The 72,089-nt window shown below is 35.7% G+C and overlaps 4 protein-coding genes across 5 annotated transcripts; 2 read left to right on the top strand and 2 right to left on the bottom strand.

Moving 5' to 3' along the window:
* Positions 1 to 7,415: 7,415 nt before the first annotated feature.
* LOC142521155 (serine/threonine-protein phosphatase 7 long form homolog) lies at positions 7,416 to 9,440 on the bottom strand. The gene is made up of 4 exons (XM_075624379.1): positions 8,812 to 9,440; positions 8,623 to 8,735; positions 8,450 to 8,537; positions 7,416 to 8,349 (listed from the first exon to the last, which is right to left on the bottom strand). Exons 1-4 carry the CDS (start codon positions 9,412 to 9,414, stop codon positions 8,206 to 8,208), a joined length of 948 nt encoding a protein of 315 aa, XP_075480494.1. The 5' UTR covers positions 9,415 to 9,440; the 3' UTR covers positions 7,416 to 8,205.
* A 26,452-nt stretch (positions 9,441 to 35,892) lies between these two features.
* LOC142520621 (putative LRR receptor-like serine/threonine-protein kinase At1g14390) lies at positions 35,893 to 41,523 on the top strand. Its single transcript, XM_075623675.1, has 7 exons — positions 35,893 to 37,398; positions 39,709 to 39,839; positions 40,157 to 40,403; positions 40,493 to 40,677; positions 40,795 to 40,847; positions 40,950 to 41,058; positions 41,139 to 41,523. Exons 1-7 carry the CDS (start codon positions 36,156 to 36,158, stop codon positions 41,394 to 41,396), a joined length of 2,226 nt encoding a protein of 741 aa, XP_075479790.1. The 5' UTR covers positions 35,893 to 36,155; the 3' UTR covers positions 41,397 to 41,523.
* Positions 41,524 to 41,609: 86 nt separating this feature from the next.
* On the bottom strand, positions 41,610 to 44,294 carry LOC142520622 (SNF1-related protein kinase regulatory subunit gamma-1-like). The gene is made up of 6 exons (XM_075623676.1): positions 44,044 to 44,294; positions 43,487 to 43,663; positions 42,905 to 43,347; positions 42,326 to 42,592; positions 42,070 to 42,242; positions 41,610 to 41,985 (listed from the first exon to the last, which is right to left on the bottom strand). The coding sequence occupies exons 2-6, from the start codon at positions 43,653 to 43,655 to the stop codon at positions 41,703 to 41,705; spliced, it is 1,335 nt and encodes a 444-aa protein (XP_075479791.1). The 5' UTR covers positions 43,656 to 43,663; positions 44,044 to 44,294; the 3' UTR covers positions 41,610 to 41,702.
* Positions 44,295 to 50,017: 5,723 nt separating this feature from the next.
* Positions 50,018 to 51,756, top strand: LOC142520126 (transcription termination factor MTEF1, chloroplastic). 2 transcript variants are annotated; one of them, XM_075623110.1, is made up of 2 exons: positions 50,018 to 50,249; positions 50,750 to 51,756. In XM_075623110.1, the coding sequence occupies exon 2, from the start codon at positions 50,797 to 50,799 to the stop codon at positions 51,691 to 51,693; it is 897 nt and encodes a 298-aa protein (XP_075479225.1). In that variant the 5' UTR covers positions 50,018 to 50,249; positions 50,750 to 50,796; the 3' UTR covers positions 51,694 to 51,756. The 2 variants fall into 2 exon arrangements, with proteins under 2 accessions (XP_075479225.1, XP_075479224.1); XM_075623109.1 differs by having other exon boundaries at positions 50,020 to 50,249; positions 50,785 to 51,756.
* The last annotated feature ends 20,333 nt before the right edge of the window (positions 51,757 to 72,089 follow it).

Here is a 72,089-nt window from a genome sequence, read left to right as displayed (position 1 = left end):
ATTTCGGGAAAAAATTATAATTTTGGTCTTGTTTATTTGTATCTTTAAAATTTTGATAATTTACGTCCGGTAGGTTAGAGAATTCAATGGACTACAAGCACTTTTTTTATTAAAAAAAATCTTAAAAATTATTTGGTTTTATTACAAAAGTTGTTTTAAAAAACAATTCAAAAATATTTCTTATAAGCTAAAATTTATAACTTTTGAGCTTCTTTTCTTCTTCTATTTCTATTTTAAAATTATAAAATATTTTTCAACATTTATTCAAAATTCAAAACCGCTTCTTTTTTTTATAAAAACACTTTTGAAATATGGATTTATTTAAATGTTTTTTTTTTTTAATTTATAGCTTCTATATCCAAACTCGTTCGCATTTGTATCAAACTCCCAGAATTTTTATCTTATAGGCTCCTGCTTCTTCTTCTATTTAAAAATAAAAACAAAAGCACTTTTCAAAATTTATTCAAACGTCAAAATCGATTTTTACCTGATAAATACATTTCAAACAGCTAGACTTATTTAAGTATTTTTTAAGCTACAAATTTTTAAATAAAAACACTTTTAGTAACCATTGCGTACCATAATGTTAGAACATTTATGTTTTGGTGATTTTACAAGGCTGTTGATCTAATAAATAATTCTAGGCAAACTTAATTCAAAAAAGAAACTGATTATTCATTAGTATATGTTTCCTAAGTAAAACTGTAAATCAAAGTCCTACGGACTGCCTAAGCGAAACAATCCGTTCATTATTTGAAGGTCAATTAAAGTAGGCAAGCTGACACAAAAAGGTCGCTGACAGAAGCCCAATTGATCAAATGACAACTGAAAGAATGTTATACCTCAGTAGATAGTCTAAATAATGGACATTCTCTAAACATCTGCTGATCATTTCTGAAGAATAAAGCCTAGCTGATTATTGGATAAGATCTCGTATAACAGCATTTTCAGTCCATTGAATGTCAAGATCAATGTGCACTACCCGGAGGGTACTATTTGTCAGAAAGTACGATGAGGCATAACGACATCTCTTTGTAATGGATTTCCAGATTCAAAACGACGATCGTTGCAGCTGATGCCTATAAATAGATCAGTCAGGGCATCCTCAAGAACTCTCGATTACTCACTTCATTCTTTTTATCTACATGAGAAAAGTTCTTTAAAGTTAAAATCAATTTCAAGAGACAAAACTTATCATAGCAAACACATGCTAAATTATTCGTCATGATCATCGAGGGTCATTTTTTGCTAGAATTTCTTTGCAAAATCCTTGTAACTGAGGGTCAGAAGTTGTTGCTCATTTTTTTAAGTTTGTGATATACTAAGAGTTTTACTTAAGCAAGGTGGTAAGTCCTGCTGAAGTGAGAAATTTCAAAGTATTGTAATTTTCAAAATCTTTTAGTGAAATTATTCCGCAAGGAAGAAGAGATAACATATAAGTATTGAAGTCTTCGAACATCCAAAAACAAACTTGGGTTATTTACCTATCAGTTACTCTATCATAAATTTTGAAAGTAATTTTAATGGTCACAAGCAGATCCTGAGATTCGATAGACCCGTCCTACAAATATATATATATATATATATATATATATATATATATATTTGTATATTATTAAAAATTTATTTATATTTTTCGTTTATTGAATAATGTAACCTTAATCCTTAATTTTAGTTCATAATATTTTAAGATTGAAATAATGTATTTTATAATGATGTGTTTAAAATGAAAAAATAATTATAATTTTTATTTTGTCACGAGTTGAAGATAAATTAATTGATTTTAACTTGTGATCATATTTTAATGTTCCTAAATATTATTAATATAAATTTTGAAAGTAATTTTAATGATTTATTAATTTTTAAACATCTTTTATTGTATAATAACTAAAAATCAAAAATTATTTAATTTTATGCACATCTAACAGTCTAATCCGGATTGGGCCAACTGGGTTTCCGGTCCAAGAAGGGGCGGGATGGGTCCCTTGTTTGTCCAGCATGTCTCTTTGGCGTTGAGACAAAACTTAAAATGAAGGAAATATGGAAAAATAATTGATAAAGAACTAGTGATATTTTAGTTAGTTTAATAGTGTAGTATTAACGTAGGGTAAATTAAGGGAGATTAGGATTTGATATTTGGGTTGGATCACCTTTTATTTCTTATATAAAAGAAGGAAAAATGACATTTTTCGATTTTTATCTTTTTGCAATTTCAATTATTTATGGGTTTTTTTTAAAATAATTTAAATTTTAAATTTTATTTCAAAACTAATTTGAAAAAAAAAATTGTTGCACAACTAATGCAATCCGCGCTTGAGCGTCAGCGCTTACCAAGCGCGGACGTGTATTTTATAATTTTTTTTATATTTTTTCGATTTTTAATGTCCGTTCATTCAGTTCATTCAATCGATGCCTGATAACTTCACGTGAAAGGTGAGATTCTGAAAAATCACGTGAAGACCAATAATTAAAATAAGAATCGAAGCTATACAGTCTTCACATTTCTTCTCCTATATAATTGATGAAAAAATCGAGGAACGAGGTATCAACTTTCTTTTAAATTTTGCTCTCAATTTTCATTGACAAAATGTCTAACATCGACGTACTCTTATATTTTGGTGGTCATGTAATTAGGGATAATGGATCGATTGAATATAGCATTCCATTTGTTAGACCGATACGAGTATTACGATCTATTAATTTGATGGAGTTAGTTAAAGTTGTGCATAAAATGTTAGCAATCGATCCAGCGAATTTTTCTCTGAAGATGTCAACAAAGTATTCATTCATGGAGAGAGCATCTTGGCATGAAATTGAAGTCAATCTCGTTGATGACGATGCTTTACAGTTCATAATGCAATGTGACAACATGCATGTTTTGCATCTGTACGTGGAAGCAAATTCAATTGAGCATAATGTTGGATTTGATATTGATCCTGAATCTTACGTTCCACATGCATCCGATTTAGGTTTATATAACCAACCCGGTACGTCTACATATGGTGGTTTCCAGGAGCAAGAATCTTATGTTCCACAGGTTACTGAAGGACTCGGTAATATGAGTTTCGATGATGTAAGTGGGCCTTGGGATCAATATATTAATGTCTCGTCGGAACAAAATAATGCTCCATATTGGCCGAATCCAACATTAGATACGAGCCCTCGTTGTCCGGATCAGGCCAATAATGATGACATTTGGAGGACTGATTCCGAACCCGATATGTCATACAGCGAGTCTGAAGAAGAAGAAGTGAATGTTGATGATGAAGTGAATACTTTTACAAATCCTGATGAGGGGACATCATCTCGACAACCACCACGTGACACATTACAGAGGCAGACCGTACCATTTCTGTCAAACACTTCTGAGATGCCATCATTTTTCAATAAATATTTTGGTGAAGAGCCTCATGATTCTGTCGATGTTCCTTGTGGAGTGCAATCAAGCTATTACAATCCGGATAGAGGTGAATTATGCATCAATATGTTATTTAAAGATAAGAATGATCTTATTGCATCTATCAAGGATTATTCAGTAAGAGTTGTCAGGCGTGAGTACCGTGTCGTGGTTAGCGCACGCAGTTTGTGGAAGTTACGTTGTAAAAATAATTCTTCTACGGTCATTTGTCGATGGGGACATCGCGCTTCTTTGAAGGCCAAGACTGGTTATTGGAAAATAACAAAATATGGCGGGCCTCACACATGTATATCTACCTCTGTTGGTATAGACCACAAGAATCTGAACAGTGATATGGTGGCACATACGCTATTGGGAGTTGTTCGTTGTGATCCTTCGTACGAGATTAAGTATATCATCGAAAATGTCAAAGATAAATATGGATATCAAATCTCGTACACGAAGGCATGGCGAAGTTTGAAACGTGCTATTGAAATTGCTTATGGTACATGGGAGAGCTCCGTGCAATTACTTCCCAAATATATGTGCACTTTGTCAAAATATAATCCGGGAACAGTTGTGGAGTGGAAGCATCTGAGAGCCAACAATGAAATGAGTAAGACACTGAACTATGTTTTCTGGGCATTCAGGCCGTGTGTTGATGGGTTTCGGCATTGTCGGAAAATAATTAGTGTTGATGGTACACACTTGTATACCAAATACAAGCACAAAATGTTAATCGGTGTCACTCTGGATGCGAACAATCAGGTTCTACCGCTAGCATTCGCTATTGTGGATGAAGAAACGACAGATTCTTGGAAATAGTTCTTTGAGAACGTAGGAAGACATGTTGTTCGTAGTGAAAACGGCGTGTATCTTATTTCTGATAGACATAAGGGAATCGTGCGCGCAACTGCAGAGCTACCATATTTTCAACCTCCATATGGTGTGCATCGTTTTTGTTTGAGACACGTGTGTTCAAACTTTAACGCTAAATTCAAAGACGTCCATCTGAAAAATTTATGCTGGGCGGCAGGCACACAAAATCAAATTTGTAAGTTTGAATCAATAATGGAGGCAATCAAGCATAAAACATTTTGGCGCACCGATATTTGGCTAGAATTGAGAAAGAAAAATGGAGTTTGGCTCATGACGGTGGTTGGCGTCGTGGGGTGATGACAACCAATATGTCGGAGTGTTTAAATAGTGTGTTGAAGGGTGCTCGTAGACTTCCTATATCTGCCATAGTACACTTGACACTTATGAGGTGCGTACAATATTTTATTGAACGTGTGAGTAGAGGTTGTCGTATGGTTTATGAAAATCAGCTGTGGTCAGATTATGCATGTCGGATGTATGACAAGTGGGCGAGAAAATCTAGTGAACATCGTGTTGCCAAATATGATGTACGTGAGCAAACTGCTTCGGTTGCAACTGTAGGAAGACCAAGTCGTGGCAAACATATGCAGGTGGTCAAGTTATCAACGAGTGATTGTTCGTGTGGTAAATGGACGATTTTTGGCATACCATGTTCTCATGCTATTTGTACCGGAAAGTGGCACTCGTTGGATCCCACGACACTTGTGCAGCCATGGTATAATATATATGAGTACTTAGCGACTTACGAAGGCAGATTTCAACCTCTTGCGGATGAGCGCTACTGGGATCCTCCAACTTTCGAATTGCACCACAACCCTGTTAGACGTGAAAGAACAAGAGTTGGTAGAGATAGAACAACTCGAATGAGAAATGAGATGGACACAACTGTTTCTAGACAGAGACAACATTGATGTATTATTTTGTTAAATTGTAATAACAGTTGATCTGTTAAATGAGAAATTAATTCTTTACCTCGTGTTTACTTTGTTATTTTTATTTCATGTGCAAAATAAACAAAATGGTTTAAAATTTTTAAAAAAATTCTTTTAGTTTTTTTTAAAAATTTTGCTAGCGAAATGCTCCCGCTCGGGCGCGAGGGATGTTCAAGTTACCGCTCGGGCGCGAGGTGCTCGGGAAAATTTTCCAGCCTATCGCGCTCGAGCGGTAACAAGTTACCGCTCGAGCGCGAGGTGCTCTGGAAATTTTCCCGAGCACCTCGCGCCCGAGCGGTAACTTGTTACCGCTCGGGCGCGAGGGGTGCGCTGGAAAATTTCCAAGCGCACTCCTCGCACTCAGGCGGTAATGGGTGCGCTTGGAAATTTTCCAGCGTACCCCTCGCGCCCGAGCGGTAACTTGTTACCGCTCGGGCGCGAGGTGCTCGGGAAAATTTCCAGAGCACCTCGCGCTCTTGTTACTGCTCGAGCGCGAGGGGTGCGCAAACTTTTCAGCGCACCCCTCACGCTCGAGCGGTAACAAAGTACCGCTCGAGCGCGAGCTCCCCCTCTTTTTTTTCTTTCCCTCTCCCTTTCTCTTTCCTTTATATTTCCTCTTCTCCACCCATTTCCTTATCTCCTTATCTCAAATCCACCATTCTCCAAATCTCTCTCATTTATCTTTCCCCTTCCCCTTCTCCTTATCTCATTCTCAAAACAAATTCTCAAATTCTCATCTCATTCTCAAACCATGGCTCCCAAGAAGGTTAAAGGTAATCCCGGCTCTTCTTCTTCTTCGTTTGATAGAACTAGATTTGTTAGTGATGCGGCGTAGGCACGGTATGAACATGCCAAAATTAATAGAAACCCGATTACCGAGCGGGGATTTCGTAGACAAAGAGAAGATCGATACGTGGGGCCTCTTCTGAGGTTGGAGAGGCGCAGATGGGAAAAATTTGGAACTCAATCGAGAGCGGCGGTGGTATCGGTGCTGCGAGAGTTTTATCGAATGCGGGTGAGAGGACGGATGCCAAGGCCTTTGTTCGAGGTAAACTTGTCTCATTTGATTCGGGTATAATCAATGTTTTTTTAAAAACGCTCGAGGTCGATGATTCCGCCTTCCAGGCTTTGGTTGCTAACCCTGATTATACTGTGATAATCAACACCATGTTTCATCCAGGGGCGATATGGAAACCAGTAGGGGGGTCACCAAGTTGTTTTGATGAAAATATCTGACGGCCGATAATGCTCTTTGGTATTTGTTTTTGGCGAGGAGAATGATGCCGGTCTCACACAAAATTGAAGTACAAAAGGAGCGGGCCATGGTGCTATATGCTTTGTCTCAGGGTTACCCAATCAATGTGGGAAAACTTATCAATTCTCAAATTTTGATGAGCGTTCATAACAGACACATCGGGCTTTTCTTTCCCTGTATCATATCAGAGTTGTGTGTGATGGCAGGGGTTGTGTTCCGTGATGATGAAGAGTGGCTGCAACCAATGAAGCCCATTTGTGGACAGGACTTGCAGCGGAAATACGCTAAACGACAGTTAGACTTCAGGATGGATGAGGGAGAGACAGGTGGATCGAGTACCGCCGTCCCGCGTCGAACACAACCCCACAGACGGTCCCTAAACGACAAAGTAGATGAGATTCTTGCCTTCATGGCTCATCAGGAACAAGTTAACTTGAACCACAATGAACATCTTGCATATATCGAGTCCACGATGCAGACAACGATACATCCACCTCCTCCGTTCATTCCTCCGTTCAATTTTCAATATGACTATCAGCCGCAAGGGAATGCAACAGGAGTGCCACCACCAGATAATGATGAGGATGAGTAGTGATCAACGAATCATGATGCTAGCTGAATGAGGTATGTGATATCATGTTCTTCTTTGTTTATTACTATAGTTTTTGGTTCTTTAATTATAATTTACTTATCGCAGATGAGCATGATAAAAAGAAGAACAACAAATTTGAGGAGATGGACGTCAATTATGTTGTTTCATCTTAACTTTCGATTGTGTATTTTCTGCTGTTGAGATGCGTAAAATTTTTTAAAAAAAAATTGGAACGTTTATGTTTATATTTTTTATTTCATCTTTGTTTATTTGTGTTATTTTTCCTGCACTTTTATTCATCTTATCTTTCGTTTATTAACACTATACTGTAGAAATAATAAAATTTAGACGACGCAACAATGCAAACTGTACAACGATAGAAATTTTATAGTTACAATTAATTAGCAGAATCATCGTCATAATTAAAATGATACAAATGGCTTCCTGTTCCACAATCAGGTAGATTGCGTCTTCTCGTCCCTCTCGCCAATCCTACATTTTCAGCAATTTCCTCATTTGAGTAACCTGGATAAGTGATAGGGGAAATAACATTCCTCTGTGGTCGAGTGTCATGCACAATATGCTGAGGTCCAACGTTAAGCAAATTCGTGAAACTTTGTGTGTTCGACCAATAAGGAGTCTAAAAATTAGTTTGACCAAACGGACGAAAATCACCAAACTTTGGATCACTGAAAAAATCAGGTTGAGTATTAGAGGTTCCTGCAATATTCAATTCAGCTGACGTAATAATCGTAGAGTCTCCTGCAAACCCACTTGGTTGCCTAACCATGTCACTTCCCCATCCTAATGATGACTGATGCGAAAACGGAGAAGGCGTACTAAAATTTTGTTTAACATTCATTTCTCCAACAAAAGTATTGTACGGACGTAGTTGAAAACCAACGACATTAACTGCAGGTGATATGGTGCGCACAGTTATTTGATTGTACCATTGAAAGTAGTCTTCGTCAGTTTGCATCGATCGCCCGTGTCGCACCCCTTTACAAACATATCTGAGCCGATTATTCCACAACTCAATTGAATTTCTATGATACTCTCTCCAATCAGTGTTTCGATGTCCTATTCTCGTGATATTATGCATATCGTCATTGTCGACGGCAGACCCCGGAATTGATTGTCGTCTTCGAAATTATCGCATTACACGATTAGGACGATGCATCTCCACGATGTCAAAGCATATAAGGGGACAAACACATCGCCATATTTTGTTGTCGTATGAATCAATAATCGTCTTCACATCTATGTCATTTTTCTGGTATACGCTCCAATTAAACTGTAAAAAAAAAAGTAAATTAAAATTCAATATTCATTTAATAAATCAAAACAAAATAGTCTTCGTGTTATCAATAATACGTATTAACATTTTATAATACCTCATTATTATTCATACGATCTAGAGAATCCCTTATAATTCTTACAGAATGTGTTGGCGAATATGTGTAACTAAATCCATATTTCCACCTACAATTATAAAAAAAAATAAATTACATATTAACAAAATAGACAAGATATATATGATATTACCACCATAAATTTTAAACATTACCGTGCACCATATGGAGAAACTGGAATGAAAGCATCCGGATCAACGGGAGTTACAACTAATGTTAACCAATTTCGATCGGGGTTAACACATTTAATCCTGCTCCATGCCCATATCTACTTATAATAATAAAAAAAATTAACAAATTTAACCAAAATATTATGTTAAATATTCACATCACATTAATGATACCTGCAGGACATATAAAGGTCCAGCCATTGTAGTCTTCTCTATACGTGACGCGTTACACAACTCACGGTATAGAAATGCTAAAACTGCACTACCCCAACTATAAGACTTCACGTTATCAACATCCCGTAGCAGTTGCAAAAATATAAGTCTAGCTGACCCTCCTTGGTAGTTAGGGAACATTATTCTTCCAATAATCATTAATGCAACACAACGAGTAAATTTCACAACATCTACTTCTGAAGTTTCATCATTAACAAGGTTAGATATACAATGATCGTATAGTGCAGTCATAGACAGATGACCACCTTTCAAATATTTTGATGTTGGCAAAAATCCCAACATATCCAAACATATGTGTTGCCATTCCTCAACTTTATGTGATACATCTACTCCAGTTACTGCTTCACCATCAATTGTTAGACCCCAAATTATTGAAACATCTTGTATTGTCACTGTTGTTTCACCACATGTAAAATAAAACGTGTGTGTCTCGCGTCGCCAACGTTCAACAAGCGCAGTAATCAAATGATTATCAAGAACTTGAGAGCCACATTCTAAAACTCCATAAAAACCCATATGATTTAAATATGCGAGTACACACATGTGTAAATAATTATCAGTATACAACTTCCAAATCAAATTGTCTTACCTCTTCACTTTGACAATATTATCAACTGTTAACGAAGACACGCTTGATGACATATGTGTCGCTTGTAAATAGAGGACACTGGGATCTTCTGGATTTCGATTATCTGTCATTCTGAACTATGCTCTAGATCTTCTCAACTTCGTCAAAAAAATTTTCGGTGAGGAATTGAGAAACCGATGAATGCAAGAATGAAAGAGTAAAGATAAGAGGAGGAAAGAAGAGGAGGGGAGGAAGAAGAAGGAATCGGATAAGATAAGGATTGGACGAATGGAGTAGTGACGAGTGGCTGGTGGAGGACCGTCCGCGCCTGGTAAGCGCGGACGGTGCTCCACGTAGGAGCATCCGCGCTTGGTAAGCGCGGATTGCATTAGTTGTGCAACATTTTTTTTTTTCAAATAAGTTTTGAAATAAAATTTTAAATTTAAATTATTTTTTAAAAAAAAAACCATTATTTATATTTTCAAAATTGGTTTTTAGTCCTACTTATCTCATTTTTTGTGATTTTAATCGATTTTTTTTATCGAAAGTAATATTGATATAACACTGCCTTATGGATAATAAGGCATAGCACATAGGCAAAAACTCGTGTGAGACGGTTTCACGGGTCGTATTTTGTGAGACGGATCTCTTATTTGGGTCATCTATGAAAAAGTATTACTTTTTATTCTAATAGTATTATTTTTTATTGTGAATATTAGTAAGGTTGACCCGTCTCATAGATAAAAATTCGTGAGACCATCTCATAAGAGACCTACTCTAACACATATCATCTTATTTAAGTATTTTCTAAAGAAGAGGTTGAATTAATTGTAACGTCCGAAAAACCAACCTACGTAAACCACATGCATGCAAAATTATTTTAATTGCTTAATTGTTTTTTTAAATTGTTTTTAAATGGTTTCATTATATTTATTATATAATTAAATGTATGATTGCAAGATTAAATGATTAAGTGACATGTTTTCATGAAATTAAGGATTTTACCCGAATATTCGATAATAGGCAGGGGAAATGAGACCGGGGACGACCAAGACAAGAATATGTTTTTTTATTTAAATAATGGGAAGGCTTCCTAATATTATTAAAAATGATTTAATTTTCCTAAAAATGTTGGAGTTCAAATTATTTTACAAGTCAAGCTTGATTTTTCCCAAGAAGCCGGTTTTGGGAAAACAAAGAGTTTTAAAAGATAAATAATATTATATTATGGAAACTTATTTTATAAAATTTTAGTATTTTTTAATTAAGTGTTATTTGGCCCAATTTAATGATTTATGTAGGCCCAATTATCCTTAAGCTTGCAAGCCCAAAACCAAAGCCCACTAATATTTTAATTAAATTATAAATAAGTGTATTACGTCTTTGATCACCACAATTCCTTCACCATATCAGCCGTGAAACACATACACACACCTTCAATAATTTCTAATATTTGGAGGAAAAGAAAGGCTTGTGTTCTTCGTTGTCCGGTCATCGAACGTCGCACCCTCGCCGAAGATCGTATATTCGAGCGTTATAAACGCAAAGGCACGTTCCTAAACTCTTTTAAAACATCATACAAATCATAATATGTTTGATTTAATTGTTTATGCATAAAAAATATTGGGTTCAATTATTTTACGGTATGACACGAATTTTCAACGTTTTTACGATTTTATCGTTCTAAAAGAATCGTTATGAACCCAACGGATACGCTGTCAAAACATGATAAAATATGATTGATTATGAACAAAACATGACAATATTTAAAGGAAATAAGCTGAAACAGTCGAGAGAAAAGAAACGCAGGAACAGTGGGTTTTATTTTGGTTGCACAAGAGTCATGTGGCTCGTTTCTTTGCATGGGTCATGGGGCTCGACCAGATCTCAAGGAGGGCTCTTGCTAGACGTGGGTCAAGGTCATGAAGGGTCCTAGCCCCTTGCTCTCAGCTTTGGAGGAGTCCCGTGGAGCATGGACTCCTCACGCGAGCTGTGGGTTTGACAGCAGCCAAGGGGGCTCGCTGGTGGGGCTTGGGCGAGTTAGGTAGGTCCTGTAGGGTCTAAGGATGATGTAAAAGGGCTGGACCAGGGGCTGGAGCGGCTGGGCTGGCTGCTGGCACGAGAGAAGCGTGAGTGATCTCCAAAACGCGCGCGGCTGCTGTGCTTGGCTTGGTGGCTCGCTGAGCGGTGTCCAGGGCTTGGGCTGGTCTGGATAGGGTCTGGACGTGGTCAGGGATGGTTAGGGACAGGTTGTCTCGGTGGTGGCTCGGCTGGAAGTGTCCTAGGTTGGCTAGGAGTCTTAGTGAAGAGGAAGCTCACGTGCAGAAATCTGGAGCTAGGTGGCAGGGCTGGTGAGCGAGCTAGGGTCTAGTTCTTTGGGTTAGGGTTGGTCAGGAGGGTGCCTAGGTGGATTTGGCTAGGGTTTGGCTCGAGGTGGCTCGGGCGTGGCTCGAGTAAATTGGGAGATGACTCGGGTTGATCGGTTAAGTGTCATATTTCGAATTTAATAAGTAAAAATTGGAACCATGGCTCCACGGGTGTGGTTCAAGGCTCACAAGGGTAGAAGAAATAATAAAAATGTTATGTTTAAAATTTGGGGTCAAAATATTGAGTTTTGGATTTATCCGGGATTTTATCGCCGCGCAAAACGTTAATTAAAGAATTTATTGAAAAGCCATGTTTTAAGCTTTATAAAATTATGAAAAATTTTAAACTTAAATAATTATTTATAATAATCCCATGTCATTAAAACTGAGAAAAAGATCAATTCGAGAATTTTTACGTCCAGGGACAAAACGGTAATTTTACACTTAGGAAAATACGTAAACGCTTGGCAGCGTTCCGAAGGATCATAACGCTTGCTTATGATATTATATGATTTAAAATGATGATTTGATGATAATATGTATTTTTATTATTTATGGTAAAACTGTGCAATTTATAATGTTTAAAATGCTATTTTTGGAAAGCTGTCTTGTTTTATGATTTTTAAAAAGAAGGAAAATTATTTTGAGGGATGTGAATTGACTGTGACAAAAGATGTGACATATGATATATGATTTGTGGGGAATCCGTTTATGTGGGATGTCGTGAGGGAAAAAGGCCCTAGAGGGAACCCATTTACGGGAAAAGGACCCCGAGGGAACCCGTTTATGAGAAAAGTCCCAAGAGGGAACCTGTCTATAGGAAAAAGCCCCCGAGGAAACCCCGACAATCGTATCTCCATGGTGGAGCCTAGTGCACACCCCCATGGGCCATGTGGAGGTGAAGACTGATCAGTCGACCGAGGATAAAAGTTAGTCACTTTTAAGGATCGAACTTCACTTAAAATGATATATAATTGAAAGCTTTATAATTAAAATGATTTTATGATATATGATTTATGATGATGATTAAAGCTATTTTTAAATGATTTTTAAAATAATTTATTTATGCTCCAAACTTATTTTTAAATGATTATATTATTTATGATTTAATTATGCTTAAATGATTTTTAAATGATTTATTTATGTTTAAAGCTATTTTTAAATGGTTTATGTATGTTCAAAATATTATTTTAAATAAAAGTATAATTTTAATGCATGTGATTGTATATGTATTATTTGATATCTATGTTTAGAACGTGCTGAGTCTTTAGACTCACTAGGTTTGTATGATGGATGATTTGATGATTTATGGGAGGTGCTGACGATTGAGTGGATCGAGTGCAGCAATACACGCCCGAGGGCCTTTATGTTTCCGTACTAGCTAGATAGATTAAGGATTTAAAGATTATGTTAATGATTTTTATTAGAGATATTTTTATGCTTAATTTTATTGTTAGCCGATCTTTTTAAAAGTCAATTTAGGAATTTTGGTTAGTCGATGATTTAGGATTTTATTTTATGCACTTGAGATTACATATGATAATTTATTATGAATGGTTGGAAATATTAAGTTTATTTATTTGGTATTTTTGAGTTATGATTTATGCTTTAGTATTAAAAAAAAATAGAGGTCGATTCACATATTGTATCTTCTTCTTTAAGCACATAATCACTAGGTGTTTCAATTTTTTATGCTTTCTTTTTTAATTAATTTTGATAATGACTCCGTAAAATCATTATCCAAAGAGCTAAGTGTATTGCAATTTGTATACTATTTAGATAATGACTTGTATTTAAGTAATCTAAAGTTATTTCAGATATGTCTCCAAAATTTAAAATCAATTAAATGAAACAATTAAGCAATTTAAATAATTTACATACATATGGTTTACGTGTGTTGATTTGTTGGACGTTACATGTTTATTAATTTTTAATCGTCTTTTATCGTATAATAAATAAAATTCGAAAATTATATAATTTTATACTGATCCAACAAGTCTCACCTGGATTGGGCCAACAGAGTTTCGGGTCCGGGAAGGAGCGGGGCACATAATCACTAGCTGTTTCAATTTTTAATGCACCTGGATTGTATCTTCTTCTTTAATTAGCACATAATCAATAGGTGTTTCAATTTTTATGCTTGCTTTTTTAATTAATTAATTTTGATAAAGAATCCGTAAAATCATTATCCAAAGAGCAAAGTGTATTGCAATTTGTATACTATTTAGATAATGACTTTTATTTAAATAATCTAAAGTTATTTCGGATATATATGTCTCCAATATTTAAATTCCAAACTAAATCAAGAAAATCTTAAAAGATACGTAAGAAGGAAAGAATTTATTTCCTACCATAATCACAAGTCTAATGAACAAACAACAAAATCTACATATATAGACCGATCGATATCAAAGAAGAACACCATATTTCTTTCCTCTGCGAAAACGATGATGGATATGGCAGAAGAACCCGATGAATGTCATCAGGGATTAGAATTCTATGAATCTCCGGTCTGGAGAACAGAAGCAGCACAGGATCAGAAGTTTCACACGATCAACTTCAGTTTCTCTTGCGATCCCGTGTACATGTATGTGTACAGGGACCTGCGTAATGGACTTTCCGAGTTCCTGGACCACGAGGTCGAGCGCACCGTCGAGACATCTATCCGTGTGGAGTTGCGAGATCTCGACAATTGGAAAGAAGCACGTGAAGAACTGCACGGGCTGTTCGAGGGTTTTCCCATGTCTTATGAGATGAGTGAAGAATTGACGAGCTTCGCAGTCGACACCGCCAAGGATATCCTCCTCTCCTCCGGCGGCCACCGTGTTCTGCATCTCCATATTCCTTTCGATGTGATGCACGAACATATTTTTCACGATAATGATGACGTGAATTGTGTTCAGTTCTGCTAGGGTTTCCACTATATAACTCTGGATCAATAGGTATCGATTGAATCTTCGGAATGTATATGTATGGGAAAGAATGAATATAACGACAAAAAATTATTCAATATATGGTTTTGGACTATCGATTTACGAATTTGGATTGATCTAAGAGGAAAAATTATATATGGAATGTTGTATAATAGTTATTGATAAAGTTCTTGTTGTATAGTTTTTGTTTAGTTTCTTCCGCCAGCATGAATTTGTAGTTTACATATACCTGTTTAAATAGAAATTCGTCATATTTTATAGGAGTAAAACTATACTGACTTTCGATTTCTGTAATTCGCGTTTTATTGTTTTTAAAAATATTTATGAGCGCAACAACGATTCTCCGCGCAATCGGAGTCGGAGTGCTATGAATATACTATTATAACTAATTATAATTTTGAGATCAATGAGAGAGATCCTCTTTCGGCTAAACTCTGTTTAGATTGCATTTGGATTGATATAGATTTCAAATACATGAATTTCAATGTTTTCAAATGTAATTTATTGTTTAGAGAAGTAATAACGTAAACTTCAAATCCACCCGTTATATGTTATATAATATTTCATGTTAATTATGATGAATTTCAAGTTGATCCAATAATGATTTCATTTGAAATTCATTCTACTTTATATTACAAATGTGTTATATAAATAATATGCATATTTAAGATTTGATTTATTGTTTCATCCGTAGATTTCAAATCTATCTCCTCAAGTACATTAAAGAAAATTTGTAGTGGATTCATGATATGATCAGGCTAATATGTAAAAGAACGAAGGAAAAAGACATGCTAAATAAGCTACATCTGATGCTTATATTTAATATAAAATTTTCATAGTATGTTTTTATAATTCATTGAATGTCAGATAATAATTATTATTTGTTAAAGTTTTATTCTCCAGAGGTATTTGTTAAATTTTTTGGCTTACATATATATGTGTGTGTGTGTGTGTGTGTGTGATTTCTTGGCATATATGTGTGAATCTAGAGAAAAAAATAGATTATATTAAAGTTAAAAACTTTAAATTTGTTTTTCATACTGATTTTTTTTTGTATAAGTGATATGATCATTTAAAAAATTTAAAACATAGACAAAGATAAAAGATATATATGTATTTCATTAACATACAATAGTTATAGATTAAGATATGAATTTACTAGGTTTTATAGATAGATAAATAGATGGATAGATGTGAAATTTTTTAACAAATTTGAATTTTTTGCCGAGCAAGAAAATACATTTTTGAAGAAAATTATTATATGTTTTTTAGCTAATATAATTATATAAAAACTCCTTTGAGATGGTCTCACGAGTAAATTTTGTTGTCCATGGAAAAAAATTATTTTTTATGCTAAAAATATTAATTTTTTATCGTAAATATGAGGAGAGTTGACATGTCTCACAAATAAAAATATATGAAATCATCTCATAAAAGACCTACTTAATCATTCGTATCATATCTCTACTTTAGTTACATAGGTACCCAATCTCTATTGCACTTTTTTGGCAAAAACTTGTTTAAGACGCTTTCACGAGTCGTAGTTTGTGAGACGGATCTCTTATTTGGGTCATCCATGAAAATTATTACTTTTTATGCTAAGAGTATTACTTTGTATTGTGAATATCGGTATGATTGACTCGTCTCACATATAAAGATTCGTGATACCGTCTCACAAAAGACTTACTCTTTATTTTCTTTTAAATGTATTTTTTATAATTTCAACAACTACAAGTAAAAAAAATGTTTTTTTAAATGAACACATATTCAATAAAGTTGGAGTTTGCCAAGGATCCCTTGACCAGCTGACCGGCGATAAATGAGACATCAAGTGAAACGTCGTCTACTGCTAAAATACTGCTAGAAATTTTATTTAAAAAAATTTATTTTCGAAAATAGCTCAATCACATGCATAAAAAAAAAAAAAGAATAATTCAACTACTGAATAAAAATACTGCAATTAAATAATTTAACCTCGTCAAATTCCTAAACTATCGGTTTAAAAGAACTTAAATGTAACAGTCAAAACCCTGCCAAAACATCAACATATAAAAAGATGTAAAATGTATAAAACATAATCTATCACTCCTGACTCAAAACATATAGTACGGAAAAACGTAAGGTCCTCGGGTTAGCATGCGCACTCCCAGCTCCGCCTACTCAATCTTCGGTGCCCTCAAGTCTCCACATTATCAAGCTCACCTGCATTATTCACACCTAATGAGTCTAAAGACTCAACACACGTGAACAGTGATAGCAAGTACATATACATAACATGCAACAGTGAAAAGTACTGTAATCAAAATACATTTCATAATCGAAAAAGCATGAACTTAAACATAACATGTCAAAGCATAAATGTATCCATAACATGTCTCATCATATCAACATATACGTGTTCATTTTATTTTATTGAATTCAGATTATTAGTTGTGACTTTCGTATCAGCTCTAGTCGATGGATCCATCTAGTATAACCGTGGTACCCGACGGCGGGGACATCGGCGACAATATTACACATCCACTGAGCCTTGGTCTTACATGTTCGTGTTTTGTTCGTGTTCGTATTAGTTATAATCAACTATCATCCTTCAAAAATGTTATAATTATTTTGTCCGACAGATGCTCAAAATGATAAAAGTATCAATATACAATGTAAAATAGTAAATTTGTATTTTATCAGAATTAAGTGTTGTGCCAGATGTTACAACATCTCGGACAACATCTACATGCAGCGGAAAATTAACTTTTATAACACAAATTGACTTGAAATAAAAAGATGGACTAGATTAAATTTGCACAAGTATAAATACTTGTGCGGTGCCTTATGGAAAAAATTAATCACTAGAAAAATCAATCGTTCACAAAAACCTAACACTAGTGATTATGACAAAAATCAATTTCCTCAACAAGTTGAGAAAACAAATGCTTTCTAAAACAAACAATCAGAATAAAACTAAAACAAGAAAGCAAAAAACGTGATCCAAAAACTTTAAACAACAAAACCCGATCTCCAGCCAACATCGTTACGGATGTTGTCTGTAGATGTTGGCAACATTCAGAGCAACACGTAAACCAGCACTCTACAAAACAGCAACGTCTTTGTAGAATTATTTGTCTCTGAAATCTCGACGTGCAAAGTGCATCAGTTATGCATTCATGAAAACCTCCAGCGAAGAGCGAAAAACACACGATCAATAGATCGAAAAAGCTCATACGAAAATCTCTCCTCCACGAAAAAAACTCTTCCACGAAAAACACTCTCACGAAAACTCACACAAAAATCTCCACGAAAAATTCCTCCAAGTAAACTCTTCTCGCCCCTTTTTTATTAAATCTCCGTCACCCCTCGGCACATGTTGATCACCTCTTATTTATAACCTTCATCTCTCCTAGAGTTTATCTTCCATAAAGAAATCTATAAGATATGGTAAACAAGAATTCTATTAGAAACAAATCAATAATACCATATCATGTAAATCATTATCATAAATATTATATCTAGAAGATATTTATCACAAAGATAATATCTAGAAAGGTAAAACCCAGTATTCCACATAATCTTATCAATATGAAATTAAATTCAAGGAAGAAATCATATCACAATAAAATCTTAACATAATTATCTAGAAAGGCAAAACCATAATTAAATATTATACTCAATCAAATCAACAAGGAATAGATAATATTAGGGAAATAAATCAATAAGATATATCAATTAAAATTAGTAATAAATATTTCCCTTCAATCTCCACCTTTTTGCCTTTCTGGACAAAATCAAATCAAACTCAATTTCTCAGTTGAACGCCAGTTAACTCCCCCTTAATGTGAGAATTTTTCTCCCCCTGAATAAAATCAAGTTGGTACGGGTGTTGTTCGTTGTGTTGGCAACACCTGAGACAACACCTGCAAAAATCATTAACAGTTCATTAAAACAGAAACACATCAGGGAAGCAGAACCTTAACAAAGCAGAACATTAAAAACGAAATCACGCAAAGGTATCAGATAGATGGTATCATTTGATCCTTTCAATTCACACTCCCTTGAGTTTGAGTCACGTCTTCTCCCCCTTTTTGTCCAGAATGGACATCTACCTCCATAGCCAGATGATAGTCAGAAACTAAGTTCTCATAGGAGACAAGATCAGCTTTAGCTCGTAATCACTATCCAAAATTACTGAGATAATTGCGTCAAAAACCATTTCAAAAAAAATTTCTAGAATTGAAACCCACATCGATTTTAACACCACTGAACCATCAAAAATCACAAATATTGGATTTCTAGCAAAAACCGGATTTTCATCGAATTTTCTCTGTTAAAATACGCATACCCTCTTGACCAACAATATTCACTATGTTATGTTTATGCATGACCTATTTATGCCTAATAACAGAATGTAACAGAAATGAAAACATGAAAAAAATATGAGATATGTTTACAGATGAGGTGTTGTCACAAATGTTGGCAGCATCTTCTGACAACACGTCCAATTCCAGAAAATAATTTTGATTTTTTTGCACACTTGGAGATTTTTTTTTTTTTTTGATCATAGAAGTGGTAGCTCCCACACTAGAAGAACGGTCTTCTTTAGGACTCCTCTAGATATCTTTTTCCATTTTCTTCTATTTTTGCCTTCTGTATTAAATTCAGAAGAGGTAGCTCCCACACTAAAAGCACAGTCTTCATTGGACTCTTTTAGGTAGTTTTTTCCCATCTTTTCTTCTGACACATAGCATATGCATAATTGATTTTTCTTTGTACTCAATCTTTTCAAGTCACTTTTCGTATGAGACAATGTCATGGAGTACATGATCATCCTTCAACTATTTTGTGATTTAATCAGATTGTTAAGCATATCCAAGTGTGTTAAGTTTAGATAGAACAAGAAATTGTAAGTGCACCAGAAGATTTATGCAACACAGTGATAACACATCATATAACAGTATGCATGCATATGCAGTATGTCTAAGTCCTAGAAATGCACACGCATGTTAGGTGTTGTCCGAGATATTGTAACATCTGAGACAACATCCATGTATGATCAGACAGAACACATGCTGAGAGATTTCCTAAGGTTGGAGAACCTCTCAAAGTCTAATGTTTTTGTGAATATATCGGCCAATTGGTTATTTGTATCAACAAATTCCATCCGAATCAATCCTTTCTCTATTAGATCTCGAATAAAGTGATGTCTAATGTCAATGTGTTTTGTTCGAGAGTGTTGTACTGGATTTTTTTTGAAATATCAATTGCACTCGAATTATCACATTATCCGATTTCTCCCTAATGAAACTTACCCATGAAAACCGTGAGAAATCATCAACACACACAAAAGAATACTTCTTACCTTCAACGCTTTCTACTTCCATGGGACCCATAAGATCCATGTGCAGTAATTCCAGACAGCATGTTGTCCCAGATGTTGGCAACACTGGGTGCGACACGCGCGTCTGTTTTCCTTTTTGACAATCTCCGCACACATATGATATTCCAGATGAAAGATTAGGCATACCTCGTACTGCATCGTACTTGCTCAAGTTCTTCAAGGTTTTGAAATTTGCATGTCCAAGTTTTTGATGCCATAGGTCGAGTTCACTAACTTCTGCATGTTTGCATGAAATTTCCTCACCTATTTGATAGCAATTATCCGAAGACCTTGTACCTGTCATAATACACATGTTAGTTTCATCAAAAACTTCACAAGTATGTTTATCAAACTTTACATGCAAATTATCATCACACAATTGGCTTATGCTTATCAGATTTAAATTTAATCCTTCGACATGAAGCACATTGTGGAGCTTTGGCAGTCCTTCAACACTCAAAGTACCCTTTTCCAACAATTTTTCCTTTAGCTCCCCCTCCATATGTCACTCTACCACATTTTTGCTCAACATAATCGGTGAGATATTCTCGTGATCCCGTCATGTGGCGTGAGCTTCCACTATCAAGGTACCAATGACCTGCAGTATTAGTTTTCAACGAAGTATAGACAACTTTACAGTGAGTTTTTACCTTTGGGACCCAAATTTGTCTTACTGTAGGTCGATGGTGGGAGGTGTTGCGGAAAGTGTTGGACAACATTCGAGGCAACATCCTGCTCGACTTTCGATTCATGCAGTCATCCCTGAGTTTAAAACAGTATGGCCTGATATGACCAGGCTTAAAGCAGTAATGACATACATACCTTCGTTTTCTTCTCTTAGGGACATGTGTAGTATGTTGTTTTTTGATGGAGAGCTTTTGATTGGTGACTTGGATTGTGGTTGTGGAGATGTATCAGCTTTTCCTTTCACAAAAACAGTAGACTTGGAAGATTCACCTATTTCAAACACACTGTCTTTGAAGCCTAAGCCTTTCTTGTCATCTCTTCCCATCAAAAGTATGGATTCAAGCTTGGATGTGCTTGAATTAAACTTGGACAAGGTTTCAGTTGCCTTTTGAAGTTCTTCTTTGGTCTTTCCAAGTTCCAAATCCTTTTTGCTCAAAATTACCTCAAGTTTGGCAACTACGGCTTTTAGTTCAACGTTCTCCTTCATGAGACTTGATTTCAACTTGTTTCTTTTGGTCCAATCTTCAAACAGCTCTTCATAAAGCTTTTGCACACTCTCAAGAGTGATTTCTTCATCATCAGCTCCTGATTCGTCATCTCCACTCAAATTTCCAGAAGTTGGGGATTTCAAGCACACTGAATTTTTGCAGATGTTGCGGCCAGGTGTGGCAACACCAAGGGCAACACCTAAAGGATTCATTTGCAACCAGCGTTTTTCTTCATTCGTTGGTCGAAACTGTTGTTGGACAGGAGGTTTAGGAGCTGGTGGTCGAAGTGCTCCGTTTGCAAGTGACGTGTCCATTAAATATTTCTGTCAAAACAAAATAAAAACCAGAATCAGCACTTAGTATATCAAGAGTAGGCTCTGATACCACTTGTTAGAATTATTTTGTCCGACAGATGCTCAAAATGATAAAAGTATCAATATACAATGTAAAATAGTAAATTTGTATTTTATCAGAATTAAGTGTTGTGCCAGATGTTACAACATCTCGGACAACATCTACATGCAGCGGAAAATTAACTTTTATAACACAAATTGACTTGAAATAAAAAGATGGACTAGATTAAATTTGCACAAGTATAAATACTTGTGCGGTGCCTTATGGAAAAAATTAATCACTAGAAAAATCAATCGTTCACAAAAACCTAACACTAGTGATTATGACAAAAATCAATTTCCTCAACAAGTTGAGAAAACAAATGCTTTCTAAAACAAACAACCAGAATAAAACTAAAACAAGAAAGCAAAAAACGTGATCCAAAAACTTTAAACAACAAAACCCGATCTCCAGCCAACATCGTTACGGATGTTGTCTGTAGATGTTGGCAACATTCAGAGCAACACGTAAACCAGCACTCTTCAAAACAGCAACGTCTTTGTAGAATTATTTGTCTCTGAAATCTCGACGTGCAAAGTGCAGCAGTTATGCATTCATGAAAACCTCCAGCGAAGAGCGAAAAACACACGATCAATAGATCGAAAAAGCTCATACGAAAATCTCTCCTCCACGAAAAAAACTCTTCCACGAAAAACACTCTCACGAAAACTCACACAAATCTCCACGAAAAATTCCTCCAAGTAAACTCTTCTCGCCCCTTTTTTATTAAATCTCCGCCACCCCTCAGCACATGTTTATCACCTCTTATTTATAACCTTCATCTCTCCTAGAGTTTATCTTCCATAAAGAAATCTATAAGATATGGTAAACAAGAATTCTATTAGAAACAAATCAATAATACCATATCATGTAAATCATTATCATAAATATTATATCTAGAAGATATTTATCACAAAGATAATATCTAGAAATGTAAAACCCAATATTCCACATAATCTTATCAATAGGAAATTAAATTCAAGGAAGAAATCATATCACAATAAAATCTTAACATAATTATCTAGAAAGGCAAAACCATAATTAAATATTATACTCAATCAGATCAACAAGGAATAGATAATATTAGGGAAATAAATCAATAAGATATATCAATTAAAATTAGGAATAAATATTTCCCTTCAAAAAACATATCATCGTATTCATCACTTGTAAAATCAAGCATATACGTAAATTTTCTTAAAATCAAGCATGTAACATATTTTTCGTATTTTCATAAAAATGCATGTTCATAATAACATATACATTTTATACCTGAAATTTTAGTGTTCAGGGCGCTGCTAGGACCACTAACTCGACCCGGGTGCAAAATGATCATTTTTCCCCTGGAAACCCTAATTAACCTTTTTACCACTGGACATCAAAATTTCGACCCGAAGTCAACCGAACTCTTTAAAACACCTCAAAAAATATTTATAATTATTTCCTAGACGTAAACTCGAGCCCATTCAATAGCTTATACGATTCATTTTAAAATTTGGACCAGGGTCCCGGTTTTAACTCGAATCAACCCGAAATTCAACCATACTTTTCCCAACTTAAACCATGACTTGAAACTACATGACTAGCCCTTAAAACCGTTGTTTCAAACCACCTAAGACCCTCAAAAATGACCATACAGCTGCTTGAAAAATTTTGCACTTGCACCCACCAAAACCTATTGCACCTATCCTTCAAATAATCGACCCTAGCCCAAACTCGACCGGACCAGCCCCGAACAAGACCACCCTAGGACCAAGACCAATTTGTGTACCCTCTCCTGGACTGACAAACCCATGCCTACAGCCCCCCATGCACGTGGACTTGTACGGTTCTACCAACAACACACGCGAGTCTCGTAATCGAGCCACAACTTCCCCGATCTACCCTCGGCTCGCAACCAGCCATGCATGAACCTCCTTAGACCACGGATTGGACCCACCAAGTTCTGCACCACGGCCGAGTTCAGCCCTTCATGGCCGTGCCCTTCTCTTCCCTTCACCCGATCATCCAATCATCACTAGCACCCAAATGATCCGATCGGCTCTCCCAATAGATCGACCCCTATCCTACTCCAGCCCCTTGACGCCTCAGACCACATGTACAGCCCTTAAAACCGATGGTTTAGCAGCCACTTACGCAAACAAATCAAGAACGTGAGTTACACGTAAAGGAGTGTGTATATTTCTATCAAAATCGTATAAAACCTACACAACATGATAATGTTGGAGATTTAATGAAATAAACATCTAAATCATGTGATTAAATCCATATATCACAACACGCCAGGAATTCATGTTGAATTATCAGAAAATATGAATAACAGTAAACACGTACCAGAATCTATTGATTGATCTAGCGTTAGAGTTATGGATCTTCCAAGGCAACAGAGAATCGACCACCTTATACTTGCCTTTGATGGGAGAATGAGAGAGATCTAGAATACGTGTGCCGTATGTATTATGTGTTGTGTTCTTTCTGTCTTGGGGATCATAACCTTATATAACCTTAGCAGTCTTCAACCCATCATAGAAGACCTAATTGGGCTGAGTTTCTACACATAAGGTGGACCATACCAATTTATTTAACACTTTGGAAATCCATAATTAATTAGACCACAAAATAATTCCAACAATCTTTCACTTGGGCCACATAAGTTATCCGGATATTGTACATGCAAAAACTGGATTGAGCTCTTGCTATTTAAACCAAAATATTTCTTAACAATCTGGTCTATCAATTACACAAATATTGAACCAAAGCAGTCATCGCTACATTTAAAATCACTAGACCCATCAATGAACACAATATTAGCATAATCAATAACATAGATCAAGTATGGATGTGTAGCATGGAAATACATAAATGTGATCCCAGAATAAAACTTACATTTCCAACTGGTCCTCCTAATGACTCAAAGAGTCCAATAACAGACTTTCAACCAAATGTTAAACCGCAATGAAAGTCATCACTTTATTTCAGAGTAATTCAAATAAACCTTAGTCTGTACAGAAACTCAAATCATGTCAAATGAGTCAATGCTTAAACCGAATACTAACTCCCACTGTACAGGCATATTAACTACATAGACAACACCAATGTGTGTCACATGCCCAAAAAATCTTGGGTGGCCAACCCATGACAATTTCATCCGCAATTATAGAGTTTGCAATAACATGCTCAATTGACACACAATCACTCTGAATTATTTCCTTCTAACTAGAAACTTTATGTCAATATCTTTTGACTTTGACAAGTTTCAGTTGTTCTTTAAATATAATATAGCAGCTTTATTCACAATTGATCCTCAGTGGTTTCTTAGACCAATGATCATTACCGGTGATAAAATTCCGCAACTTTATTCGGAGTCCAAATATCCAACTATTTCCAAATGTCAGATTTCCGATCTGTGAGCATAAAATCTTTTATGTACCGCATAACCCGATTAATAATCCAATGTCGGGTTTCTTAAATATCTGCCCAACATTCTAATGATGTTCACAATATCTAAACAATATTCTCTATAAATCCGAATGAGATTACCACATGATAAAATTTATACCACCACATATGTACACATAAACATCAATATATTCTTCTCAATGTTGATTTTTCAATTTACTCACTCCCACTAAAGTCAACATACGAAATTAATTTGCATTTAATTTCAAAATTTCATGCATGCATAATTTCAATGTCATTTAAAATATTGATGTTCAATTTATCAAGCTTATCAATCAAAGAACTCATATCTAACATATTTGAATTTCGAAAAACTGAAAATACCACATAGATAAAGGAAAAACTTGATTTGTCTAATTATGAAACTAAAATCAAATTTCATTTTTCAAATTCAAAAACAGAAAATAAAAATCTCAGTTCCTAAATAAAGTTTTAAAAAAAAAACACCAACAGTTTTATTTTCATTTTCCATAAGATGTATCTTTCATCATCAGTTGACAACCGGCTCCTTAGGCAACCCTTTCTTTACACGCCAATTAGCGTATTTGGGACAATCCTTCTTCACATGCCCATCAGTCCTTTTGCAAAAGAAACAAGTGATCATTTTAGCTTGTTTCTGTTGCTCCATATGATGTGAAGTCCCACAGTTTCCTTCTTTATTGCTCCATTTTCTTTTCTTATTGATGCAATTACATTGATAGTTAAATGCCAAGTGAGTACTTTCAATCATATCTTGTTTCAATCTCTCCTCCTCCTGAACGCACTGCGCAATAAGCTCATTCAAAGTCTACTTTTCCTTCTGGGTATTATAACTTAATTTGAATTGATTAAATTGCGCAGGCAGAGAGATCAAGACAAAATGCACGACTATGTCTTCCGACAATTACAACTTGAATGCTTTTAGTCGAGTCACAAGATTTGACATTTCCATTATGTACTCCCTTATGTTCCTTTTCTCTTTGTACCACATTGAGACAAGTTTATTCAGAATAGTACTTGTCTCGACCTTTTCGTTTGCAGCGAAACGATCTGCTATTTGAGTAAGGAACTTTTTGGCATCATTTTCTTCAGGAATTGCACCCCTTATAGTATCTGGAATGGAATGTTTCATAATCATCAGACTCATACGATTTGATCGCTCCCACTTTTCCAAAGAACCATTTTGATCAGCAATTCCTGAACTGGTCAAAAGTGTGGGGCGATCTTCCCTTAGCGCATAGTCCAAATCCATGCAGCCGAGCACTATCATAACATGCTCTTTTCATTTCTTGAAGTTTGACCCATTAAGCACTGGAATGTTATTCAGATTGGCAGATATAGAAGATGCTATAACAAAATAGAACAAAAAACTCACAATAAAATATAGTCCATGCATATATTTAAATTAAATAAATCACAAAATATAAGCATGCTGGTGGTGGGCCCATAAAAAAAATACCTAGTACAATATTGATATTTAGTCTTTAAACAAAAATAACAATTTGTAAGTGATACACTTAAACATCTTGGTTATTAAATATTGATAATAAATCCGACCAACAATATGCCTTTCTTTGGTGCGACAATTGCATGCATGGATAAATCCGAAATTATCACATATTTAGTACCACATATTGTGCTAAAATTTGGCCAGAAAATGACATTCCTTTGGGCCGATCATTTTTCCGCATAAATTTAACACAATTTAATATCATATAATGTGTCTACAATCTGGCAAGAAAATAATATTCCTTTGGGCCGATTAATTTCTGCATAGTTTCGACATGCTTTAAGACCACATAATTATGTGCTTATAATCTGGCCAAAAAATAAACTTCCTTTGGGCCGATTATTTTCTGTATAGATATAAACACAATTTTTTTAAAGTCTGCAATCTGGCCAAAAAATAGTCTTTCTTTGGGCCGGCTATTTTTCGCATAGATATAAATGCACTTGAAAGGATATATTGAATCTAAAATCTGGCCAGAAAATAAGCTTCCTTTGGGCCGATTAGTTTCCGCATAGATCTAGATGCACTTTAAAATCATCTATTGTGTTTGCAATTTGGCCAAAAAATAATCTTCCTTTGGGCCGGCTATTTTTCGCATAAATTGAAACACAATTTATTTTGAACTTTAACAATATCTACATATCTCAAAAAATCACTTTTTTAACATGTAATTTAAATTTAACCAAATTTGAGATACAAGATATCAACTTAACTTAAAATTTTCACAAGAAAATTTAATTTACCTTAATTGGGCCAAATAAAGCATAGAGACCAAATATTCAAAAAATAAAATATTTGCACCTTATAATTATTCATCTACAAATATTTTATCGAAATAAACAAAGACGATAAAATAATGAATAATTTCATATTAATTTTATTTCATGCAATTAAATCTTGAAATGGTCTAATGTAATTTAACAAATCAGAATTGCGGAAGTCAAAATTTGATAAAAGAATAAAATTCTTGATTTTAAAATTTGGACAACCAAACAAGGCCTTAAATTCAACCCAAAAATCAATCCCAAAATTCGAAACCCTAGCCCTAACCCCAAAACCGGCGCCACCACCTCCTCCGGCGATATCAGTCGGCGGCGACCATGACCCAGGATCGCATTACCATCGCCGAACACTGCCTTACCATCTCAGACCACGAAGATGCTAGAATTCGATCGAAATCTTCAAAAACAAATGGATGGAATTCGCGCGTGTATAGTACCGAGATTCAGTGGTAAATTCGATCATGATGCTGGGGTTTTCGATCAATAAATGGTTCTAATATGGGTGCCAGATGATGGGCAAGAAAACACCCATATAATCGCCGTCGGAAAATGGCCGGAGAACGTCCGATTTGCCTAAAATCCGGTAGCTCTTCCCAATTTTGAAAAAATCGAATTTTCGATTTTATTTTATTATTATTATTTTTTTATTCGAAAATTAATCTGAATTTTGGGTCTTAAATTTGAAAATACTAGATCCAAAGAACATGAATTTATTCAGATCCAAATTCAGAAAATTAAAAAAAAAAAAAAAAAAGAAGAAGATATGAATCCAAAACCTTATATAACCTTAGCAGTCTTCAACACATCATAGAAGACCTAATTGGGCTGGGTTTCTATACATAAGGTGGACCATACCAATTTATTTAATACTTTGTAAACCCATAATTAATTAGATCATTTTATTGGGCTCTTTATTAGATAACTTATCCATGTATAATTAATTAAATTATGTGAGCCCACAAAATAATTCCAACAGATACATCTAATATTTCTCGTGCAAAAACATACAAACCAACATATATTGACGTGAATGATGAGAAAAACGAGATATATGCATGCCTTTGCGTATTTACGCTCGAAACCTTTGGGATATTCGCGTAGAACTTGCACCAGAGAGACGGAGAAAGAATTCTTTGAAAAACTTTGAAGAATTTCGAAGTGAAAGGCTGTAGTTTTCGAAAATGCTGCTGCTAGAAAATGAGGGGCAGCCGAAATGTTTAGAGGTAGGTTTAGGGTTTTTGATGGTAGGTTTAATATAATATTTAATGTATAATGGGCCTTTAATTAAAAATAATGGGGTTAAGTAAAATTTGGGCCCATTATGCATTAAATAATAACATTAAGCCCAAAAAAACTCTTAAAAAATATTTCGTTTAGGTAAGTTTTTGAAAATATTGTCTGAACCCTAGAAAAGTCTCACTTGTTAAAATTTGCGTACCAGTTCAAAATATGACCCGACGAGTAAAAATACCCTACCGAGGCCCATTTTCGAAAATCACCTTTAATTACACCATATATTAAATAATTAAAAAAGAATTATTTAATAAAAATATTTTTTTCTTAACTGTCTCCGGTCTCCATTCCTCATTCGAGCGTGGGATACTACTAAAATCTCTAATATAAGAAACCTTAACAATCCATGAAATAAACATCTATCTATGCAATAATCATGCATTTAATATATTAAAATAATTAAACACATATTTTAATAAAACCCTAGATTGCATGCAGTCAGCACGTAGTTCGAATTTTCTAGACCTTACACCAAAATTCCCACTTTCAGAAGAAATATCTTGGTTTCGAGTCTCACATAAATGAGCTTATGTTTACTTTATTAGTAGTCGGTTGTAATTGGTAATTTGATTATATTTTTGAATTATTTGTGATAGATTCTATGATACTGATTGATTGTTCTATGTTGAATAATGAGTATTGTAAAAAGTGTTTTTAAAAACGGATTGGATTGACTGATACGATCCTAAAGAAGTCGTAAGTACGGTTTAGACACCGGTCAGAACCAGTCGAACCAATATTAAACTGGTTACCCCTTCTTTTTAATTTTTTTTGTTGAAAAATTAATTTATTATTTAGAAATCTTAAATTTAATATATGGTTATATATACATGATTATTTGGAATTTGGTTGTTAAAAATATTATGTTAGTAATATTATAGTTTATTTAATCTTTTGTTTTGTTTTAAAAATTATGTATAACTATAATTGGTATTCTGAATATATTTATATAGCTATTTATTTTTTAAACTTTATAAGTATATTTTTTAATCTATTTATATGCATATTTTAGGTTTAAAATTTAAATATATGTTATTCATTATATTATATTAATATCTATATAATATAACAGTGTTATGGTTCGACCATTCATTTAAACAGGTCCGATCAGTAGACTATTTTTTAAAGTAAATCGATTCGATTACGAAAACATTGACATAAACCACTTAACAAAATTTATTAAACTTCGAGTTTGAACACCTAATCACTCGGTCCCCTTGCTGGCTTGTCCGTTTCAGCTATATTTTGTATGGGCTCTATTTCGAGGCCCATTGGAATTCAATAAATTGGGCCAGACCATCATTAGAAATGGGCCTACGTGACATACTATATCCAAGCCTGTTCTTCGATATTTTTCTGTTTGGTACTGCGAATTCAAAGAGTGGCAAGATTGTTAGGGTTCCACAAACGCTTGTTATAGTAAAAATTTACCATTATTAACAAGCCGATAATATTTTTTTTTATTTTTTTAATCGTGATTGATACCCATAGATGAGCCCGCTAGGGTTAGGGTCAAACTGGATGTGGGACCCCTGACTCATCCCCAACTGAGGTGGAAGGCTCGTCAAGGGCCCAGGTACCCTCCAATAAATATCACGTTTTAGTGTTCAGTTGATTCATCCATTATATTATTTTTCAGCAGCACCCTTAGCTGCTCTCTACTTATATTCTCAGTCTCTGACTTGAGCTTCGGAGGGACTATGCCGAGACACTCTCATGGCCCCTTCTAACGGTCTTATTCGTGATTTCAGAATTAGAGCAATTTCAAAATATGCGTCTGGACTAGTGATCTTTACAGAAATCGGACCCTAAATTTTCCGTGAGTATCAGTGATATTTGAGCTTCACCCGACTAATCCCTCGTGTTTGTAATTGTCGATGGTTCGAAGGCAGTCTCAGTCTACATAATTGTCCTAGGCAAAATCGCACCAATTGAGTCTTCTTTCAAAATACCTCGATCCACAATATTATAAAGCAAAGACTATAGAGAGAAAATCGAAATTTTGTATATAGAAACATATCGGGTCCAAATTCCGAGTAGAAAATATATTCATATATTTGGTTCGAAATTCCGTGATTTTTTTATTTAATATAATCCATTTTCAATATTAGTCTTCAAAGTCAAAAAAAAAATTAATAATATTGATTGTTTCCCAACTATATGATTGTCATAATTACACATTTGACAATGTAAGCTTTTTCGCTTGGACAATCCAATCCTAATAATTAATGCATGTAGCTACGTTATTTATAATACGAAAACCATTCGACAAAATTGTGTAGAAAATTATATTAATTACTTGTATAATTATTTTACATGCGTACTTAATTATTACACACGCACAAAATAATAAATGTACGCAATATTTTTTTTCCTCTTACATACTTTGCTAGTTACATGTAAATATTCGACGCAGCTTGAATCGTGTAACGGGATGGGATGGGATGGGATGGTGATGATATATAATACATGAATAAAATGTATTTTAGTACATGATGACGATTTAGATTATGATTAAAATTGACTTTTTAGTTAGATCATATATCACTTGAATCATTTCAATAGTTCATGCATCAATTTGTCCATCTAAAAATAGTTTTTGTACCAAAATATTTTTATTCTATAATATGTGTTAGGATTGTTAATGTATTTTAGAGGAGTAAATAAACACTTTAAAATTTTACAAGAGGTTTTTGAAACATCCCTTACTTTTTAACTTTAAAATCATACTAAATTTTTTTTTGTAGTCATAAATCATGAACTTCGAACCCTCATTTAAAATCTAACTCAGCATTTAAACATCCAAAAATTAATTTAACATTTAAAAATCTTAAGTGCATAAAATTTCATAAGTCGTCAATTAACAAAAATCTTACGTTAACTTTTAACGTGATCAAAACTAAACTTCAAAATAAAGCATAAATATCTCTAAATAAATTATTCTCAAAATTTTTATTCAAAACTTCAATTATCAAGCTAATGCGAAAATAAGTGTCCATCAGGAGTGTACTGCCGAGCTCGATCCACTCAAGCGTCAGCCTCTCCCTCAATATCATCCTCACCTACAACCATCCAAACCTAGTGAGTTTAATGACTCAGCAAGTTCTAACCATGAGTAACAAATAATACATATACAGCCATATGCATAAAAATCATACTTTTATTTAAAATAGCTAGCGTAAATTTATAAACATAAATAAATTATAAATCATTTAATTCTAAAGCTTTCCATAATCATATGTCATTTCGGGTGAAGTTTAATCCTTGAAAGTGAATAGCCGTAGTCATATCATGTGGCCGACTGATCAGTCTTAGCTCACCGTTGCGCATGGAGATGGGCACTAGGCACCGCCGTAAATGGAATATATTCGTTGGGCTCTCTCTGGGACCTTTTCTTGTTAACGGGCTCCCTCTGGGGCCATCTCCCTCACGATAATATTTTTCTTTCCTATTTATTCATAAAATATCGTGTCTTTCCAAATTTAAAAAATAACATTTTAACATGAAAAATCGTATAGCTTTAGCATAAATAATAAACTATCATGTTTTCATCATAAATGTTTTAAATATCATTTAACGTGTTTTATGATTCTTTCGGACACTGCTAGACCTTTCGAACTACCCGGGACGTAAAATGATCATTTTACCCCTAGACCCCAAAATCCTTGATTTTGACTTTATCTTACTTTTATCGACTCGAGCCTATCCCAAATCATCATATAAGCTTAAAAATTGATTTATAATATTTTTCTTAGACGTAAACCCGAGCCTTTCGATTTATTGACTTAATTACTAAATCGTGAAGCGTTTTAATCTCGAATTAAATAAAAACTTAATCAATTCTTCTCAAACTTTAAACATAAACTTTTCATACCTAAACTAACCTCATGAACCATGAATCAACCTCTGTGGACCACGGTTCGAACCACTTTCTTTTCTATGCCCCAAAACCGAGCCCAAGTCATAAACCAAGCCACGCTCTCGTCAAACACCAAGCCACCCTCGAGCCACCTAGGACCAGACCCTCACCAGTACCTCCTAGACCCTTCCTGACCTAGCCTAGCCCAGCGCATCAGCCCCTAGCCCAAAGCCAAGCCGTGCGCTCCTCTCTTTTAATTACCTAGATCGCTGCCCTATCCAAACCAAGCCACCACGGACCACGGCTGCACCAGACCAAGCCTCAACCCGAACCATCATCCCTAGACCATATTGGACCAGCCTAACCTGCCCTAACCGAGCCGTGCACCCTTCCTTCATAATCAAGCCGTGCGCGAGCCCTAGTTCTTCCTAGGGCTCCTCCTCGCCCTAGCCACGAGTCCATCCTCATGGACTCCTCCTAGCCTCTAGCCCAGCCGCACTCAGGGCCTGAACCAAGCCCCAGGCACTGTCTCCCCCTAAATTGAATTGTGATAGAATAGACAAAGTAAATAAAATAAAATTCCAAGAATCACACTATGAGTTGACGAGCTAGACAGGGTTTTGGTTCTATAATTTGTAAAAATATCACATTAGAGTAAAAATATCGATTTTAATGCAATAAAATAGGATAATATCAGCGTCATGTCAATACTCAGCAATAAAAAAATTATTGCAGTAAGATAAAATTTTGACCAATCTACCACATGAATTTTAGAATTTTCTCAATTAAATTTTATACACATCATATTGACTGTAAATTCCTTTTTTAATGTTCTTTAACTTAGAATATATATTATTTTTAATAATTTGGTAACGAAAAAGAAAGAGACAATTCGTGAAACTAAAAATTTCATCACATAACTTGGCCTAATTAATTAGGATTCCGATGCTTTAATCAGTCAAATATGATTTTAGTGCAATAAATTATTTGGTTTGTTTGCACTTTTAAATCGTTTTTCGTCATGCTGATGATATAATACTGGTCGTTATTGATATAGTATCAAATATTTTTGACATTACTTATTTAAGTACTCGGACAAAGAAAAAAAATATTAAAATAAAATCGAATTTTAACAAATGACATGACCAAAAATCTCTATAAATCAATTTATAGGATGCTTTCTGTATTTCTGCCCCGCGCAATCGTGGTTCTATAACTCGAGCAATTATTTCAAATACACAAAAACTCATATAAGAATGTCTTACAGATCAATTTTATGAAATAAATTTCTTATAAGACTCGATTCATGAATAAATAATTTTTTATGTCATAAGTATTATATTTCAGTTAAAATATGGATCGAATCGATATGTCTTAAAAATGTAAATACATAAAACTGTCTGACATGATTCACACTCTTTCATTATACATATACAGACACTTGTATATTTAATGCTTGTATTCATCTAACTTGTCTTCAAATTTAGAACAAAATGTTGAGTTTATTTATTTTGCTCTCCATATTCACTAATATTCTCCCACATTTCTACAAGTGTGATTCCATAGTGTCTTGAACGAATCTATTCATTTGCATATTGCACCTAAACATTCCAATATTGATTTAATGCTCTATTTTATATTTATATATATTCATCAATAATATACAAATATTTAAAAAAAATGTGTGACATAACATCTAGATAATACAATGAGATGAAAAATTATGCTAAGAAATTATCCGTCAAACAATATCTAATATCATATCAACAACACGATAATTTGTCGACTAAATAATTGATTTTGTCAATACGAACGGCAAATTACCTTCTATTTATAAATCACGTCCGATTTTACATTATTTTTATTTTATAATTTATTTTTAAATTTCAAGAGCCCCGAAAAGTTTTGAATTTTTGGGTGTAATAATTTGATCAACTAATTTGTTCGATTATTCACCAATTTATAGATAGAATCAATACGGCAACCATTTAATTTCAATTAAATGTGACAAATAAGCCTAGAAAGCACACGTGCTACTTTGATGCACACAGCGTATTAATTTCAATCAATTGTGAAAATTAACCAAAGAAAATGACACGTGTGCACATCGTAATAACAAAGTCATGTTGAAAAAAGACCATTTGACAACAAATCATTCCGTTAATGATGCTAAAAAGAATCGTCTTGTGTACAGAACTAAGATCACAAGTTCGATTCATGTTGATTGCAAAAAGTGAAATTATTGAGAAAGAGATTGTTGATGTATAATAATTGTCATTTATTGTTAGAGCAATCGAAACGCCGCGGTTGAGCTGTTGTAGAAATTAAAAGATTTGACTTCGTGTTACTTAGAATACCAAAATTATGTGGTTAATTTTAAATCAGTTTTTGGATATCAAAGGGACCTCTCCAGAAAATAATTTTAATGTTCGTCTTGCTTAGAATACAAAACTTACATGGTTAATTTTGTATTTTTTTCCCTTAAAATCTAATAATGAGATTGAATAACAGTAGGTAATCTCCTAATATTAACCCCGAATTGCTATATTGCATTTATTTTATTTGATATTTTATCATGAGCAGGTATCTTGTGAGACGACATCATTAATCTTTATCTGTGATACGGGTCAATCCTAACGATTCACAATAGAAAGTAATACTCTTAACATAAAGTAATACTTTTTCATGAATGACACAAGTAAGAGATCCGTATCACAAAATACGACCAATGAAACTATCTCTCACAAATTTTTATCTTTTTATCAAACAAAAGACTATTTTCTAAAATATGTTTGGGCCATCACATATGCCATGCAGAACGGGTCAAAGAAGACGCTTTGAATTAAGGGTTACGTTGACTTGAACATCAAGACCGTCCATTGCAGGCGAAATCGACGGTTCAATAACCATCGCCATTTAATATCGACTTTCACGTAGCACAGAGGCAGGTTATTGGTATGAACACCAAGAAAAACAGAGCACCAACTAGTCTCGTCACAATACTCAGAAAACCCGCATTTACAAAATTCTCTAACTTTAGATACATGATAGCGAACATATATTCTCACGTCGTTAAAAAAATTATAATTATAATATAATGTATCTATTGGACTAGGCTCGTGCAAATGAAAATGTGTAAAAGTTATTACAAGCTTCACGTATAAAATGTTATTATTTGTTCTTGTTTTACGCAAATGATCGATCCCAATTGCTAAAAAATCCATTAAAATAAGTCGAGAGAAACTACAGAAGATGATATTGCATATCATAGGTGTTAAATCTCATTGTACAACTTAGAAGTTGGGCTAGAACATTAAAGGCAAAAAGGAGGTACTATATTCCCCAAAGTCCCACAAATCATTAATTTCACTCAGTTCCTCGGAACTTTTTTACACAAAATCAAGACTGAATTCTTCTCATTACTTTAACCTTATTTATTATATATATATATATATTTATATTCATGTGAGATTTGAAGTCTCTTTTTCTCATGATTTTCAAGGATTTTCATCGGATTTTCTTGAAATAACTCCTCTTCCAACCTTCTAGTCAAAACCTCTTCACTAAAACTCTGAATTTCGTCAGCTTGATACTCCATAACAATGGAGGATTCATGGATGCACTTCAGATTCTTGGTTTCTTCTTTGATTTTCTTGCTTTCGTTTCCAGTTTCAAATTCCCAACTGGCTCAAACAGAAACCAGAATCCTCTTCCAAATCCAGCAGCTTCTCGAATACCCACCAGTTCTTCAACAATGGAACAACTGGACGAACTTCTGTTTTCTTCCACAGAACCCTTCTCTTACAATTACCTGTTCGGACGATCATGTAACCGAATTAACCATAGTCGGCAACAGAAGCTCCCCTTTTCAAAATCCCCGGCTCTCCCCTTCGAACTTTGCGGTTTCTGATCAGACTCTTTCTGCTAAATTCTCACTGGATTCGTTCTTCACCGTGTTGACTAAACTCTCTGGTTTACAGAAACTTTCACTGGTTTCTTTGGGATTGTGGGGACCATTGCCTCCAAAAATCAACCGGTTTCGATCCCTTGTAGTGTTGAATATCAGCTCAAATTTCATATACGGAAGCATCCCGGGATCGGTATCCACTTACCAGGGCTTGAAAAGTCTTGTTCTGAGAAAAAATCTGCTCAATGGGAGTGTTCCAGATCTAAGTAGCTTGTCGGTTCTTGAAAACCTGGATTTGAGCAGCAATTTTCTTGGACCCGGATTCCCATCTCTAGGATTCAATCTAGTGTCCATTTCAGTGGCAAACAACTCCTTCAGATCTGAAATCCCTCAAGATTCCAACAAAATGATCAGACTCCAAGTGCTCGACGCGTCATCAAACAAACTCATCGGGCCAATCCCTTCTTTCCTGTTCTCCCTTCCATCCATCCAATACATCGAACTCGCAAGAAACCAGTTCACCGGAGCACTCGCGGCGGATACTTCCTGCAGCGCAAACCTAACTTTCGTGGACATCTCGAACAACCTTTTGATCGGGAAGCTGCCCTCTTGCTTCGCGCCAAATGCAGGAAACAAGACGGTGATCATCGTGTTCAATTGTCTGGCGAACACAACATCGAAATACCAACGCCCTTCCTCTTTCTGCCGGAAAGATGCATTGGCAGTTCAGCCGCCGGCGAGAAACGGGAAGCAGGAATCGACTCTGAAACTCGGGATTGTCTTTGGGATAATCGGGGGAGTTGTGGGGATCTTGGTGGCAATTGGGTTCTTGATTCTTGTGATCTTGAAAAGAGCACAGAGAAGAAGATGGGGCGGCAAGAACAGATGCGACAGCTTCGTGATCGAGAAAACTTCAGTTCGCGGGTCTCCCATCAGAAGTAAGTTTTCTAATAAATATCTTTTAATTTTCTTTCAATTTCTTAGAAACATGATGATAATTCTCATTTTATTTTTTTCTATATTTATTTTATTTATATATATACCATATGTTATTATGTATATTCATTTTATTATATGATCATTGTACATTTTTTTATGTTTTTTTTATCTATATTTATTTGACGAGTTTCTTTAATGTTTGGTTTTTTTTTTTTGTTTGAGTTGAGAGCCAAATTTGTTATAGTTACATCTTGAAAAGTAGGTCTCTTGTGAGACGGTTTCATGAATCTTTATCTGTGAGACGAGTCAACCCTACCGATATTCACAATAAAAAATAATATTTTTTCTTAGATGACCCAAATAAGAGATATGTCTCACAAAATACGACCCATGAAACCGTCTCACACAAATTTTTGTTTAGATTTATAATTATAATTTTTTATATGCAGTGTATATTGTGACTAATTATAATGTGACTAATTATAATTAGATATTTATATTTTGAGTGGTCCATATTTTCCCAGTTGTCTTATTTTCTTTATTCTGCACATATACGTATGTTAGAGACATTTTTTTTTTCGAAAAAAACCAAGATATATAATATTAAACCAAATCTGGTCTAATTACGTACGAAATTAAAATAGGAGAGGGGGACACTCTTTGTAGCAAACCAGACATAGAAGCAGCTTCCCTAGCAAGAGCGAGTGTGGGTAGGGATGTAAATGAACCAAATCATTTGTGAGCTATTCGAAGCTCGATTCGATAAAAGTTCGTTTGAGCTCGTTTAATGAGGCTCGTTAAAATAAACAAACCAAGTTCAAGCTCTACAATATTCTGCTCGTTAGCTTGTGAACACGTTCGTTAGTAAATTCATAAGAAATATCTTAGATGAAAAATAATAATTTTGATATTTAATTTATTGATTTAACACATTAATTATGAAATATATAGAAAAACTTATTAAATTTATTTATTAAAATAAATTGACAAATTTTAATAAGAATATTATATTTTTTTCTAAATGTATAATTTATTTTTTTAATGAATTTAATGAATATTTAAATGTACAATTCATATTTATTGAGTTCGTTTAGGTTCGATAAAAGCTTGAACATGCTCGTGAGCCATGAATATATTCGTTAAATAAAGCTCGAGCTCGATTCGATTATAAAAAAGTCAAGCTCAAACATTCAAGAGTTCGGCTCTCGATTACATCCCTAAGCGTGGGCAGCCTTATTCGCTACTCTAAAAAAAAAATGAGACGAAGAAAATTTCTTAACTAGGAATTTCAATCTTCTACAATTAAGCCTACTGGAGGTTTTTTCTACCGTCGAAGCCCAAGTTGAGGTGAAATCAAGCAACCCACCGAAGCATGAGTACCCTTTAGCCATTGATGTGCTCCATTGATTGTCTTGTCATTCCATACAACATCATTCTTATTTTGCCAAATACACCATAGAACTTGCTGCTCACATTGTTGAACTAAGTTATTCCACCACATTGACAAAGAATATGTTCCATTACGCTCCTCCCCCACATCCATTCGTCGTCTCTTTCGACTCGGCTTAATGGAATAGAAAGAATAAGTTGCTGGTCTCTCTCTGACGACTAAACTTTCAAAACATCCAAATCCCAATCTTCATTATCTGAGATCCGTAGAGAATCCACCGTAGTTGTGATCATTTCTGGGTTGTTCCCTGACTCAATAAAAGGGGTGTAACTTATCAGGTAACCAGGGGTCATATATCATGGTTTTCATGTGATTACAAGTACTCTTTTCTTGATCATATATAGGATTCGCCATAATTTGCATGAGTAGTCAATTGACCTAAATTTTTTTGAAAAAGAAGTTTGAAACATTCGTATACTATAAGAATGATGGATGAGTCAATTAGCAATTAGTATGCTAATTTCAAACTTCTTTTTCATGGGATTCCCTACATAAAATATTATCGGGCGTGAACTAATTAGATTTTATCTTCAAAGATATTCAAGGTAAGAACTGAATGTTTCCATCATACTAGTTTTTGTTTCCCGGTTCCTCGTTATTTAGTTGGTGCATTTATTATTTGGTTTGATATTTAATGGAATTGAGATCATTAATATGTGTAGTATACTCTCCAAGTACAATAATCATACAATGTTCAGAATTATATGAGAAAAAATACATTTTGTTGTGAATTAAAAATCTTTAAACATACGTCGCTTATAGTCAATCTAGTATCAAGATCTTAAGTTTGAGACGATGTCTGAAAGAAAAATATATTACAATCAATATGGCATGTGAGAATGTGATTGCATTTATTCAGGGCATGTGCCACCACCAATGCGGATGACATCACTAGGACTCCCACCTTATCACATCTTCACACTAGAGGAAATGGAAGAGGCAACAAACAACTTTGATCCATCTGGTTTGGTAGAAGGATCACAAGGCCAGGTAAAATACATTATTCGTCTTCAATGTATGGAGATATTCAAGCATACTTGAAAAAACTCGAATATCGCTCGAGGAGCGTACCAAAGTATCCCTTCTCGCCCCCTCGAATTCTTGGAAGAGTCGAACGATTATCGTGAAGCCATCTAGAATGAGCTAGATAACTCATTTTTGCTTCACAAGCAATTGTGGAGTGGTCCAAGTATAATTTTATACTTTAATAAAGTGGGAAATATATATAATCTTGACTTACGTAAGAAATCACTTTTCTTATACAATACCTTTATACGGTATATGTGACTGGGGAATCATTTTCACAGCTCTACAAAGGGTGGCTTAGGGATGGATCAGCAGTCCTAGTGAAGCGCCTAAAACTGAAACAGAAGCATTCATCACAAGCTCTGCAGCAGCACATGGAGACGGTCATATCGAAGCGAAGGCATCGTCATCTGGTGAGCGTTCTGGGGCACTGTATCGTAACGTACCAGGACCATCCCAAAACAGCTAGCACAGTGTTTATTGTGATTGAGAATATTGCATGTGGTTCATTAAAAGATCATGTTACAGGTATAGGACTTTTGCCTTTTTAAGAAACTTCATTCACTCGTGTCTGAATCTTAGAATAGATGAGCACTTGATGACTTCATTTCTGGCAGATTGGAGGAAAAGGGATGCCATGAAATGGCCACAGAGAATGGCTCTCACACTGGGGATTGCGAGAGGGATACAGTACTTGCACACCGGAGACATCCATGGAAACGACCTGAAAATCAACAATGTCTTGTTGGATGAGACCTTAACCGCGAAAATAAGCAGCTATAACATAAACTTACCTTCTAAGGTGTGTTTCTTTTACATCCCACCTGACAGCATTGAAAGCAACGGTATTTTAAGTAGCATTTTAAAGCATAAAACAGAGCAATTTTTCTTTCTGTAATCTGATATATTCTTGAAACAGGTTGGTGGAGAAAGCCCTCCAGATGGACAAGTTCACTCAAATCAATCAAACAGGTAACTTATTCAAATTTCATGTATATTTTTTTATCCCCTTCCCACAAAGACACTGTGACCGACACGTATTTATTTACTCGCAAGCATGGCATATATCTGCAGTGAAAATCCAGAAAAAGAAGACATTTATCAGCTAGGAGTGATCCTACTTCAAGTTATCATTGGCAGATCTATAGATTCTCAAACTGAAATAGATGACCTGAAATTTCAGGTAATATAACTTTCGCTCCGAAACTTTTGTTCCATTTCCCTCATACTTCATCTAGCGTTTCTTAAATTTCTGAGCTACAGCTCGAAAGGAGCTTAGCCGAATCGCCGTCAAAACTACGCGATATGATCGACCCCTCCATACGTGGAACGTTTGCATACGAGTCGCTGAAAACAATGGTGCAGATCACCTTAAACTGCCTGTGTAAAGATCCAAGCGTGCGCCCAACCATAGAGGATGTGCTTTGGCATATGCAATACTCGGTTCAAGTTCAAGAAGGGTGTACAAATAGTGGAAATCTAAGCGGAAACCTTAGTGGAAATCTTAGCACAAAGTTGTAAACCGATGCTGCAGTGTTAGTAATTAGTTTTTATCTGTTTCTTGCATGTTCAAGTTCAAGAAGGGTGTACAAATAGTGGAAATCTAAGCGGAAACCTTAGTGGAAATCTTAGCACAAAGTTGTAAACCGATGCTGCAGTGTTAGTTTTTATCTGTTTCTTACATCATAAAATGAATGTCTTTATGAATCAAATTATTCAATGACCAACTAAAAATGGACTTGAAAAGATAAAACATTGGTATTAATAGACAGAAGCCTGAAGATTACAAACTGGAAGAACAATGTATTCATTCACTGCTTTAAGACATCACTTGTTCAATATTTCTTTAGCAGCAAATCCAAAGTAATCATCGAAGAAGTTTTGAGGTTCTGTGATAAAACACGAAATAACATCTCTCAGCGTAATTACCCCGATAACTTCATTGTCAAGGCCTGAAATGACGTAGATTCTATAAACCGCCATGGTTGCGAGTGTGTCTATTACAGAACCAAGGGTTGAATCGGGCTTGCATGTTATAGGTGTCGCAGTCTTCCCAATGTTGTCGGTAGCCGACGCAATAGTAGTGATGAAGTCCTTGGCAGTGAGCTCCCTACAATTCACATGTAAATGAGTTGTTCTACAATGAAAGACCAGCCCCATATAATTCAGGTCAAAAAGTTTCTATAAATTCTACCGGAAACTTGCAAACAGCTCAGGTCTGAGTAACAAGAATCGAATATCTCTGATGCTAACATTGCCAATGATTTTCCTGTTCGGTCCCTCAACAACTGGAAGACCTCCAATCTGTTTATCTTTCATTTTCTTGAATGCTTCTAGGATTAATTCATCGCTTTGCACACTTACAACCTGATCGATGCATTTTAGGAAAAAGGTCAGCTCGAGCGCAATGTAAGCAGACTGAAAATCAGTTTATTAATATGAGCAGTAACCTGATCTGAAGACATGAAAGGAAGTCCCAGAGCAGATATAGGATGAGAAGTGATGCCGTCGAACCAGTCTCTGCCTTTGCATTCTTGGAGACCATGTATAACAGCCGATTGAGTTATGAAGTTCTTGACAGTCGGGCTGCCCATTTCAATAACAGGTACGTTCCGAAGCCTATATTTTGAAAGCAACAGCAAGACACTCAACATTGAACTGTCTGTCGCCACAGGAACAAAAGGCGCCCATCGATAGGATTTCAAGATCGAACTCACCTGTAAAATATAACCCTATATTAAACCGTCTCCCAACTTGTTAAAATACAAAACTACTATTGAACTACCTCCTTCAAGCTCGATTCCGAAAAGTAGTCCCCAAAATGATACCAGTACGCACAAAATTTATATAATTTGAGTTAGGCATATCTTTTACTTCTAGCTACGCGTTGCTTTTGACAGATGCGACTTATGCATAAAGAGGCTCTTTAAGGTACACATAATTCAACCTTTTATGAAAGGTGGATTCTAACAAATTATTTTGGTGATTCATCTCTATCATAGAGAGTTATAAAGCCATTGAATTTTTACCATGCTCGACTTGAAAGGCTCTTCGTTAAGTAGAACCTTGTAAAAATCTTCTCCTAGCTTATTTGCAGCTGTCGGTGCATCTTTTCCCATTCCTTTATCTGCAGCCATACCTCCCGCCACGGCCGCACCAACGGCAGCTGCAGTCAATCCAGCAACGGCAAGAGGACCCGTCGCCCCAAATGCTAGTGCTCCAAGACCACCAGCAGCACCGGTACCAATCCCTGCAGCAGCGGCCGAGCTAGCAGCCAGGGCAGCGGCAGCAATTTCTGCACTCTGTAGCACCCAAAGAACGATGGCCGAGTAATCCACGATTCCCAGATACCTTTCCCTCCAATCCTTGCTGTTCTTGGCATCAGGATTCACTACGGGAGCCGACAAAATGTTGGATTCCGACAGTATTTTGACAGCATCAAGAACCGTAGTGTCTGCTACAATCTCAATAACTGGCAAAAATATTTCAGGGGAGATAAAATCAGAGACTACTAAATGACATCCAACATCCGGCACTCGTAAATGATGAATCAACTAGTATCCAATATGAATCAGTTGCGAAATTTTCCATCTCTTAAGGGCCATGATTACCTTTGCCTCCGGGAACTTGGGGGAACGACGAAACCGGAATATGCGCAAACGCGTATGTCAGAGACTCCTGCAATGTAGGAGACAATTTCTTTCTGCTTTGTATCGTCTCAAAGTACTCATCGCAGCTCTGAACATTACCCTCACGCTTAGATTCTTGTGCTTGAGCCATTTCTACCACTATATGTTAACACAAATGGGATCAGTTTATTCAAGGCTTCCGACAGTTTAGACTCACTCAGTTGTTCCTTCTCTCTAATCTAAATATACAAGATATGATATCTGAATCATGACATTTACATCATTACACGCGGTTACAAATTCTACCAAAGCTATATATATATATATATATAATAATAATAATAATTCGGATAATATGATTCACTCCACCAAATTAAATCTGGGATTCTTGCAGAAAAATCCATATTCGCATATGAATAACAACTAGCTTCTGATCGAAACACGTCATGAGATTAACCCGTTGACATGAATATTTTAATTTTATGATAACAGTATTAAAAAAGAAAAGCCAAGAAATCAAGCGAGAGGAGCTCGAGTACCTTTGTATGATGAAATCTTGATTCAAATCCTGAATCTGCTATTCCACTGTAGAATTTTCTTCTCAGGGTAGAAAATGAGTTGTGTTTTATGGGTTGCGCGCATGGGGAATCGGGTCTCTGCCACCTGTCACAGAATGCATGCACGTGTCAACTTTTCCTTATTTCTTTCGCTTTCTTTAAGTTTGTGCATATATATAAGTACCAGCGCCGGATGATTACGTGTATGGTCGGCGTTTTTTATATCCGTTTAATTAAGATTTATATAAAACCATATTTAATCGATTTTATAAAATTTTAAATTAAACAAAAGGGATTATGAATTATTTATAATTAAATAAAAATTAAAAAGAATCCATTGATATTTGATAAAAATTGCGTGAACATTTTATTTGATCATATATGACTTATAAACATAGATTAAAATATTTATACGGATTACAGAATTTTACAACTTATAAAAAAATATAAAATTTTAAAATTGATGTAACGCCTCGATTTGACAAATGTCACACTGTATTAACACATGCATCAAATCAAAAATATTTAATTTTAGAGTTTTTAATTTATTACTATCGAACAGAAGACATATCTTGTTTATATGAGTAATATCTATAAAACAATTAAATTCATCATTAACTGTACAGTCTCATACATACACAGTCTTGGAATCCCTCTAATTCCGATGTGAGACCAGTTCATTAATGTTTTCTTTAGCTTAAAAGCCTGCTCAAGATTCGCTCATTGTCTGTGCTACGTTTTGGCATTGACGATCATTCTCTGCTCTCATCAGCCCTAGGTGTCACACTAGTGGTTATATTTATTTGAGCTGAAATGTGATAAATAAATTCTCGATATAATCGAATTATTCGTAAAGTTCACAAATAAAAGAATACAAACTAAAAATCAGTTTAAACCATGACTAACCGAAATCAATCCAAATCATGCGGCCTTGTTCACTATAAGAAATATGATCTATCGCGATGCACTTCATGGTCAACATCGTCATATCGTATTTTGTGACGCATAATGTGCTCAGCGCCACTCAAATAGCAAATCGCCTGCGTCCATTTTCCCATATCTATTTTAGGTTATTTAACAACTAGACAAAGTTAACACTTCACGAAATGTAAGCATTTGGCGACTAGAGCACACTCAACGTCATTGATACGTAGCGGGAAATTTTTCCTCCTGCGTTCTGGGTCATTTGACAACATGACTCGGTTAACGCGTCGCAGAAAAGATAACCCTAGAGTGTCGCAAAACTGCTACATCATTCCACGACGTTTAGCAAGCGTTACGCGAAAATTTTTGATAGAAAAAGTTATTTCATTGGTACATTTCGCGACGCAGAGTACACTCAACATCGCTAAAACGGGGAGTGTCCTTTCGCAACGCGACTCATTGGCCTTTGTGCATCCCCGAAGAGTTTTTTTTACCAGTGTCAAGGAATATAAACGAGCTGAGCCTATTCACCAGCTTTTTGAACCGGCTCGAAAAATACTTAATTCGAATTCGAGCTTAACTCTACCTTAACTTATTTTGATCGATATATAGTTCGCGAGCCGATCGCGAGCTTTGATATGTTATTAATATAATATAAATATTTATTAAATAAATATATTTCGAGCATTTAATGATTCGAATAGATTGCGAGCATATTTCAATCTTTCAAGTCGAAAATTAAACCGAGCCTTTATTCGAAACAAACTCGCGAGTAGAACATTTTAAATTTTTCAAACTTTGAATTGAGCTTGATCCTGATTATATGTGTTTGAATCGGAATTCGAACATTTAATTTTTCATTATATTCAGCTCGATTCAATTCATTTACACATCTAATATTAACATCTAAACTTAATATATTTTTGTTGGAAACTTAATTTCGGAGTGACAAATTGAGCGTGTGGCAAGAAGACTGAAAGTAACTGAACTAAAAATTCATAAACTATTAAGTTGCTCGAACTGAAGATTAGTGCGTATATAATAAAAGGCAACTGAACTAAGCTAACTGAACTATGTAGTCAACTGGATGATCAGTTGAAACTGATCAGTTACACTACAGTCAGTTGAGAGCAATCAGTTAATCATATCGGCTATGTCAACTGATAAATCAGTTTTGACACGTCATCAGTTAAGGAACGTAGCTTTCAACCGACAATTGTACAAGAGCAGGCTGCAACGTATAGTGGGAACTCTGCATTTTAGAAAAGCTACAGTGTACGATTGTCAGAAGAATGTTGACGTGGCTATACAACGGATATAAAGATTCAAAATGCATTAAATTTTACCGTTGGAAGCAAATCCTATAAATAACCGAGAGATCAGCTGAAGAAAAGCAATCAAGCTACGAAAGTGTTCAAGTTAGCAAGTAGAACTATGTGCATATTCTTTCAAGTTTAAAAGCTCTCAAAAGCTCACGCTTAGTATACACATTCATAGCTTTCAGGCTATACTTTGAGCTTAAAAGCACAAACACTCATTGTTGTATTATTCGATCTTGTAGAAATCAGTTGTGCTAAGAAGTTACACATCAGTTGAGTACTGATAAATTGTATTGAAACTAAGTGTTTCAGTTTTGGCATTGTTAAGTCCAAACTGAAGTGGTTTGTACAAATCTTTTTATAGATCAGAGTCTTTTAGTAAATATCATATCTTCGAGATAGAAGGGGTGACGTTTGAGTGTTTGAAATATCTGAACATCCACAAATCTTGAGTCCCTTAATTTATGTTATATTCTATTTGTCATTCAGTTTATTTCCGCACTTTCATTAGTTAACTAATTGACATCGACAACAAGATTTCTGAATTCAGTTTATCACTAAACTGACTCTTTATTAAAAAAAGATTGTGAAAACTGTCAAGTGTTTATTCAACCTCACTTTCTAAACACTTTTTCACTCCCAACCGATCCTAACAAGTGGTATCAGAGCAGTTGAATCTTGTTCCTAAATATTCCTATCTACAAAAACTGATTACCATGTCTTCCTTCAAAAAAATTCAAATGTTTTCCAAAGAAGAATTTGACGATTTGAAGATTAGAATGCAGGCTCATCTAGCTGCACAAGATGATGATATTGGTACGTTATCACTGACAGACCCATGAAAATACTGAAAGCAAACACTGTTGTTGCCATAATGATGGTGCACCACACCACATTGAAAAGCCCAGAGAAGAATGGACAGTAGAAGACAAAAAAAAAGCCAATTTGGACAATGTGGCTAAAGACATATTGTACAAAACGCTGGATAAAATTACTTTCAGCAAGATAAAGATGTGCAAAAATGCGAAAAAAATATGCGAGAAGTTAATTTAGCTCTGCGAAGGCAATGAGCAAACCAAAGAAAATAAACTCTCGGTTGTTGTTCAAAAGTTAGATAATATTAAAATGAAGACTGGAGAATCTATGAACGAATATGATGAGAGAGTTAGTAGCATCATAAATGAACTGAATGCACTTGGAAAAGTGTATTCAAACAAAGAAGTCGCGCTGAAGGTGGTCCGAGGTCTTCCCAAGGAGTGGGATGTTAAGACCAAGACCATGAGAGAATCAAAGGACCTGAATAACGTCGAACTACACGATTTATTTGCTGATCTAAAAGCCTATGAATTTGAGTTGCAAACAAGAGAAAGAGAACCTTCTACACCAGCAGCTACAACTACTCTTAGTGCTGTCAAACTGGAACCAACTGGTTCAGTTGGGAAAATCAGTTAAGTAATGATGCGATGTCATTATTTGTGAAGAAATTTGGAAAATTCTTGAGAAGAAACCAAGGTTCATTCCAGAGAAAATATCAGAGAAACAACTCCAAGGAAGAACCAAATTCCTGTTATAATGGTGGAAAGCCAAGACACTTTATTGCTGACTGTCCGAAACAAAAAAGTGACAGTAAACATTCAACTGAAAAATAGAAGAAATCAGTTGAATACAAAAGAAGAGACAAGAATGATAAGAGATCATTCAAGAAGAAACACGAAGTCCTGCTAGCTGAAGAAAGCAAATCAAAATGGGCATAGTCTGATAGTGAAAAGTCCGAATCAGAGAGCTCAAGCAGCTCCAGTGATGATGAAGAAGAGGTTAAGTGCTTAATGGAAAACGATGCAGAACTGGAGTCAACAAGTGAACATGTATTTGACTTCAGCTCTGCTGATTTTACACGAGAAGAACTCATTACCACTCTGCATGACATGGTGAATGAGTATCACAAAATTGCTCGCTCATTTGAAAAAGCCAAAGCTGAGCAAACTGATCCCAAAGACAATAAAACAAAAACTAATTATTACAATACGTTGTAAAATTAAAGTTTTTTTTAATGAAAACCTTCCTAAGTGGAAGAAGTGATGACGTAGGAGTTATATCTCCGAACATATATAAAATACTTATGTTATTACATTTCGCACTTACATTCATGTAAATCTAATTTTAAGACGTTTATTGTCAAATATAATATAACACTAGTCTAACTAGACTGTTTCTGCGCTTACAAATTTCAGTAGTCCAACAAGTCTAGTCATTCAAGGCATGTCTTAACAACCGCGAAACCGTTAAGAACACTTCAAAATCAAAGAAATTAATAATTCATCCTCTCTAAATTCTAGCTCGATCCCAACAATCACAATATATTATTATTTATTCATATTTTACTAGATTGTCTTAATTATATTTGTAATTTTAGAGAATATAAGTTATATCATTGATAGTGCTATAAATTTTTATAATGGTCTTACAAAAAATTATTATTCTCTTACAAAAAATTATTATCTATTAGTTTATCGAAATTATTAATTTATCTAACTTGTCCAAGTCGATACCGTCAAAAAAAATATTATTTTAGAGATGTTATTAATTTATCAAACATTAATTTATAGATTTTTAATCTATCTATTATGTTAAAGTGGTCTATAAAAACTTGTTTCGGTATGGATATAATGAATGGTGAAGTCATTTTTCTATTCCTGAATTCATAAATGCCCCTAAAAAAATAAGTAAAAAAATAGGAAACGGAATAACCATAATTTTTTATTTTCAATATAAATTTTAAAACCAAAGTTTATATGATTCGTTTCGAATTATATATGTTAAAATAGAACGACAATTTTTTTTAATTATATTAATAAGTTTTTATTTTTTATTTAGATTATATATTTTATAAAATGATATTTTGTGAGTCAAGTATTAGATTTTTTATTTTATTTTTATTTTTTTTTTGGAACAAGATTTTTTATTTTTAGTTTATTATTATTTGTTTAATTAATTTAGACTTTATATTTAAAAGTTTTATCCAAAAATTTAACTAAAAAGATAATACTTTATATTTTAAAATCTATTTTAATTATTAATTTAAATAATTGTGCAAATATTTCATTTAAAAAAAAACGAATCTAACTGAAGTAAAATAGTTCGTATTTAAATTATATATTATAAAACAAAAATTAAAATAACTAATTTGCGTACAATGGAATGGAACAATGAACATCCTAATACAAATTTTAAAAACAAAGCTCCAGATTTGAGAAATCTGAAAAAAAAAATATGTAAAATAAGCATTTTTCACAAGTTGATTCAAATATTTTGACAAAAAATTCTTCAGTAGATCTTTTATGAGACGGTCTCATGAATATTTATCTGTAAGACGGGTAAACCCTACCGATATTCATAATAAAAAATAATACTTTTAGCATAAAAAGTAATACTTTTTCATGGATGACCCAAATAAGATATTCATCTCACAAAATACGACCTGCGAGACCATCTCACACGAAATTTTGTCAAAATTGTTAAAGCTCGTCCTATAAACAGCAGGGCCCGTTCCTTAATATGAAAAGTGCATCAATTATTTCATAATCGAATCGATGATTGAACCGGTTAAATCGAGTGATCGATTTTATGGAACCGTCGGGTCGGTTTTAAAAAACACAGATATGCATATTATCTTGTCTGAAATCGAGTGGCAACCAATCAGAGGATTGCATGAGGATAACGAAAAAATGGAGTCGCTTTGTCTATTCTGCATTGGCACCACATATAACTGATCATTCTTCTTTGGCCTTCAATCCAAGAAACTAATCAGTTTCTTTCCGCCATTGGAGGTGTTTTTTGTAAGGGTGTTGGCCCAACAGGTATCGATTAGTAAACTCTTAGTTGCTTGATAATGGCGAGCTTCGATCGCTTCAGCTCTGCACCCATTTTTCCTCTCCTTCTCAAGAGGTAAATAAAGTCGCAAATGCGAAGTCTAATAGCTTGATATCGCAGATTGTAGCGATCTTGTTGCGGGGAATCGACAAAGGAACTTGCATTTTTAGTCGTCAAAGTTAGAATCTTGAAATATTGATTCGGGCTTAGCTTAATGACCAAGAGAATGATATAATATAATGATTTTTCAGCATTTTTGTTTCATTTCCCAAGTACCCAACAAATCCCTTCTTCGATCGAGTATCCTAATTTTGCAGATTTTGGCTTCTTGTGTTCTCAAATAACAGTATTATATAGAGGCTTGATCATTGATTTAATCACCGGCTAGACAGTAGAATCAGCTGGTTTACAGCTTCCTTTTGGTTTGTGTAGCGTGGGATTGTAGCATTTTCACTTTGGTTGTTGATTTCTTTTACTTGCAGTGGTCTTACTCAGTTTTTTTTGCTGTAATAACAGTATTATATTGTGTTCGTGTTTAAATATTTTTCATTATTTTCTTGGAGTTCTTCTTGTAGCTGTTGATCATCTAGATTGTGTCAATCGGTTGCAGTTTTGTTTGAAGATGCCCGCGGCGGCCTTGAGCTCGTCTCTCTGCTTCTCTTCCCCCAAATCGGCCTCATGTTCAGAACAACAGAGCAGCCTTTTAACTGCCAAACCCAAAACACTCCTGTATGACAACCCACTCTACCATTCAACCCATGCACACATTTCCCTCCAATTCAAAGAAAAAGTCCTTTGCCTGGAAATCTTGGGCGTCAACTCGGGCCGTGCACTGGCCCAGAATCCGTCTCTCCGCTTAGCTTCACTCCATTCAATCCACGACATAGTCACCTTCCTCCAATCCAAAGGCATCCATCTCAAAGATTTAGGCAGAATCTTTGGCATGTGCCCCAAGATTCTGACTTCAGACATAAAATCTGAACTCAACCCAGTATTTGATTTCTTATCCTTTGATCTAAAAGTCCCGGATCAGAATTTTCGAAAGGTGATCAACAAATGCCCAAGGCTCTTGATTTCCAGTGTGAGAGATCAGTTGAAGCCAGCTCTATTCTATCTTCACAGACTTGGATTCAAGGATTTACACGCTTTGGCTTATCAGGACTCAATTTTGCTGGTCTCCAGTGTCGAAAGAACTCTGATTCCGAAGCTGAATTATCTAACTAGCTTGGGGTTTTCGAAATCTGATGCGGTGGACATGGTCTTGAGATGTCCGAGTCTGTTCACATTCAGCGTGGAGGGTAACTTCAAGCCGAAATTTGAGTACTTCGCGAAGGAAATAAAGGGGAGTCTGGAGGAACTGAGGAGATTTCCCCAGTATTTTGCGTTTAGTTTGGAGAATAGGATAAAGCCTCGGAACACAGAGATTGTACAGAGAGGCATCGAGGTTCCACTGCCATTGATGTTGAAGGCTACTGATGAGGAGTTCAGTGAATTGCTCTTAAATCAAGGGAGTGCATAAATGTAATATTATCTTTGTTTGTGTATACTTGTGAATCAATGGAAAATAAGTACATTCTCTTGATGATTAGCCTTTTATCATTTATTCTACGGCGCCGTATGATTCGGGATGAAATGAAGAGGATATAGGATGATTGGAAAATCGTAGCCAAATGGTAGACGATGCTGTGATGTTGAATCTCAAACCGTGCCTAAGGAGCTTAATTCTATTCATGAAATTAACTGTCCATTCAATTTCACAAACCAAATAGCAGGACACCATGGGTATTTTTATTAATCCTATATAGTAGAAAGTAGTATGATCATTTCATATTTATTTACCTTCATCTTATGGCATTATATCTTTGAACTTAATCATAGTGGAAGAGTGTGCAGTGCAATTCTCTGCGTAACAGGGAAAAGCATCCTGTTTCCTTTAGAGTTTCAACCCAAATTTTTATGCCCATTATTTTGTATAATGTTTTCGAACTGGCCTCAAGGTGAGAAGTCTAAAAGAACATGTGGATCAGCAACAGACATAGCTAAGTGCTTGCAACGGGGTGAAGGTTCAGCTTATGGAGGCAATGGGGCAGATTGAAATTCAGATTGTGGAAATGGACATAATACGCCCTCTGATTCGTCCATTTATTCTATATATTGTACAATAAGTTTGATTGTAATTTATTCATTATTTTAGTGAAAGCAACGTTGCACACTTTACACTTCTTCCTAAGAATTCTTGTTATTCATGTTTTCCATCTTGGTATCACAGAACTGTGAGCTCACTGCTCCTTTGGCCTCTTCCATTTCCTATAACCAACACAAAATATCTTGACTTCACCTCTTTCAAATGTCATTAATCCAGCAAACCAACTTGCCATTGTTCACTTGGACGAGGGAAATTATTTACTCTGGAAGCAATAGTTTGAAGCTTGAATTCGTGAGATTGGACTTGAAAATTTCCTCTACGACAAGGCCATTTGTCCGCGCCCCAGCTCACACCATCGGTGGATGGCCTTCCAAGGTCTCTAATCCCTGAGTATGTTCTTTTTCAGCATCAAGATTCGCTGATTTTTTATTAAAAATAAAGACTGTCGGGATTTATGTTTAACATAAACCGTAAAAAAATTGTGTATCAGATATAAATGTTGTAATATCTATTGACAACACGCAACGGAAAAATATAACACACAAATAAATGAGTTAAACAAAAAATAACTTAGAGCTAATTTTACACAAGTATAAATACTTGCGCGATGCCCCAATGCAAAATAATCACTAGAATAATAACTTGTGTTCACAAAAACCAATACTAGTGATTCTATGAAAAACTATCAGCTCAATTTGTTTTCCAGTGATGGCAAGAATCCGCGAAATACTGCTTTTTCTTCTTCTTGTGTTGTTTCTGAATGGCATCATAGCTACACGAGGGAAAGCGATGCTGCCCACTCTGCCGCAAAAGGGGGCCGCTTTCTTCCCCCAAAAAATGCCAGTTCCACCATCAGGGCCCAGCAAGCAGCATAATTATGTTCCGAGGCTGCGTTTCATTCCAGCAACAGTAGTATATGGTTCAAAACGCCTTGTTCCATCCGGCGCGAATCTTTAACACGTTAAGGAATCAAATTGTATCCTAAAACAAATAATCAAATAAAAAACGTATTCAAGGAACACAAATAGTTTGCCTAAAACTGGAGCAACTAAAACACGATCTTCAATCAACACTTTCATGAGTGTTATCTTCAGATATCTTCAACAATCACGGCAACGCATTGTAACAACAACGATGATCTTCAAACGGCGACGCTCTTAGACTTAATTCTTCTCTCTGATAATATTTCTCGTCGTGCAAAATTCTTTTGTACCCACTACGTTCCCTTGTTTACATAGACTAATTTTCTCCTAGAGTTTATCCCAAAAAGTAATCCTACGAAATATGGAAAATAGGAAATTTATTAGAAATAAACTCTTTTAAATAATAACATCATATCATGAGATTCTTAACATAATTATCTAAGATCTAGAAAGGCAAACCCTTTGATTAAATATTTAACACAATCTCATTAATAAGGAAAAAATATTGAAGGGAAAGATTATTTCAAGAAATAAATTATATCTTATAAATCAAGAATTATTCAATCTCCCTTTTTTTTCCTTTATGGACAAAATGAGCACAAACTTGGTTTTCCATGTTGACTCCATTTTATCTCCCCCGGAATGTGAAAATCTACCTCCCCTTGATTTTGACAACATATCTCCCCCTAAATTTGATTATATTAGCATGGGTGTTGTTCACAGTGTTGAGAACACAGAAGACAACGCATGAGAGAAAAATTCATTGCATATCATCAAAGGAGAGAATAAACTTATCATCAAAACTAAAAATACCACAGACAAAGAGCACATGGTATAAAAAATGACAAATCACTATCAGTGTTTGCTACTGCTTCTTCCTCTTCATCACTTTCTCTGGTTTTCGACGGGCCTGCTTCATCTGTTTGTGCACCAGCCTTTTGCGCTTCTCCCCCTTTTTTTGTCCAGAATGACAGCAACTTCCAAAGCCAACATGTAGTCAACAACAAGATTTTCATAGTATATCAAATCTTCCTTGGTTTGAATGATCTTAACCAGGGCATGATCAAGCTGAGCATGTATGGCAGTGGTGGAGAGCATGACATATCCAGTGGAGGCGACTATGTTGTGAAAGCCTGGGGGTGTGTTGGAGATATCAGATGCAGGGCCTGACTCAGACCAAGGTAGGTCTATCTTTTTGTTTCCTTTGAGCAGAGCAAGGGTAATTTTCAGTAGCTCGCTTACATCAGACAGTTGCTCATCAATATAGCTAATGAATCCCTGAGACTCAAGGATCCCATAAATCAGAGAGTAAAATGGCATTTTGGACGATTTGAGTCCTTCCTCTGCAAATTGGAGCACTATTTTGGAGACCAACTTACAGAAATTGAAGGTGCCATGTGTATCAATGGAGAACATAATCATAGCTTGCTGTCTTGTGACGATTTTGGAGTTTGTGGAAGGATTCTAATTGCATATCGCAATCTTGTGAAGAACAAAATAAAAAGATGTCAGATTGGCGGCAGACAGACAATTGGGATGTGCCGAAAATTGATTGATTAGGCACCCGGTAATTGCTGAAGTAGCATCATGGATATCTGACAGTAAGTTTTCTTCTAAATCTGCAGGAGTATGATAAAAGTTTTTGATGATAGCTGGACTGAATTCATACACCCTATTTTGAAACAAACACTTTCCCAAATTTGCCTGACCTCTCATCTCCAGCACCTTGTGAAATATTTGTGTAAAATTCAATAATTGGTTTGCAGCAATATGATACCACGACAGAAACTGTCGAAAATATCTTGCGGAGTTGCAGAAAAGCCACTAGATTCTGCCTAGAAAAGGCATAGTGTCTATGTTCTTCTCATCAAGAAAATCTTGGTTGGCATACACAGACCATTGTGCCAGAGATATTTTGTTGTAGAACTTCGTTGAGAAGGCTTTGCTCATATCATAATCTCCACAGTCAGTGTTGTCTCGAATGTCCTCAACATCCAGTTCAACATCATTGTTGTTAGTAGAGATGTCATCAACATCATCGAATACTTCATCAAATGTGTTAGACGATGAATCATCGGAGGCCTCAAGCCTATGGTCTACAAATTCATGTTGCATTTTTGCATAAGGTTCATCACTAGAGTCTGCAGGGGTAGATACAGAGGCAGTGCCTTTTTTATTTAAGTTGGCCAAAAATTGTGCCAGAGAGACTTCGTCCTCATCGGACAGAGTTGGTTCCTTTGGGTCAAGCGGTGCAGCATCAATGTCAGAAATTGAGAGTGTGTCATATGAGGAACTGCTTACAGTAGGGTGTGTGTGCCTTTTACGAGCCACCAACTCGTAATCAGCATCCTTCAAATCATCTCTAGAAGTGTTCTCGGGGTCAGCCAGCGAGGGTCTTGCAGATGATTCTCCCTTGGAGCGAAATCGTTTTGAAGGATTATAGTCAGGGTTGTATCATGCTTGGAATTTTGATCTGTGAACTGGTGGTGGTGGCGGAAACACCTGATTGATAACAGAAAAATCGGGTAGGTTTTCTATATCGATTCTATTCCCGAGCTCACTTGGGTCTATTGTCTCCAGAAGAATAGAAACCTCTTAAAAAAGAACAATTTCCCAGTTTGGAGCGCCAAGTGCGTCTGTGGGTGTTGTATGAACAAGGGCAACATCCTTCCTGTAAACCATTTCACTTCGGATGTCCTATGGATTATAACCTTTTCATGTGATTTTTTAGATTGGAGACGAATGAGAGTAAACAAGAGAATTTTCACATAGTTAATCAGAATGCGGAAATGATTTTAGCGAATAATACGGGAAAACAGTTAGATTTTACTAATTTTAATAGGCATTGGTTAAACAACATTCAATTCGATGGTAACAATCACTCGCGTAAGAATAGCCCTTAATCGCTTAGCTTAACAAATTTTGCATAGATTCACCAATGAAAATAAAGTAACGAGTGAAAAAATTAAACAAAACTCATGAAAATATACTCAAGACATGCGATAATAATCTAGCAAATTGACTCCGGAAAACAATTTTCGGATTAAAATTCCATATCGGCTTAGCACCATTAAGCCATCATAAATATTTGATTTCTAGTAACAGAGTTTTTCAGCATGTTTTCTCTGTTGAGCACTAATAACCTCTTGAGCCCAAGATATTCACAATCTCATGTACATGCACGACCTAATTATGCCTAAAAACAAAATGAACTATAATAGAAACATGATAAGGTGAATGTGGATGTGTTCACAGATGAGATGTTTTCATTGATGTTGACAACATCTCCGGACAACATTTTCAATTTTCAGAAAGAATTTTGATTTTCCTGCACACATAAAGGCTATTTAACTATATATATACACATACACACATAGAATTGGTAGCTCTCACACTAAAAGAACGGTCTTCTTTGGACTCCTCTAGGCAGCTTTTTCCATTTTCTTCATTTATGCTTTCTATATTAGACTCGGAAGAGATAGCTCCCATACTAAAAGAAAAATCTTCATTGTATTCTTTTATGTATCTTTTTTCATTCTTTTTATTCTAATACAGAATAAAATCCTTTTTTTATTTAATTGCTCAATCTTGTCAGGTCACTTTTGACATGTAATATGATCATAGAGTACACAAACATCCATCAACTACTTAGTGACTTCGTCATAGCATATATCATGGCCAAGTGTGTTGCTTCAAATAGAACTGAGAAATTGACAGCACATCAACAAAATTAGCCAACAAAGTGCAAACATCACATATAACAGAATGAGTGAAAATGCAGAATGCTTAATTTCCTAAAAATTCATATTCATGTTAGATGTTGTCCTAGATGTTAAAGCATCCAAGGCAACATTCGTGAGTGATCAGAACCACACATGCTGAAAGATTTTCTAAAATTGGAGAATCTCTCGAAGTCTAATGTTTTTGTGAATGTCTGTCAACTGGTTATTTGTCCCAAAAAATTCCATATAAATCAAATCTTCCTCTAATAAATCTTGAATAAAATAATGTCTAATGTCAATTGTTGTTTGAGAGTGTTGTACTTGATTTTTTGAGATGTCGATTGTGCTTAAATGGTCAAAGTACACAATGAGAGTTTCACACTTAAGGCCATAATTTTCTACCATTTAATTCATACATTAAATTTGGGAGCAACAATTTACAATAGCCATATATTCAGATTCAGCAGTCGAGAGTGACACATAGTTTTACTTCCTATTATACCATTAAACTAGGTTATTTTAAAGGTAGAAACATCGTCCTATTGTGCTCTCTATGCCATCTAAATCTCCAACCCAATCAGCATCAGAAAAACCCACTAAGTTGCTATGTGTCTCTCGAGTATATCACATCCTAAATCTATGGTTCCTGCTATATATTGTAGGATATTCTTAACAGATTTTAGGTATAAGATGTTAGGATTTGATTGATACCTAGCACACAAGTATACACTAAACATAATATCAAGACGACTAAAATCTGCAAGGAAAGCGGCTATAATGAAAAAAGGAAGATCCGAACAAAATAAATGAAATGAAAGAAATCAGAGTCAATGGAATGACCAATTAGTAACCCAAGATTCTATACTTTTAGTAAATGCTGATACAAAAGGCTACCAATGATGGTGCGATTGAGGGTGTTGTCAACACCTTTGGCAACATTATCTTTGCAAAGTTTTTCACTTGAACCTATATGTTTTTCATGTGTTTAGTGTTTCACTTGCAAATTTCGTAATCAAATTCTTCGCATGATTTCTTAACCTAGAGGACATACATTCAATAAAGTCATCTGCATGCTTTTGAAAAGATGCATCGAAAATTATGAAATCCACATAAACTTGGCAGATAAGTATTTCACCTTTTGACTTTTGAATAAATAGGGTTTTGTCTACCTCACCTCATTTGAAGACAATTTCGAGTAAATATTCAGTCATTCTACCGTACCATGCACGTGGTGCCTGCTTCAAATCATAAAGAACTTTTTTTTTAACTTGTAAACATGATCCAAGTGGTGTAGATTTTTGAATCCTTTAGATTGTCTGACATACACTTCCTCACACAAAATATCATTCGAAAAGGAACTTTTGACATCCATTTGGTAGAGTTTAATCTTCATATAACATGCAATAGATAGCAACAGGAGGACTGACTCAATGCGGGCTACAGGAGCAAATGTTTTATCAAAGTCAACTCCCTCTACCTGTGTATACCTTCGAGTAACCAACCTTGTTTTGTTCCTAATTATGTTTTCTGACTCATTGGTTTTATCTTTAAAAATCTATTTTGTACCAATTATGTTTCCATCGTCAGGAGGTGGAACTAAATACCACACATCATTACGAACAAACTATTCAAGCTCATCATGCATCACTTTGATCCAAAATTCATATTTCAATGCTTACTTAAATTTTTTTGGTTCAATTTTAGATAGAAAACAGGAATGACTAACATGTGAGTACATGGAACTCATGCACACTAACCCGACCATTTTGTGATACTCAACATTTCTTTTTTTCAGGTATATATGTCTCCACACACATTTCCAATAATTTGGGATGAATGATGATTTATCTGAATTTTGTTTGAAATATTCTTTCCATCATCGATTGTATCATCATCACTTTGTTATTCATCTTCAGGTTCAGTCACTGTAGGATCTCGTGTTGTGCTATGTGTTGTCACATCTAGGGCAACACCTGGATTTTCCAGATGGAAATTTTCAGCACGTCATCCTCAACAGTTTTTCTTTTGAGATCTGCATCATCATCAAAAAAACATTGATGGATTTCAGCATAATCTTAGTTCTAATATTAAACATATAATAAGCACGACTATTTGGAGCATATCCAAGAAATAGACACTTATCGCTTTTAGAGTCAAAATTTTCTAGGTGATCTCTGTCGTTTAAGAGATAGCATACGCATCCAAAAACATGAAATTATTTAAGATTTTGTTTATTTACCATGATTATCTCATAAGGTGTCATAGTTGAACCATTTCTTAAGTACACACGATTTGCGATATGACATGCAGTGTTTAGGGCCTCAGTCCATAAAAGCTTTGAAATGTTCTTTAAGCTCAGCATCACCCTAGCCATTTCTTATACTATTCTATTCTTGCGTTCAACTATGTTATTCTGTTGTGGAGCTTTTGGAGCAGAAAATTCATGTGATATACTTTTCTTATCACACAAAGATAAAAATAAGGACTTCTCGAATTCATTACCGTGATCGGTTCTGATTTTTCTTACCTTCAAGTTATGGAGGTTAGTGATCTTTGTGAGTAAGTTTTTAAATGCAGCAAAAGTGTCTGATTTTTTTCCTCTAATAAATCTTACCCACGTAAAACGCGAGAATTCATCGACACACACAATATAATATTTTTTTAACTCCATAGCTTTCCACTTCATAGGACCCATAAGATCCATATGTTATAACTCAAGGCAGCGTGTTGTTCCGAAGTGTTGTGAGAGGGATTGACACCCGAGTTTGATTACCTTTTTTACAATCACCACAAACATATAGTACTCTAGATGATAAATTGGGCATATCTCATACATCATCATACTTACAGAGGTTTTTTAAAGTGTTGAAATTTACATGACCCAACTTTTGATACCAAAGGTCAAGTTCACTCAGTTTTGCATGTTTGCATGTAAGTTAATCTCCTAATTGATAGCAATTATCTGCAGACCGTGTACATGTCATAACACACATATTAGCATTATCAAAATCTTCACACGAATTTTATTAAATTTAACATGAAAATTATCATGACATAATTGACTAATGCTTATCACGTTTGAGTTTAGTCCCTCAACATGTAGCACATTACGAATTTATGGCAGTCCTTCAAAATTCAGTGTTCTTTTTTCAAAAACATGTTCTTTTTCCCACCTCCATACGTCACTCAACTACCTTTTTGTTCCACATAGTCCATGAGGTATTCTTTTGAACCTATCATGTGGCGTGAGCTTCCACCATCATAGTACTAGTGACCTGAAGTGTTAGTTTTTAATGATGTATAAACAGTGTAGTATTACTTTTGGTACCCAAATCCTTTTTATAGAGTAGGTTGATGGTTGGAGGTGTTGCGGTGGGTGTTGGACAACACTCTGAGTAACATCCGATTTACTTCGTTGTACATGTGGTCTTCCTTAAACTTGAAATAATAGGGCTTGATATGACCAGGTTTGAAACAGTAATGACACACGCCATCAACATCTTGCCCTTTTGATGGAGATCTCTCAGTCGTAGAAGGGACTGATGGTGGTTTTTATGTACCCATGCTCTATGGATAGTGATTCATCTCATCTCATCTCATTTTTCCTATAAGAAGAACCTTTGTGATGCATTTTATCACACAAATCTTTTGAAATTCATGGTTTGAGTGGAAATTTGAAGAAAATTTAGTGAACAAAAATAATGAAAAATAGAAAATCAACACTCCTTTTCCACCCAAAAACACTTTGGAGAAGAAGTTGTATCAAGATTATCAACCAAAAAATTTCGAAAATCGATTGAAACCATGAAAAACATTGCCGGAAATTTTCTAGAAAACAACAATCTAGATTACTAGTTTTTTCTCCTTATTTCTTCTTCTTCTTGAACAACTCTTCTTTATTTTTAAAATAAAAGTTGTTAAAATGCTTTCTCGTTCATAAATGTACCTGTTGATCATCCCAAAAGTCAATTGAATTATTGTTTCAGGTAGTCCGAAACAAGCTTGACAATCGTTATAGCTTTTTCTAAATCTGTCATTGATCCAGTTTGAATTTGAAAAATTATATAACATAAAAGTTGTAGATCGAACCAAGACAAATCCAGTGTAAAATTTCCGGCTGCGAGTGGTCGTCGGAGCTCCTCCATGCGCCGGCACGACAGCGTGTGAGTTTCACGCCCCTCTCCGATGGTTGGGGTATGATCGATCATTTATGCACTATTTTTAGCTATTTCTGAAAATTTTGGTTGGTAATTTTTAGACATGTACTTTAATTAATATGATTTTTTAAAGTTTTAATTAAAACTTCTCGGTACAAGTTTTTTTAAAAAAGAGTTTGAAAAGATTCCAATGCCTACTACCAGTCCTAACCAATGTAAAATCTCTTAAATGATATTTATAGGAATTATCTTGACTTGGGATTGAAATCAAGACAAAAATTAAGCTACCGATCTGAGGATTTCTCTACTATGAGGTGTTTTCTACGGTGAGGTTTTCCTACCGGTTTCTTCAATAATTTGGTATTTGGCCTGAAATTTACAGTAAAGTTTTTAAACTACTGATTTATTTATATATTACATCATGTTGTGAATGTTACAATTTACTTGTCATATTGCATAACATATTTGAATTTTTTTATTTATTAGTTCTTGACTGATATGGAAGGCAACTTTTCCTACGGTTTCTGGGTCCCATAGAGAAAACTCGAAACGGGGATGGGAATCCCTGAGTTTTTCGAGTTCAGGTTCGGAGATTTTTAAAAAATCCCCGAAATAGTTCGGGGTGGATATAGGGATATTATCCTCATCCTCAAACCCGCCCCGAAAATAATATTAATAATAATAATTTTGTTAGTATTAAAAATATAATAATATTATTATTTTTAAAATATTAATGATATTATTATTATTAATATTGATTTTAATATTAATATTATCACTAATAATAATAGATAATAATAAGTTTTGGTTCGGAGACTTCTTTCCCCATTAATATTTTCAAATGGAGATAGGGGCAGGGATATGGATTTGATCCCGAGGTTTCGGGATTACCCAAACCTGAAAAAGCGTGGATCAGGGTGGATATGGAGGTGGAGTGTGAAATTTCGGGACAAAGATGGATATGACAAATCCACTCCCGCCCCGCCCCGTTATCACCCCTATTGACTGGTTATCAGTCGGTTATTATTGATTGAATGAATATATGAATGAATGATTGAATGAATTTAGCTTGGACAATGGTCTATGAACCGGATTTCTAGTCCATTGGACAACACGGCTTCAGCCCGAAAAGTGGGTCCAATGAACAACATGTTTAAAATATGTATATGGTTCATCTAAACAACGTGACTTCGGTCCAGAAATGTGAATTCACTTGGGCTCGTAAATAAACGTTTGTGTGGATACTACTTGAGTACGTGGGGAAAGTGCTACACCGAATGTTGGTGGGAGCCACCTCTTTAGTCTACATTATTCACTTCAGAGTCCTGAACATTCACTGTATGTCACTTGGCATGATATTTTCATAATGATACGTTACTACTGATACTTGTTATCTCATATTGAATTATTGTCCTGATAAATTTTCTTTTGACTTGTTATAAATATATAAGCACGATTTTATTTCATCGCTAATTTCCCAAATACTACATGACCGGGTTTAGATCAGGATTGGAAAACGGTAAAGCATGACCAGGGACCAATTCACCCGTTAAAGCATGAATGGGGATCTCATGTATGTGACAGTGGATCTTCCCTGTCAGCCCAATACTGTGGTTTAGTCTGATCAGGCATTTTATGTATGGGTCACTTGCTTTGAAACATATCTCTACGCAAAATGATGAAGTTCATGTATGTTCAAGTATGTATGTTGCAAGCATGTTTCAGAAAAGTTTCGCGTTATGGCACGTCTATGTATATATGCAAGTTCAAGCTTTTATATGCATGTTCAAGTTTCAAGTACGTACGCTCTATTTTAAAGGTTGCATGTGATTTTATTATGTAGTACTTGCTATCTCCAGTTTATACATGTTGAGTCTTTAGACTCGCTAGACTTGATCAAATGCAGGTGAGGATGACTTTGAGGAGACGACGGGTGCGGACCAGTGAGCTGGCTTGGACTGAGTGGGAGGCTAAACCCAAGGACCGCCCAATGTTTTTAAGATTTCACGCACGAAAAATTTTATTACTCTGATTTCATGTTTTGGGTTACGATGTTTAAACAAGTGTTTTTAACAAACTTTATTTACGATATTTTTATTTCAATTATTTTTGGACGAACAGTTTATTTTAAATCGAAATTTGATAGTTTATTCTTATGTAAGAAAACTTTTATTTTTTCGCAAATTTTAAAATAGTTAAAAAAGTACGGTACGTTACAGTTGGTATCAGAGCGGTGTTCTTGTAACGGGTTATGCCTACTGCCAGTTGCGAGAAGCTTATGAAGCCACACCTCAAGTCTGTAAGTTTTAAGATTTTGAATTATTCCATGTATTAAGCATTAAGTCATGATTTCAGCATGTCCATGTTTTAAGTTCAAGTTACATGCATCTTATGCTATTGATATTATATTCATGCACATTGGGTTTACGTGTTGGGTAAGCTGTTGGAACAGTATGCCTTCTAGACGCATGATTAACTGGGAAGCAAGGGATGAGGACAGAGATGCTCGAGAGGAGGGGAGAGACGCTCCTCCTCCTCCACCGCCAGATATGAACGCACAGATGCTTGCAGGTATGACTCAGTTCTTCGCACAGTTTGCGAGGAACCAGGAGGCAGTGGACACGGGGGTGAGGCCCAGACCAGAGGCAGTGTATGAGAGGTGCAGGAGGATGAACCCAAAGGAGTTTTCGGGGACCATTGACCCGATGATAGCTGAAGGATGGATTAAGTCTATCGAAGTGATTTTCTCTTTATGGAGCTGCATGATGCAGATAGAGTCAGGTGTGCCACATTTCTTCTGGCAGGGGACGCCAGACTATGGTGGGATAGTGCATCGGTGTCAGTAAACTTGCAAACACTGACATGGAATAGGTTTAAAGAGGTATTCTACTCCAAGTACTTCACTGAGGAAGTACACTCTAGATTGACTAGGGAGTTCATGACGCTGCGACATAGAGACAGTAGCGTGGCAGACTTCGTCAGGAAGTTTGAGAGGGGGTGTCACTTTGTGCCCCTGATAGCTAATGATGCACATGGGAAGCTGAGGCATTTTATGGATGGTTTGCAGCCAATCTTGCGCCGTGATGTGAGGGTTGCTGGTCTGACTACTTATGCCGTTGTAGTATCTAGAGCCTTGGCAGCAGAGCAGGATCAAAAGAACATTGAGATCGACAGGCAGGGCAAGAGGCCCTATCAGGCACCGCCGTAACAACATCAACAGCGACCTCAGTTCAAGAGGCCATTCCAGGGGCAGCCAGGGAAGAAGCCATTTCAGGGACCACCGAAGGGCAAGGGTCCTGTTCCACAGCAGAAGGCTCCCTAGAGGCCGGGTGAGTACTCGGTGTGCTCGAAGTGCCACCGCCAGGATCCGAGACAGTGTTTATATGGATCGGGCAAGTGATTTAAGTGTGGAGCCAGCGATCACATGTTAAAGGAGTGCCCACAATGGAAGCAGCCAAACCTGGGAAGGGTATTCGCCATATGCATGCTCAGGAGGCGAACCCAGACACGACATTATTGACCGGTAAACTCATTTAGTTAAGCACCGTATTATTTTGCCATGCATGTTTTGAATTTGATGTTGGGATTTTTAGTGTGCTAGTTAATATTTTGGTGACTTGAGATATAAATTTCTACTCTGCTTGAGGTTAAGATTAGAATTTTTGGGAATGGACTGGCTGACGAAGAACATAGTTCTTATTGATTTCTAGAAAAAGGCCAGTGTTGGTAAGACTTTTGGGCATGGAGCAATTTCTCTTTGAGCCAGCGAGATGGAGGAGCCCTCGCATGATCTCTTGCATGCAGGCGCGGAGACTTATGCACAAGGGTTGTCAGGCTTTCTTGGCCAGAATTGTGTCTGCACCTGACGTACCCACTCCATCAATAGCTGATGTGCTAGTAGTCAGAGATTTTCCTGACGTCTTTTCGGGTGACGTCACAGGCCTTCTACCAGAGAGAGAGGTGGAGTTTTTAATTGACCTTGTGTCAGGCACCGTGCCAATCTCTAAGGCACCGTACCGTCTAGCTTCAGCTAAGATGTTAGAGCTCAAGCAGCAGATTCAGGAGCTTCTAGACAAGGAATTCATCCGCCTTAGTTTCTCACCATGGGGCGCACCAGTGCTCTTTGTGAAGAAGAAAGACGGGAGCATGAGGCTGTGTATCGATTACCGAGAACTGAACAAGGTAACGATCAAGAATAAATACCCACTTCCAAGGATCGAGGACTTGTTCGATTAGTTGCAGGGAGCTACAGTGTTCTCTAAGGTAGATCTTCGATCGGGGTATCACCAGCTGAAGGTGAAAGATGCAGATGTTCATAAGACAACCTTCAGAACATGATATGGGCATTATGAGTTTTTAGTGATGCCATTCGAACTGAAGAATGCTCCAGTAATTTTCATGGACTTGATAAACCGAGTATTCAAGCCCTACCTAGATCAGTTCGTCATAGTGTTCATTGATGACATTTTCATTTACTCGAAGAGCCATGAGGAGCACGTTTAGCATTTGAGTACAGTGTTGCAGATTTTGCAGAGACACAAGATGTTTGAAAAATTCAGTAAGTGTGAATTTTGGTTGGGGAAGGTAGCATTTTTGGGTCATGTAATTTCTAGCAGTGGCATTGAGGTGGATTCAGCTAAGGTAGCAGCGGTTAAGGAATGGGTCGAGCCGAAGAATGCGTCAGAGATCCGCAGTTTCCTAGGCTTAGCATTCTACTACAGGAAATTCATTCAGGGATTTTCTTCGATAGCAATGCCACTCACTTCATTGAACAAGAAGAATGCTAAATTCATTTGGAGTGACGAGTGCCAGAAGAGCTTTGATACTTTGAAGCAAGCTCTTATCACAGCGCCAGTTTTAGCCATGCCAGCAGGGAAAGGTAATTTCGTGTTGTACACTGATGCTTCTAAGCTCGGTTTAGTTTAGGCGCAGTTCTGATGCAGCATAGTCGGGTTATAGCTTATGCCTCCAGGCAGTTGAAGGTACACGAGAAGAACTACCCGACTCATGATCTTGAGTTAGCTGCAGTTTTGCGTTGAAGATATAGAGACACTATTTGAATGGCGAGAAATGCCAAATATTCACTGATCACAAGAGTCTCAAATATTTCTTCACGCAGAAAGAGCTGAATATGAGACAAAGACGGTGGTTAGAGTTAGTGAAAGACTAGGATTGTGAAATTAGCTACTATCCGGGGAAATCTAATGTTGTGGCAGATGCCTTGAGCCGTAAGGTTGCAGTAGTAGCATAACTGTCAGTACAGAGACCTCTTCAGTCAGAGATGCAGAGATTTGGGTTAGAGGTTTATCCTAAGGGCAGCCCCTAAGCTGTCTAATCTGACAGTTCAGTCTTCGTTGCTTGACCGAATCCGTGCAGATCATCCTTCAGATGAGCAGTTGCAGAAATGGAGGCTGAAAGATGAAGCCAAGGGCAGTGTACTCTACACAGTGTCCGATGGTATTGTGAGGTACAGAGGAATGATGTGGGTGCCTAGTGTTGATTCGATCAGAGAGGATATTCTGACAGAGGCACATGCATCTCCGTATTCCATCTACCCAAGAGGTACTAAGATGTACAAAGATTTGCAGGTTCTGTATTGGTGGCCAGGAATGAAGAGAGACATCCGCCGATTTGTGTCTGAATGCCTCACTTGTCAACAAGTGAAGGCAGAGTACCAGAGGCCGATAGGAATGCTTAAGCCACTCCCTATCCCCGAGTGGAAGTAGGAGAATATCACCATGAACTTCGTTATTGGTTTGCCGAGGTCAGTCAGAGGATCCAATGCCATTTGGGTTATAGTGGATCGACTCACTAAGTCAGCGCACTTCTTGCCAGTGAAGACGACTTTCCCCATGATGCAGTATGCGGAGCTCTATATCATGGAGATAGTTTGATTGCACAGGATCCCAGTTTCTATTGTATCCGACAGGGACCCGAGGTTTACATCGGACTTTTGCAAGAGTTTGCATGCATCCATGGGGAAGAAGTTGCTATTCAGAGGATCCAATCGCTACCCGGAGTTTTTTGGTAAGACTTAATTTCAAGAACGAAATTTATATAAGTGGGGGAGGAACTGTAGAGTCCAAATTCATTAAGCGTATAACCCATGCATTCATTTAATAGTTAAATTATTTTTTTAAGTTTGAAATGATTTATCGCAATGCATGACCTATTTAAATTGCATTATTTTAAATTAATTATGTTTATGCGATGCACGTTAAATGTTTTCTTGAGTTTCATGTTTCAGACGATTATTCGATGTGGGATCGAGGAAAAGAGACCGGCGACGATTTTTGGCATTTTTAAAATGTGGTATTTTATTTTAAATTAAGAATGGGGCATTTTAAATGATTTATCAAGTTTTTAGCATTTTTAAAGCCTACTTTAATTATTTAGTGACTTTGAGATCTTTTAAAACTTTTAAGATTTACCAATAGTATATTTTGAAATTTTAAAGTGAGTTAGCATTTTTTATTAGCCTTTAAACTAGCATTTTTAGTAGCAATTTAATTAGTATTCTTAATTAGCATGTTAATTGTGTAATTAAATATTTTAATCCCCTAATTTAACTAAACTCTCTCACACACACACACACCGAGACACACACACACACATACACGTTTTAACACACACAACACACACACACACATATTTCAATTCAGATTTTTATTTTTGAGAGCAAGAAAACCTAGGGTTCTATAAGAAGGAGCAGCCGCCCCTCTCCCTTCGTCTTCCAGCAAGTTTTTGTTGATTTCGTTGCAAGAAAATCGTTCCACGATCTTCTCGGATCAACCCTCGCTTCTTTCCCGCCTCGGTATCGTCGTTCCGGTATTTCAAATCATCAAAAGACATGTATATTCTTTCGTTTCTGCATCGATCTTGTCATAGTAATAATTTTTATGTTTATTGTATGAAAACCATGTGTATGTTATGTAAGAGTTTGAGTAAATATGGTTGGATCACTTTCGAAACGGTTTTTGGATCTCAAAACACGAATTTTCTGTCATTTTAATTACTGCGATTTTTTGGTCGGTTTTCTGGAAAAACTTTCAACATATGAAACGTAGAACTTTTCGATACCTTTGATTTGATATAAAATTCGAGATATTTGGAGAATTCGTTTTCTGAAAAATATGATCTTGATGTGTTCTTGGAGTTTTATTGTTGCAGGCTTCGTTGGGATCGACGGGTGATCGCTGCTGCGTTTAGGTAAATCGAAAATGATGTTGGGGTGATTATTGGTTTTCGTTTCGTGACGTTAGGCACTTGGTTGAATTAGAAGTCGTAGGATTGGTTTTAGCACCGAGTGTCGTGTTCATGGATTTGTTGCGTTGCTTATGATGCGTCGCTTTGGAGACGTTGGGACATTTTGTGGAGTCGAGTCAGTGCCATAGTGTCCTAGGATGAGTCTCGAGGCGTTGTTCACTGTCTGTGTAATCGAATTTGAAGAAAATAAGCTTCTAAGTCGCTGAGTCAGTGTACCCGGCGCTTGAGCGATAATATGTTACCGCCCGAGCGCGGCCCCGGCTATAAGAAGGTTTGGTTTCCACGTATTTTCAAGTTCCATTAGTGAGTTCATGCCTTTTATTGTTGGGAAATGTTCACACGTCATTTTAGATATTGTTCGGGATTCGATGTCATGGGTTAGTACGATGATTTAACGAGGTCAAGTCCCGAGTGATCTAGAATGTCATAAACTATTTAATTACTTCGGTGGTGAGCACGAGTACCTACGTCTAAGCTATGAAATTTAAGTGCATGTAATCATGTTAGTATGTGCAGCAGTGGCTCCAAGCGAGATCCAACGAATCCCTCAACGCCAAGTAAGTATGTTTGACGTACAAAGAAAAAAGGAAAAATATTTTCATGTTTTCGAGGTATGCTAAATGTCTTGTGACCTAATTATGTATGAGATTGGAAAGCGGTAAATCATGACTAGGGACCAATCCACCCCGGTAAAGCATGACTGGGTTTAGATCAGGATTGGAAAGCGGTAAAGCATAACCAGAGACCAATCCACCCGTTAAAGCATGAACGGAGATCTCATGTATGTGGCGGTGGATCTTCCCTGTCAGCCCAGTACTGTGGTTTAGTTTGATCAGGCATTTTATGTATGAGTCAATTGCTTTGAAACATATCTTTACGCAAAATGATGAAGTTCATGCATGTTCAAGTATATATGTTGCAAGCATGTTTCAGAAAAGTTTCATGTTATGGCACGTCTATGTATGTATGCAAGTTCAAGCTTTTATAAGCATGTTCAAGTTTCAGGTACGTACGCGCTATTTTAAAGGTTGCATGTGGTTTTATTATGTAGTACTTGTTATCTTCAGTTTGTACATGTTGGGTCTTTAGAGACTTGATCGATGCTGGTGAGGATGACTTTGAGGAGACGAGAGGTGCAGACCAGTGCGCTGGCTTGGACTGAGTGGAAGGCTAAACCTGAGGAACGCCCAATGTTTTTAAGATTTCACGCACGACAAATTTTATTACTCTGATTTCATGTTTTGGGTTACGATGTTTAAACGAGTGTTTCTAACAAACTTTATTTACGATATTTTTATTTCAATTATTTTTGGACGAACAGTTTATTTTAAATCGAAATTTGATAGTTTATTCTTATGTAAAAAAATTTTTATTTTTCCGCAAATTTTAAAATAGTTAAAAAAGTATGGTACGTTACATATTTGTTATATTAATAAAAATTTTTACATGTTTTCGCTACTGTGATTAAGTTATAATGGTGATATTACAATTTGAGGCTCACATCTATATACTTAAAAAATTATACTTGTTCCGGATCTGCGGAGAAAATTGTCATCTCTATATCTATGTAATTAGAAATTAATATTTTTCATTTATATCAAATATAAACGTTTCTTTATTTTTCACACATTAATAAAATATTTGAAAAAACAAAATTTATAAACTTCTTATTTTATGTCTATTTAATTCATTCAAAAAATAATTGCGTATTTTTTAATACTTAGTTAATAGAGATATATTAGTTTTTTAAAAAAACTATTATGAAATATGGGATCTAAATAATTGGGATGGATAAAGTCTATAATATGCTGAAATAATAATAGAGCGATGACGATGAATCTCAAACCCTAGTGTTAACCTCTGAAATGGATTTTGTGAAGGTCCCACACCAATTCAAAGTTCATTGTCACATTGGTGAAATGACTTGTCCTTTTGCAGCATTGCAAGAGTTCTGCTAATCGAATTGCTCATACCCTTGCTTTAAGTGGATTTTTTAATATGAAACTTTTATTATTTTTTAAATGAAAATTTCATCAAAATTTGGTAAAAAGTGATAAGATACTACACTGGATCAACCCATAAAAGAGTACTAAATTAACCAATACAATAATTAGTATTCCGATACTCTAAATGCATAAACCAAATGCCAAACACCTTGATAACCTGAACTCTATATAATAAAAGACCACTTCGAGTCAATGGCTGGAAAATTTCAATAGATCTCGGTATGCAACGGAAGACATGTATCTTGATCACCTTAATTATCTCATCAACGTTGGGCTTTGCATTGTCGAATATAACTCTATTTCTAATGTTCCATACGTGATACACAGTTGCCGCTAGAGCTGCACATCTCATCCTATTCAGAGTCGAGTTGCCACGGTAGACGCCTCTGAACGCATTAAGAACAGCTGTAGGTGAACCCATTATCTTCCTCATGCCAAGCTATTCATGTATACCAGTCCAGACCGATCTTGATATAGGGCAGATGAAATAGAGGCGCTGAACCGATTCCTCTGTACCGTTACAAAGCACACATGATTTATCATCAAGATATGTTAACCTATTTCGCGTGAGAAGTTTCCGGTGTGCCAATAGCCACAGCATAAATATGTGCTTCGGTAGAATGCATTGTTTTGCAATCAGTGGTTTCCAAGGCCATCCTTTCCATCTTTGAACGAAGAAGTCATAAGCAAGGGATGACCCTCCCGAACCACTAAACCAATTGTCCAAGGCGACGATCGCAGCCTCATTCGATCCAAGCCCCATAATCATTTCATCCCGAACGCCAATAATTTGTTTAATCAGTGGTGACTCTTCTTTATTCCACTCCCAGTTCCAAACATTTCCAAACTGACCATATACATGATTGATCCATTTAATCCAGAAACAGTCTTTTTTCAAGTGTATCTTCCAAAGAGTCTTAGCTATCAATGTTTTGTTCCAAGCTTTCAAATTCTTCAACCCCAAACCCCCTGCCTAAATCGGTTTACAAAGCATTTCCCACGCAATCGGTGGATTTTTTGTTGGCCATATAAATTTCCGACATAACGAGTATATCCCATCTATGATGCAAATCGGTAATGGAAGAATAGATAACCAGAAACATTCAACACCTTGCACAACTGACCTGATAAGCTCAAATTTCCCAGTGTATGATAAAGTATGTCGAGGCCATGAACCGATCTTATGCGCAATTGCATCGACAAGAATACGATAATCTGATGATCGAAGTTTTCTAGACGCGAGTGGGACTCCCAAATATCGGAAAGGTAGTGCCCCAAGAGTAAATCCAGTGATATCAATTATTTTATGTCTGACATATTTATCTACACTTTCCATGTAAATGTTAGATTTCGGAAGACTAATCCTTAGACCATCCATATCTCCAAACTTATTCAAGTAATGCATAATCATAGAAACACTACAAGTATCCCCCCTGGACAATAACAACAAGTCATCCGCATATGCAAGGTATGTGATTCCCAAGTTCCTACATTTAGGTTGGAATCCAAAAGCAGTGGAGCGAGACATTCTACACAATGTTCTAGAAAGCACTTCAATGCACAAAGTAAATAAGAACGGTGAAAGTGGGTCACCTTGACGCAACCCTCTCTTCCCTTCGAAATGGCCGTGAAACTGCCCATTAAGCACAAGAGAATATGATGTAGATGATACACATTCCATGATCCACTTTATAA

The sequence above is a fragment of the Primulina tabacum genome, chromosome 12 (assembly GCF_025594145.1).
Source record: "Primulina tabacum isolate GXHZ01 chromosome 12, ASM2559414v2, whole genome shotgun sequence".
Lineage (NCBI taxonomy): Eukaryota > Viridiplantae > Streptophyta > Magnoliopsida > Lamiales > Gesneriaceae > Primulina > Primulina tabacum.
Note: the sequence above shows the minus strand (reverse complement) of the source record. Positions and strands in the feature narration are given on the sequence as shown.

Bases quoted from the DNA above. Each gene is read 5' to 3' on its own strand.
- LOC142520621 (XM_075623675.1), top strand. From the start codon at position 36,156: ATGGAGGATTCATGGATGCACTTCAGATTCTTGGTTTCTTCTTTGATT. The intron at 37,399-39,708 runs GTAAGTTTTCTA...GCATTTATTCAG, and splicing joins TCGCGGGTCTCCCATCAGAA to GGCATGTGCCACCACCAATG. The intron at 39,840-40,156 runs GTAAAATACATT...TCATTTTCACAG, and splicing joins TAGAAGGATCACAAGGCCAG to CTCTACAAAGGGTGGCTTAG.
- LOC142520622 (XM_075623676.1), bottom strand. From the start codon at position 43,655: ATGGCTCAAGCACAAGAATCTAAGCGTGAGGGTAATGTTCAGAGCTGC. The intron at 43,348-43,486 runs GTAATCATGGCC...TATTTTTGCCAG, and splicing joins CCAAGTTCCCGGAGGCAAAG to TTATTGAGATTGTAGCAGAC. The intron at 42,593-42,904 runs GTAAAAATTCAA...TATATTTTACAG, and splicing joins AGCCTTTCAAGTCGAGCATG to GTGAGTTCGATCTTGAAATC.
- LOC142520126 (XM_075623110.1), top strand. From the start codon at position 50,797: ATGCCCGCGGCGGCCTTGAGCTCGTCTCTCTGCTTCTCTTCCCCCAAA.
- LOC142521155 (XM_075624379.1), bottom strand. From the start codon at position 9,414: ATGTGTGTACTCGCATATTTAAATCATATGGGTTTTTATGGAGTTTTA. The intron at 8,538-8,622 runs GTAATGTTTAAA...TTATAATTGTAG, and splicing joins GTTTCTCCATATGGTGCACG to GTGGAAATATGGATTTAGTT. The intron at 8,350-8,449 runs GTATTATAAAAT...TTTTTTTTACAG, and splicing joins ATCGTATGAATAATAATGAG to TTTAATTGGAGCGTATACCA.